This window comes from Meleagris gallopavo, chromosome 2, assembly GCF_905368555.1.
Source record: "Meleagris gallopavo chromosome 2, MGAL_WU_HG_1.1, whole genome shotgun sequence".
Lineage (NCBI taxonomy): Eukaryota > Metazoa > Chordata > Aves > Galliformes > Phasianidae > Meleagris > Meleagris gallopavo.
The window spans coordinates 55,210,800-55,282,888 of NC_139405.1; the positions used below are offsets into that span (position 1 = coordinate 55,210,800).

A 72,089-nucleotide genomic window follows, 5' to 3' on the forward strand; every position below is an offset into this window, starting at 1 on the left:
CAAATGAGAGCTGATGCTTTATTTTCTCACTCTGTCATAATGAGCCCACTTCCTAAAAAGAAGCCCACAGCCATGATGTAAATTGTTGTCTCAATGATGATTAAGACCAAAAGAGAGAGTGTAAAGCTGAAAATCATTTGTTTACTGTAAGGACTTTAAAAAATGCATGCCTATGGACCTCGTTGAGCCAAAACTATACAAGGTAATAGCCGCTTTACCATATGGTGTAAACAACCTCCTTCTAACATTTGCAACCAATTATAAAATAAATAAAAAAATCAAATTACATCCATTTGCAAACACTGTGGAGTGGAAATGTTGCACTGTGTGACCTTTTGTGCCTTGCTGTTTGTGGGTTCTCCTTGTGCCAACAAGTGGAGTAGCCAGCATTTACCAAATTGCCAGGCTCCCACACTTGTCCTGAGAGAGATCAAGGCACAGGCACTCTGCCAGCAACCAGAGGAGCAGAGCATGGCCATCTCACTGCCACAAAGCATTGAGGTCTCTGGCTCCAGCTGTATTTGGATGACCTCCTGAGACCACAGCAGCCTGGGAGCTGAAGGCCTGAGGGTTACTGCAATGTCATGTTTGTAGTACTGTGGCACCTTAGCCAAGAGACAGCCACTCAGGCAGTAGTTGTTGCAGAAACATTCAGGGGAGGTCATTATGCTTGTAATTCTCCAGGCCTTCCATTCACCTTTTGTTGGAGAAAATAAAAAAAAAGAGCTGTTGCCTTGAGTGCTTCTAAGCAAGATAAAAACTAGTAATTGGATAGAGATTGCCTGTGAGTTTGATTTTTAAGGTGGCTAGCAAAGCTATGCTGCAGTTCGCATCCTGAGATAACATATAGTCTCACCTAGTACTGAAGCTGCAGTCCCAAGGAGCTCAATGTGGTATAGCCTGACACCCTCTGCTTTCCCTGGAGAATACATTGCTTTGCCACTGCTCATCAGCACATCCCTGTCCTTCCAAACAGCTCCTTATCTGCTGTTTACGGAGTTTGGATGTACTTTATTGTTTTATGGCTTGAAATATAAACTTATTATCTGTCCAATCTTTTTCTTCACATTTTTTTCTTCATCAGATGGAGTGGGATGTAGTGATTCATTTATAACCCCCCACTGCTCAGGTTAAAAATTTTCCATTTATTTAATTAAAAATTGAATAAACTGTGCCCACAGAAAAATGCTGACAGGCTGAATGGTGGATGCCAGGAGCCACAGCTCTGACTGGTGTTACCTGTCCCATTTCTTTGCAGACAGCTGGCAGGTGAGATTTAAGAAAACATATGAACCCAAAGTATGCCAAGATGGCTCTGGGATACCTCCATCTCTATAAGACTCTGGAATAAATATAACCATGGGTCAGACTCCCCCTGCCCTGCTCGTTACTGGAATATAATGTGTCTTCCACCACCTAACTCGTGGTTGTGGGGGTTTTCACCCAGGCAAATCTGACTATGGTGCTTTCTCTTCAAGAGCGCCATCATGTAGACAAGAAAAGTAGCTTGAAGCAAGAGTACACATCCCAGTATGTCCCACACCACATGGGATGGTGCAGGAGACATCTGCCCAGTACTTGATCAGTCAGTCTGGAGAGTGTCTTCCAGCTGCACTCCTAACACTCCTCTCTCATGGCCTACTATTTTTCTGTCCTTTTTCACGTTGCAGTGTCAACCTCCAGAGGCACTTACAGTTTTATATTTTACTTCCCAGCTTTCCTGCACTTTGTTGGGCATTGTCACCCAACAAAAGTCTGGGAAACAGAAGGTCACCGAAGGCCAGATGGAAGATTTCCCTCATATCAGTAGCAGCAAGCACAGTAAGAGTCTTGGCTTTAACTTCTGCAGTACAGCAGAGGAACCTTCTGAAATGGAGATGGTTTTAGCAGCACAAGAATTGTCCTTGACATGCAAGTCCATGAATTATACTTAATCTTTTTGGTATGACTAAGAAACTGGAGGTGGATTCATACTCTTTGTGACCTGGAACAGCTGGTGGTACCATGAAAGGAAGTGATATTGGGACTCATGGCTGTAGGAGTGGGTTTGTTCTGAGGCCAGAGCTGCTGTGCAGATCTGCTCACAAGCTGGAAAAACAGCCAGTGGGCCTATTATTACTGTTATTATTGGAGAGGGTAAGAAAAAGATTTCAATTTCAGAGCTTAAAAGCATTAACAATGTCCATAGTATTCCATGCTGTTCTTGCTGACATGATAAGTTTTCAAGAGAGTCTGAGTGATCATCAGATTTTGAAAATATCAGAAATTATTTCCCAGAAACCTTCCTCTGCAAAATTGGTTGGTTAAATGTTGCATAAATTATACTCCTGTTGTTTTAATCCGTGGGCTATTAGCAGACATTGGGGTATCACAGTAATGCTGTGCACAGAGAATCAATTTATGATTATGCTGTACTTTTTTAAGTGACCTGAAATTGTGCACTGAACAGGAACATATATTGTTTAATTATCTTGGTCACACTCTCAGCTTTATAAAATTTGCTGCAGGTTCATCAACTCAGATCTAGGTATAATTCGTATTGGGAACAAAAATATTATTTAAGAATATAATGGCACCACTGATAGCAGTCATTGTTCATATGTTAAGTGAAATAAAATAACCATGTAATATTAAAGACTACCAGCACCAGAAACTTTCTACTTTTCCAAAGTAGATAGAGTAATTTTGTACACTTCCTCCATGCCTCTGTTCAACTCAACACCAGGAAGCCTGCTCTTGATGACAAGTTCTTTGTCAAACCTATTGCAGGAACACTGCATGATCTTCCTTGTTTGCCTCTACAGGGGTGTGATAGTTGAGTGCTGGGATAGCACAGCCATTTTAACTTATAACCAAGAAAGACTGTTGAATCTCCATTCTGGAAGCACCACAAACAGCAGAGACACATTGAGAATGGTATAATTTGGTCTTTTGATAAGTGACTTTGACAGTCATGTCCCTCTTTATATTCTGTGTTATAATATTTTTACTGCACTTGAATGACTGTTTGACCAATAAACATGTTCTGTCAAGGCTTTTACTGGTGAATCTGACTTTTTGGTTATTTATATGAGCCAGTTTTAATCACGTAGTGAGCTATTCTGTTCATTTGCAACCCAAGTTTCAGTTGTGCTTGTGAAGTACTACCCAAAGCTCTACCCTCATTCCCTAATTTTTCCAATCATCCTTATTCTCCATTGCAAAACCTTTACATGCATACAAATGTGGAGCACTGTCTGTACCATATAAATGAATCAGTATAAATGTTACTAGTTGGTATCTAAGAATTTTCAAAGCACACCTGGAACACAGTAGTATAATTTCAATGGCATTTAATGAGGCTGTAACTCAAGAGACAGAATTACTATAAACACAACAGCAAAGCTATAGTTTCCTGAATCTTTAAATAGATTCATGGCTTTAATGGATGTTCTTCTGAATATATGTCAAATAAAAGGCATGCTTGTTTTTGCATTTCTTTCCCTGCTGCATGTCTCATATCATTTTCTCATCTTCATTTGTACTCTGGCTTTTGCCCTCCTTTTATGAGTTCCTCTTATGCTCCTATATTCTACTGGTTCACAAAAGTTCACTCATAAAATTTTCAGTATTTATTTACCATGTGCAACATTCTTATTATATCCTATCTGAATGTACTGTACGTTTCTGATTCCTGAGTAGTACATAATGTTCAGAATACCTTGGTGACAAATTACACATATATATCTGGTATTACACATAGACACGCACTTCCACAAAACATTTTATGGTATTCTTCTTACTTGTGCTGACACAACAATCTACTAAAGTGAATATTTTACCTTCTTATTTTTTCTCATAATTCATTTAGAATTGTGAATGTTGTGTTTCATCTTAAATTCTTTAAAATAATTATTAGTAGTGAAACACTACCTTGGTTACATTTGCTCATTTAAGGAGTCCACTGAAACTTTATTTAGTGATTCCTCGTTGATATTCAGCCCAGTGTATGTTACTTTGCTTTGTTCACTAATAACTATGCTTTGTTCTTCCAGTATATATAAAAAAGTTCCTTTTTATGGGGTATGATCATGTATGCTATATATGGCCATAAGTGCATTTTGAGTTCCTTCAAGATGGCAGAATAAAAAGCAAATAAAGTATATTACAGACATACAAAGTGTTACATATCATAACACTTATCACAGTATCCTATGTTATTAGTAAATTAATATTATAATATTATATAAATACTTTATTTGATAAATGGGCACATAGGAAAAAAATGTCAGTAAATATGTGAATAAATCCTTCAGAAATCACATGGAGGTGAGTGGTTGAAGAATACTGGTGAAATCCTCCTTCCCTAATACTCTTTTCCACTGCACCAGAGAGATTTTCATTTGTTGTTGTTATTTTTATTTTAGGTCCAAACTTTCTTATGGCAGGTTAGAAAAAGTTCACACTTTGGGGTGAATGGCAGCAAGTGAACAGAGGGCTACCCTAAAAATTTGTTACCTATGCCTGGACACTGGAAGGGCTGAGATTTGCATGTATAACACAGTTGGTCTCTTCCAGTTCCAAGTATGTCATAGGGTCATGCATCCACTCTGGAGTATCCTCCTCTGTGTTTCTTGGTTCAGAGATGTACAAACAATAGTTAAGCTATTGGTAAAGTTCAATAACTTTATGTTTTATTTTACTTCCACTTTACATTACAAGCTTTGTAAGTTTTACCTCTTTTTTGTTGTCTGTAGGCAGCAAAACTGTCCAGAGGTCTATAATGAAATGGGCATAGATATATTTCTTTGATCTTATATTCTTCTGGTTTTGTTTTTCATCTATTATTCATTTTTTGTATTTTGTTAAATCTAGTCTTTCTGTGTTCTTAGAATTCAAGAGGTTTAAAAAGGTCTCTGATTCACTGTGACACTGCTTGAGCATAATGCTAGTGTCACTTAACTCATACATGAATAGTCAATTTTCACAGAAAAAAAAGGGAGTAAAAGAGCCAGGAGAAAAATGAACTGCCACTTCTATCAGACTACTTGCCTGAGCTGGAGATGGCAGGAAATGGATTCCAAAGCAAGCTATTTTTTAAACCTAGCACAGCAAATACATCTAGAAGACAACACTTCATAAGTCATTACAAAGGTCAGATCAGTTTGTCCTCTTCGATCATAAATGCACTGCTGCCACTTTCAAAATCCACCTGCCAGCAACACTGCATAATTAAATGCCTCTTCCTCACTTTGCTGTGTGGCCTCACGGTCATGCACAGAGGTCTGCCCTCCCTCCCCTCCCACTGCAGGGCAGGGAACAGTGGGAGGTTCGCTGGGCCATGGGCAGCAACATGAGGTGGCAGGTGGCCCAGAGAGCAAAGGCTTGCACACAGCAGAGCATCGTGGAGGGGGCCCAAGGGACACTGGTGGGAGGCAGAAGCTAAGTCTCCTGACAGCTCCTCTCATCTATGTGCATCAGCCCTGGCAACGTGACAGCCAGTAATTTTGCAGCTAACTTGCTTAGCTCACTGCTGGCTTCCTAAAGCCTTGTCTCTTTCATACATCTTGGCTAGCATGGGGATTTAAACAATATTTGACTTGGAGGTATTACAAGGCAAATACGCAAGCCATAAGAGACGTGGTTTATAATCATGGGTTAACGTTTATCTTTTCTTTGGCATTTGACTTAAAGAAAAAAGAAAAGAGAGAGAAAAATAATTTATGAAGATGTATGGTGTTAAGTATGCAGAATATCCTGGCCTCCTATCACTGCAAATCTGTTTTCCCATGCCAAAAGGGGAAAGTTTACTGGGGAGAAATAAGCAGGTCCCATGGGACTGCAATGTGCTACTGCAGTTATGCATAAAACGAGTCAGCCAGGAAAGGGATGTTGGCCAAGAGCCTGAGCTCCACACTTCAAAGGATACCTCATAGGCAACAGGTTTATTTTCTTTTTAAGAAAGTGATCTGAGTTTTCTACAGTGCCTATGGTGCTGCCTGGAGAGACTGTCCTAAGCACATAAAAATCCAAATGGATGATTTGTATCCACTCTGCACATGCTGTGTGTCCCAAAAAGCTAAGTTACATCATATAACAAATTTAAAATTACTCTGTGTTCTACCTCATTACCAGGACTAATAGCATCAGAAGAGAATCAAGTTAGTGAGATACTGTTTCCTTAGGGGAGGTCATTGCCTATCCACATCTTATCACTCTGAGCTATTTATGTGTATTTAATCACACAGCACTTAGGGCAAAGCCCGCTTGAAGAAATCTATTTTGAGTTACCTGCACATGAGGTAGGCCTTATTTATCCTGGCAAAATTCAAGAGCAGCTCTGGAGATTACCTGCAAGTGGGAGAGATCCCTGCAGGGATGACACGGCAAATATGCACTGCCAGCCCCAGTATCTCCTCCAAACCAGAGTTATAGGGCTTATAGAGAACTTTCTGAGCTGTTTCGGAGTGCCAAATCAGTTCAGATGACTGCTCTGAACTGCTACTCTACCTCGTGATCATTTTTCTAATCCTGATCCCAAGATTACATATATGAAAGAGTATTTTCCCACTACATTTGCAGCAGGATGCAAGTGAATCTGATTACCTGAGTGACAGTTTGCTTAGTACAATGCTCACACTGAGGTGAACTCACTAAGGGTGTGAGATAGAATAGGGTTTTGACCTGTACTTATTTTGTGTAACTTGTGAAGTTGGCTCCTGATTTAGAAAGTGTCAGCCTCATGATAGAAGCTGGAATTAGTACCCGTAGGGCTGTGCCACCTCACAGGTAATCTCAGCATCTGTTGTGGGTTCTAGCAAGCATCTTAGGGCATCCGTGCTTAAGTGTGATCTTTATCATGCTTATGCAGGTCTTAGCTACAGCTACAGATATATTTCCTTCTCAGTCTTTCCCTGCTGTTTGATAGGTGTAACTCACTGGCCAAGAAACAGGACTTGTTATCCTATCTATTGCTTTTTATTTTGCCCCTCTCTCTACAAAATTTAAGTTACCACTGCCAGTGCTTTTTAATCAGAGATCTTATGACATGGCATTCAATTTTCTGAGCCACTGCATTATTTGGAAACCAAATTCTGTTGTTTTCAAGAAAAACAATTTCAAATTAATTAATTAATGTGAACACCTAATGCCAACATGATTAAGTATTTTTAAATGGATAGGCTTGAGAAAGCAAATCCTTCCTCTGAGTAAAGTTCCAACTCTTTGTTACTGCTGGATCTTAGAGTTGGAAGCAGCAATAAATCCAACATGTGAACATATTCAGCTGCTGCTTTCATGACAGTTCATGTCCTGACGACAGTTCTCCTTTCCAATCTGAGGAGAAAAAGCCAGTGTGGGACAATCAGCTGATATATTCATTATGGTCTTGGACCCAGAGGAAGGGGAAGAATGGGAATTTCACAATCCAAATCTTACTGCATGACAGCTCAGGAAAGCACACATTAGGCAACTGCAGAATTGCCTGCAATCACATTACTAAATTGGCCAAAGCCAACACATCTACATTAGAATTTGCTTGTTTCTTTATGTTTTATTCTAAACAATGACCACCCTCTGCTGCACTACCTAGCAGCGGGTTACCTAATTCACAGGAGAAGCTTCTAAAGTAAAACACACATTTCCGAGTCCATGCAAGCTCAGTTTGCTTTCACCAACTGAGTGCCAGCTTTCTCTCAGCCTTATTGCTGATATTTAAGAAAGAAAGCCAGTTAGCATCTTGGTCTTGGGTACTACTTCAGAACATTGCATTGTGGCTGAAGACAAGTACTAAAAGGGTCATTTTTTCTTGTCTAATAACTGATGTTTCTCTAACCAGAGTATTGGTTCAGCTGCTAGCTGTGTTTCCATGTTTTAACAAACCAAAATGATTGGGCAGTAAAATGCTGATATTCCAATTTGATAAACTTAATTGTGCTATACAGCTTGGTAAACTTAATCATATACTATAAAGTGCCTCTTGATCGACTTTTTCATCTCAGGAAAGTCTGAAAGACTATGAGCCCCATGTATTTCAGATGTATTTTTCAGTCTTTTTCTCTTCCCAGCAGGATATACTGGTAGAACTATCTGGAGAAGATGGAAGACCTCAAGGATATTTATCAGAGTATTTAAGCCCTTCTTGGCCTCAGTAGTCCATTGCAGGTCAAAAAAAGGTGTGTGCTGCAATAGGACACTGATTTTAGAAGTCCTGCTCTGCAAGGGCAGTAATTTTCAGATGTAGGACTGTTATTACCAATGCATTGTGCACTGTGTGGAGCCATGGAGTACCTCCTCATGCACGATAGAGGCTGGGGATGGGATAAGATATGTATGTATAATAGGTACAGTGAAATCTCCCAATTCCTCTTCATTCAGCAGAAGAGCATGTGCCCCCTGAAGATAATTGCAGCCTGGTCATAGCAACGTCCTGAACTCTGTGGGTAGCTTAACCCAAGCTCACAGCAGCTGCAAGTTTGTGAAGTGAGAGTCCCTGCAGGGAGAGACTTTGTGCAACTTAATGGATTTATAGTGCATTATTTCCTGCAGAAGTCTAGGGAACCTTCCTGAAAGGAAAAATATGAAGAATCCTCATCAGAAGTTCAGTTTTAACATTTTAATAGGGCTGAGTATGATTCATCATGTTTATATATCCACTTGGAGGGTTGTGGGGTAAATGCTTAGTAACCAGATGAAGGAAGCACCTAGCAAACTACCTATCTTTTCATCTACTTTTTTGATAGATAGTTCAACTTAAAGCAAAAATGTAACTTTCCTTTAAAAAATAAGAGAAAAAAATGGTGCCAGAGTGGTTCTTCTAAACTGTGGTCACATTTTTCCTGTTGATCAGAAATGAAAACAAACCTAGTTAAGGCTGAATGCCATGGCCTCAGCAACAGCTTCCCTGAGTGAACGTGTGGTGTAAGCTATTTGACTTGATTTGCTTAAGTAAAATCATCAAGTATGCTATAGCCTGATCATGAGTAAATTCAGAGCTGAGCGTTAATCAGGTCAAGTATGTTGTGAACTTCACTGCTATTACATCAAAAGTTTACAAGGTGAGTTTTCTCATACAGGTCTTCTTTCCCCCTTTGATAGTGCTCAAGAGAGTTGGAAGACTAATTATTGTTATCTTGATGCATAGGACAAAATAAGTAGTATCTTTTTCCTGTTTTGCAAAAAAAATAATGTACTGAAAATATTGTTCTTAGATTACTTCATAGAGAAAGCAGTCCTGCAATACGTGACTTAGAGCAGCTTGACTTCCAGAGTCATGGCTGGGACAGAGAGAGCAGCATATATAAACAGAAGTATGATCTCCTAGCTAAAGAAGAGAACTAAAATCACAACACTAGAGTGACATTCTTGCCTATGTTGTAACACCATATCATGATTGAATGAGCTCCGTCTTTTTTTCTAATCTTCAAGATCAAGTTTATAAACATTCTTGCTTCCCAGAAATGAACTACTGTTGACAACATGTTTGGATAGTTGAAAGTGAGGCAAAAACTTCTGAAGGGAAAGCCAGTGTTACTCAGTTTTGCTGTTATGTAACACAGCTGCTGGTGATGTAGCCCTTTTCCACGGATGTGCAAAATGGGGCTTGGTCCATTCTGCTCCGTATCATGACAAAAATTCTCATCTATTGATAAAGCATCAAAACTTTTTTTAAAAAAATGTAGTCAATTAAGGGTTCCAAATGAGGGGTGAAAGTTATTTGGAGTCTTCTCTGAGAGTGTTGGTCATGACAAATTCAGAGGGAGAAGCTGAAAAGTATTTCTTCTGCAGAGAGGAGAAGAACTGTTCTTTCAGACAACTGGAACACCACTGAGTTGGTGAAGGCTACTCTGCAGATCCCACATGGGCATTTTGGACACCTCACTTTACTATGAAATGCCTCCTCTGAGGAGAAACCTCCTAGCAGATTTCTGCTTCTCAAGTCACTTTTCTCAGATGCTCAGATCACAGGGTTTTCAATACCCTATGCACAAGAACAGCTTATTCTCAGCTTGTCAGCAGCAATTGCCAAATTCTTAATTCTTTGGTGTTCTTTATTGCATTGGTGACCAAGTAGAGGGCAAACAAGGATGCACTCCCTATCTATATTTTTTCTTGTTATAAAGACACCAAGCATCTGTGGTCAAAGGACTACTGAAATATGAATGAGGACACATTTTAAATGTGTCTGTGTAACAGGAGCCAATACAAAAAGAAACCAGATACATTCTCAGGATATCATCTTAAAGAAATTTGGGCTAAATGTCCCTAGATGCACCAGTCTGATCTCCCGCTGCTGTCTATTTCATAATTCCATCTTTAAAGGGTCATTTTGGAAAGGATAGTGTGATGTATCGAGAGCAGAATATGAGGCCTGGCAATCTTGTCTGAACTAGTCACTTTGAAATAATGCCTCACTAGGTTAATCATTCAGAATTGCTCAGAATTTCTTCAAGCACAAAGAAAGTCACATTCAGCACACCCCAGTGAATTTATCATTAGATAGAGAAAGTGGATAGGTTTTCTTTTGTGAAGTCAGTGGCCTCCTTAAGTGTGTATTTCAGCAGGAAAGTTCACAGAGAGTGATTTGTGGTTTTACAAATGCATTTGAAGGAGACCAGCAAAGCACTTGGGTTGACTTGTTTGTTATTCTGGAGATAGGTGCTCCCTTGTGACTTCCTGCAGGGCATTATTAATGTTGCATGACTAGAACACTTTGATCCAGCAGCAGAAAACCTTGGAGCTGACAACAGCCACCTCTAATCTTCCCCTCAGCCCTTCTCCAGGCTTTGGCTGTGGAGAACTTCCTTCTGAGAGCTGAAAAGTGAAATAAAGCCAGCAGGATGGGGGAAGTGGCTAATTTAAACTGATCTCCAAACAGTTGCTAGGCACTTTTGTTTTAACACCTGGGAGACCTTGCTGGGAACACATGCAAACTGATGCCTCAGTTGTCCTTCTGGGTTTGCCTTGCAGTGTTGGTGAGATTTGCTCTTCCCCCTGAGAGGAGACACAGCTGCTCCTGGTGACTCAGATGTGACTCACAGGTGCAGGATGACGTGCTGGCAGCACTGGCACTGTCTTTGGTGGAGACAGATCTGCCGGCAGTTTGGGCACAGGGAACGGGAGTGAGCCAGCCTTCATTTATCTGCTGCAGTGTGGTTCTCTGTTGGCAGGACCCTAGTAGAGCAAAGGGAGCCTAAAAGACAGAGAGGATGGCAACAGAACCTCACAGAGCTAAGCAGACGAGGTGCCTTTCCTGATCTTGCTTCAGCTCAGTGGGACTGACACTTGTGCATGCTGGCTGGCTTTATCCTCAGGGAAGCGTTTCTTGCTCTACCTTGTTTGTCAAGACAGGCAGTGCCATGGCCCTCATATCCATCGTGACAAGCGGAATACAGCTTCAGCCCAGCTGGGGTCTGGGCCATGGAGATGAGAAATGATACTCTCCAGAGCACTCACAGTAGCTTCTCACCATTCATCACCATTGCCTTCCCTGCAAAGACCTTTCACAAAGAGGATCACGTGATCCTGGGCATTCTCCTAGGACCAAATTAAATACATGGGCTGACATTTAATTCACTGAGTAGTCCCAATAGCTAAAATGAGCCTTTCAAAGACTGTAAGAACTGTAAAAGTTTCAGGCTTTGTCTGTTATTAGCACAGGCTGTTGCAATTTGGACATTTTCTCCGAGGTGAAAAGGTTGTTCTTCAAGGATTTTATACTCTTCTGCTCTCTATTGTCTGTCTATATGATGTAAAGAATCTAGAGACAACTATTAGATTAGAAACTGCCAATCCTCTGAGGAATGCGGGTGTAGGCAAATCCAATGTACTGATATGTGAGCAGGAATTATTAATAATCTTGCTTCAGATGGGATAAATGACTATAGGAGAGATGAACTGATTTTCCTGACATCACATGAGGAATCCCAGCCACTGCTGGGGAAAAAAGAAGTTAGGCAAGTGACAGCTGCAGACGTGTTTTCCTGCTTGGGATGCTGAGGGTCATGCTCACATGGTTAATGTGTGATTCTAGAGGAGGAAAGATTAAAGATAGCGTTTCTCTTGACCAGAGATGTCATCAGCTGATCTGAAGCTACAGCAGGTCATGTGAAGCAGTAGCACTATGTGCCGCCCTGCATGTTATCTTTGTGATACCAGCACATCCCCTGGGTGCTTCTAGTTGTCCCTTTGTTTTGTCCCTTGTCCCTGGGCGAAGTGGATGCCTGCTCTCCAGAGCTGGTGTGATGTGTGATCCACTTCGTGTTGCTGCCTAGGACTGGCAAGTAGACTACAATGTGTTAGTGGGACTCCACACAGAAACCTCTTTTGTTTTGCCTCAGCACTCTCCTTTGCTTTCTGTGCATGCTGTATGCAAACAAAAATGTCATACTGTGCTAAGCTAAATTTTAATTTCAGTTGTAAAAAAGAAAAGTCTAGTGCCAAGTTCCTCCTTGAGGGATGTTGCTAACCTCAGTGGTAATTCATAACCCAGTCAGAGGTCAAATGCCCTAGATCTTGGCTCTGAGTCTCTCCACACCAGCCTGACAGTAATTTTCAGTGAAAGTTGTGCAGCATATGGGAAATGAAGCACACACTATTTATCTGTATTTTAGGGATACTGTGGACACAGCAGCACACTGGTAGTGTAGAGAGACACCAGAGGGGTTTTGTTTGCTAAACAACGTAAAAATGGCAGATGATAAAACTGGTTGATATTAGGTACAGTAAACAGTTACCAACAGCATTTTATCAGACTCACACCAATAAATGTTCCCCTGAGATGAGCATTCACTTCTGTGAACAAAGTTAGTCTGCCTAGTAATTAGCAAGCTGTGAAAGCAGTTTTGTTCAGCCGTGGCTGAATGTAAACCTGCTACAAGACACATCAGGTTCAGGAGCACATGAATTAGATATTTCTATATTTAAATAACAAAAAACTTTAAAGTAAGAAAAAAATACATGAAATTATGTATTGAGATAAGAAGTGTAGAAGAAAAATAAATAGCTCCACTGTGACATCTTTCTTCTACCTCTGATATGTCTTGGAGAGTAGTCTGTGAGAGGCTCCAAGTTAGCAATACATGAAGACTCAGATTCTGTGACAGGCACTATTGGTCATTAAATCCAAAATTACATCCTTGGAACATGTTGTTGCTGTTCTCAGACTTGAAAACATGAAGCTCTCAAGCCCTTACACTTCCATGTATGATACCATTGGGTGTCCAAGCTTACTCTATATGCAATGTTGTCATATGTAAAACATCTCCAGCCTGGTTGTAGATGATTGACACATGTACATGCCAATGGCATAGAGCTGGGCTGTACCAGCCAAGATCCTAGAGTCTGCAAAGACCTTGCTGGTATGTTTTTGCAGGCAGACAAAACTACCAGGGCAGTTCAAATGCAGACTCTATGAGTCTGCTGGGGGGGCTAAGTAGAGCTGATGACGGCCTTTGCAGCTCTGCACAGCTGAATGCCCATCTCAGCCACATTCTGAAGGACTTTCATAGCCAAGATGAATCTTCCTTGTCCTTTCTTGCCTGTGTGATTGGAACTGATAAGATTTTCTTGAAAATCATTATCAGATTAGGCTGCAGGCAAAATAAGGAAGATAGTGACTACTTCCACCAGCTGAGAAATTGCTTACTGCTGAAAGTATTCACTAGTTAGGATGAACAAAGTTTGAATCTTGCTTTGGTGGAAAGGATCATGGACCTTATCCAGCCTCCAAACAATCGCCCCAGCACAAAGTGACAACGTGTTTTGTGACAGGAGTCCCTGGCCCTCTTATGCAAAGCAGTGCAACCTCCTCTGTGTTCTTAAACATGCATCAGGGAGAGAATGAAAAAGAAACACATGTTCAGAGTCCAAAATGCATCTTGAATGTTTTGGATTTAATCTCTGTTCCAGTACTTCTTTTTAAATCTTGATAGTGGATGTCTCTAAAGACTATTTGGACTATTTGATGCTTAGGATTCATCCTAGTATATGCAGAAGATACATGAAAGTTCCTTTGCCAGACTTTGGTTCCCATGTAGTTTTGAATACATTGGATTGGGACATAGTATAAAGGTGAAAGGTTATTTCAAATCCGTAACTATTGATTTGCCTAACTTAATTTTTTGGAATATGATCAAGAAAAAGAAACTAAAGCTGATCTTGTGACTGAAGTGCAGAGCTGGAATTCATGAGCTTGGATCTCTATTCAGCTGTTCCATGACTTCCTGCCTTACCCTGGGCAAATCACAATCTCCTCATGCCAATGTTTCCTCCTCTGTAATGTGCAGATAAGAATAACTATTTCACAGGGCTTATGTGAAGCTAAATATATTATAATCTCATGTTTTCTGGATATTTTTTTTCCCTGAGATTTGCACTTTCATTGGAAACACAAAGAATTATTTTAATCATTATTTCTGATGATGTGTATGACGAATACACTCCATTTTGGAATGTGCTTGTCCTCACGTTTGCTTATAACCCCAGAGTATAATAAATAATTCTGTAGATGCAATCTCTTTGTCTTGCTCCCCAGCCTTCTGCTCACCCTACATGAACCTGCAGTCCGAGACCAGATTTTCAGGGTTAACTTGGTCTGCCACATTCCCTCATGTAGTTTATAATCAGTAGGATCATCTTAAAACCGAGCTTCCCTCAGCACAGCATAATTTTGCTGTGGTTCCCAGGCAGCAGTGTTTGAGAAGAAAGAGAAGTACATCTCTCCTTCTGGTCAACAGCAGCCTACACAGGTCCATAGACAACACATGCTCCAGGGCTTACAATAATCCTACATCAGTGGTAGCAGCTCTGTCATTTCATGCTCCTGAAAGTGTGAAAACTATTACTCTTATCATACTTCTCTAATTGTGTGTCCTGATAATTTCTCCTTTTCCCATTTATCACGCCCATAGTTTTATGTTTCCTCCTTCCCTCTGTTTTCTCCTGTCACTCTCCCCTGAATTGTTCCAAATGACCTGCTTCATTGTCTAGTTTTTCCATTCCTCTGGTGTATCATCCATCCTTTCTCCCTTCAGTTTACTGGCAGAGGCAGACATTTGATCTCTGAAATCTGAGATTATAAGAAATCCCATCACATTTCAAAATGTGTGCCTATATTTGGGGCTCTGTCACCACATAGACTTAAAAATTTTTAATTATCATATTAACTTTTCACTGATCTTCTGATCTTCCTTCATTAGTTTTGCTGTTGCTCATTGCTCTTATTCACTGTCTTATTTAAAACCAGAGCCCAGTTTTGTAAAAAATTACACAACCATCTTGCCATCTTTGTAGCTATGCATAGTCCAGTGATAAATTCCACTAGGTATAACTGCATCAGTGCAAACCACTAGCTCTGGTCCACAGTGTTTCCCTGCCTTGAATGAATCCCATTAAAATGGAATGTGAGAGGAAAAACACAAGCTGCCTATATTCCCTTCAAAGGACTTTGAGAACTGTGCTGGGGACAATCCAGCTGAAGATTCTCCTGGAAGCTATGCTAATACACATGGAAGAGAGGGAGGTAATATGGGATAACAAGCATGGCTTCACCAAGGGTAGATACTGCCTGACCAACCTAGTGGCTTTTTATGGTGATGCAACTGTCAGTGGACAAAAGAAGAGCCACTAATGTCATATATCTGGATTTCAGTAAGGCCTTAAGTACAATTAATTTAGCAAGCAGAAAGTGCTGTGTAGGCCTTAGATATACACAAATAAGTTTAAAGTTCTTTCTACTGAATAAAGACAAATATATATGGTAGTGGAGAACTACAAAAGTATGATGTTCGTGAATAAGTTTGCTTGCTTACATCTCAGGAAAAAAATTCAGTATTACAAATAGGAAGTATTAATATTGTTCACTTACAACTGTAAAAGAAAATTGTAGCCAGCGTGTTCATAAACAATATGAAAATAGGCATCCAATACTATATCAAAGAGAAGAAATATGCTTCTACATAAATGTCTGGAAAAAGGATTTAGCATAGTTCACTGTTTAGCATAGTTAACAAAATTCAATCTTAAAATCTGATAGTAAGACTGGTATAATTCCAGACTTTCTAGTAGTCTCCAGGTACCCACTTTACAGGTCAAGTATAGTATTTTATCATCTTAGGTAAAATATTGAAGCTGGAAGAAAAACAAGACATTGTATATGGAAATATAATATAAATTAAAAAATTTGCATGCAAAAATAACCTTTATAATGCCCACATAACATTTTTTTTCTCTTGTAATTTTTCTAAGCTGATTTGGATCTTGATACTCTGATCTTAATTTCTACTCTGATCTTTATACAGCTCATCTGCAATACTGATGAATTGAAACAGGTTTCCCACTCTTTCTGGTCTTCCATTCAGAGGAAAATAACACCAGGTGTTATTAAAACAAGGGTGTTGTTTTTGTTTTGTTGTTTGTTTGTTTCATATCAGATCTTTGGACTCCATTCCCCAAAGAAAAACCCTTCAAGGTAACAAGTCATCTAATCTGGGTTTTGCATTGCAACTGCTGTTAATGTGTAAATTATTCTGTTTTAAGATGGCTTGGCAGCATGTGACACTCCATTTCCAAAACCCGTCAAACCTCAGCCATATGGTAGTGCCGTTTCAGCACCTTACACTGTAGAATAATTTGTCATGCAGTTCAGGAAAACAAAAAACAAAACAACAACAACAACAAAAATAGAAGTTGGATTTTGAGAATTTACACCTACTTACATGTGGAGGGGATGAACTTTCATGTTTTTCTCTTTTATAGTGCACTTGAAACACTCAGTGTATCCTTCTTAATGGTCAGCCTGAGCAAGTCTGTGAAAGGATTCTGTACAGATACACAAATGCGTGAGGGCTCTGAAAGCCCCCTTTAATTATAATTATTAGTAATATTAGTAATTATTACTCTGAAAGTAAGAATTAAAAATAGCTGTGAAAACTTGTTAAATTTTGCAATATGTAATTACGTGATGTAACAAGTTTGTATGAAGTTTGTTGCCTCATTTCCCAAATGCACGTCATTATTAACAGGAAAAGATGAAACACACTGTTGCAGTGCTGTTGGGAATGGACTATAGTATCCCTGTGTGAATCCAACACCGTTCACACAGCTATTACTGCTGTATGTGAGTGGACTAGAGATGGTTTGGTAGGCTGCTGTTGAATATGCTTAATAAAGCCGGCACTGATTCTGCTCTTGCTGGAAGTTCATCCAGGAATTTGTCAGTGCCTTTTCCTGGATACAAAAGGTAATTTCTATACATCAGAGAATGTAGACCGGTGATATTGACCTTGTTTTCATTGAGTTTTGTAGTTTATGCAGCTCAAGTGTTTGTGTATACTGCCAATGTGAGAATGATCTTGAGCGTTCTGAAAGCAAATTGTCAAACAGTGTAGTGTTGCAGTGTTTCAGAAACAGAGCTCTTTGCAGTTCCATGTTTAATTGCAAGATCCTTAGACATCCTGTGAGAAAGGCTACCTTAAAACACTTCCTCACCCTTGTTCTCCATCACTGAGTCAATTACTACAAGAGACTCGTGCTTATGGAATTGCATTTGTGTGTAATCTTCTATCTTGGTTTACTTCTCTTCTCTCTTAGGCTATAACCTCTTCAAAGAAGATGCCTTTTGCTCAGAGTTTGCATATCGTGTTAGGCTCACTGACCTGATTGATGCCTTCAGGTGCTGTTCAAATCATAACAAATCACAATGAATAGATTAATTGCATTCATTACACATCCCTCGCTGGTAAGCTGTATTCTTTATTTTTGCTTGGTTAGATAAGACACAAGGTGCTTTTTTTGCTCCCTGACTGGATAGATGTGCTCAGCTGGCCAGAGTGAATTAATTTCAGATGCAAGAAATATTCAAGAGTCTCTATTGGCCTGCTGCTGTGTTGTTGTTCTTTTTTTTAATTATTGCTTTTTGCTGTTTTTTTTTTTTTTATTATTATTTCTTTATTTTACCATATTCTGTTCAGAATCCAATTAATTAAATACACATAGTGCAGGAAGAATGGAGAACGTGTTTAGTTGAACTAGTAAAACAGGCTTTGCTATGGAAAGTGAGCTCTTTTCACCCAGTGTGCAGGTCTGAAAAGCTTCATTCTCTGATATCCTGCATCTTGTGACTCTGGTAACGCTAAAGTGATTATTTTTTCTAAGCTCGTAATTTTTTCCATCCACTTTGTATTCAGGTTCAGGCAAATAGTGATTCACAGAGCCAAGCAAAAGTCATCATAATAGAGTATTCATAAGAGAAAACAACATGAGTGAAATGGCAAGATGCAGGGGCAAAGTATATGCACCTACATATATGCAACTATTTCCTATCCAAAGAGAAAGATTAGCTTTCATGATGATGTTATTTAATGACAGATAATGTACAGTATTTCTAACCTATGAATAGGTAAATGTCACTGTTCTCCACACATCATTTTACCTATGATATAAGAACACTGCGTATAATGAACACTGCATGTAGCGCAAGCATATGCTTGCATTAAAACCACAGCATCAGAAGTGTATTTGTAGAAATTTATTTTGCCAGCGATTTATCCATTTACTTAACCTTCTTAAAGCCTATGAACAGGCATTTTCAAAAAGCCTGAAAACTAGAGAGAATTCTGGCGAAAGAGCAAACAGCAGTTTCATAGTTCATCTTGTTTTTCTGTTAAGGCAGTGAAGAGGGCCTGGGAAACTCTTCTGTTTGAAATTACAGCTGTGTCACAGAAACAACAAGAGCACAGGAAATAGTTGTATTATAAATGTTTGCTGTGGTGACTTCAGTGACGTTTGCTGCATCTTAAGTATGTGTAGCAGAATCAGCTAAGGAATGTTCCCAAAACAGAGCTCTTTGGGCTAGAAATGGTTTTCTGTGTTCCATTCAGGCTTCCTATGAAGAGGCTGTTTGAAGAACTAGATTTTATGAGAGCTTTTACCACAGCGTTACTTTCTTCACAAAATAAATAAATAAATATAAATATAAATAAATAAATATATATATATATATATGGACAGAATGAGGGACACTTTCTATTGTATTTGTCAAAGAAGAATATGAAATGTTTACATCCCTTTCCAGTTAATTAGGTAATTATATATATTTCACGTCAGAAGAGTCTCAAGTGATTAAACTGTTGAAAGCCACAATATAATAAATAATAATAATTGTCATTTTACTAGGTCACATAGAGGCATGACAGTTCCAAATTGTCCTAATGGCTGCATAACTTGATAAGAAAAATACCACTGTTGATAGATAAGAAACACTTCATACGTTACTAGGGCAAATTTAAATTACACATTTAGAAAGGATTTTGTAGAGAAAGCAATTCACTTCTCAGGTATGAAAATTTTGTACACTTCTCACAAGGAAAATGAATGCTCTATGGATCAAGATGTGAGAATCGTGCAAGCTAAAGGAGTAATGACTTTTCAGTAGAAAGTTATAAGTGATTCATGTGCCAACAGCTCCTGTCAGAACTGATAGTAGCAAACAAATCAGTGGTGTGCACAGTTTTCATAATAAATTTGCAGTTCATTCAAGTCTGCAGTGAAAGTGAGCACATGTAAGACAGCATAATAAAACAGGACTGATATCTGTAAAGATCAAATAAGAGATGTGTGAATATCTTTGTTTTTCTATTTTGTTACTCTTTCTGATATTGTTTGGTGATTATTATCAAATTAAACATTGCTATCTCCTATTTATATAACTTCAATTTCTCGATTTTACTATTAGCACAAATAAGATACAATAACTTGAAAATAGATGGGATAAAATAATCATTTTCTAGGAATCTTAATAGACAACTTTATGAATCACTTTGGGCAAACAAAAACCAAACATCACTGGTCTCAATTTTGCAAAATGCTACCCTGCAAGTTTTATTATTTTCAGGATCCTGTTCCAAGCCATCGACTGATGTTTGTGTGTGTGCAGCCCTTCCATTTCTAAGTCTTGTAGTGTTTTGACATTTGTTTTGTATTGTTTTGTTTTTCAATATCAGTCTCTCTGTTTGGTAAGACGAACTCATCTCCTGGCAATGTCCTTTGAAGAAGGGGGACCTGAATGAGTAGAAGAGAGAGCCAGGAGGACTCTCCTATCCCCCTGAATTTCAGTCACTCCTGGTTCTCTGTCTTCATGATATAAAGGAATTCTAATTAACAGCTGTGTAACTGTTTGACAGCAAAATAGGGGATCTTTGTAAAGCTCTCCTGTGGCTCTGAACTCATTTTCTATTTCAAGGTATCTTAGTATTTCAGAAAAGAAAGATGCCATGGAGATTCAGCTCTGTGCTGTCTTGTCAGACACCTTGCTTCTTCTCTGTGGGGGTGATTTCACAAGGAGTTTCATCTTTGCTTGTTTGTTTGTTTGTTTGTTTGTTTGTTTTTATCTTTGTGAAGATGACTGTACGACAAAGGGGAGGAAGATAGCAGTGTGTGGGTAGAAAGGAAAATGTAGGAAATGGAGAAAATGTCAGGTCTCTTAATTCTTCACATACACACAGAAATTTTGCACTTCACAAACACTCCATAATTATGGAGAGACTTGTAACATAAAAATAAACCCTTTAATTATATGTAGTGCTGGCTGCAGATAATGATGGGGATTTAGCTGGGAAGGGATTAAAGGGATGTGAACATATTTTTCATTCTGGCACTGTTGCTTTTTCTCCGCCAAACCATTAGGACAAAGTAGGAGGCACAAATGGAGCAAAGATCCCATCAGTATTCATCTTCAAATCCGGGCAGAGAACTCTCTCTCCTCCAAATGTCCTTCACATGCAGCTTCTGCGGAGGGCATGTGCAGCTTTGTTTGTAGCCATTTAATGCAAACCTGTCAGAGCAGGACAGCACTGTGCATAGGACCAAATTCTTGTTGTGACTTAATATCTGCGGTGCCTCTGTTGCAGGTGGAAGATCTGAAGAGAGTAAACAACAAAAGGCCTGTTATGGCAAGAGTAAATACAGTGGATAATTGATTCTGCTGAGCTTGCAGAATAATTCATAGAGCAGAAAAAGGCATAAATACATTTTCCAGGACCCAGTGCAAGCTGGGACTGATTCTCTCACTTCTATTTTTACATCAGGATGACATAGCTGATTTCAATTAAGCACAAGCTTAATTCTGCATTTAGTAACCAGGCTCATTCAAACATCCTTTTTACCCAGAAATGTGTTGGAAACTGCTGAGAGCAGAGAGAAGAAGAACATTTCTCAGTTCTTCTGAAGCCTTAGGCAGCTTAAACACAGGACAGTGACAGTGCAATTCACATCATCCCCTGAAATACATTTAGTCAGCTTAAGGCCAGATACATAGCTGACACACGGTGGCATGTAAAATAGATCGAAGGAAGATACCCTGATGCCCACTACATCTCAAATGTGCTCATGTTCTTTCATGCTCCAAGCACATCAGTGAGAGATGAGATCCCTTTCCTCCATACCAAGTATTGCCTACTCTCATTCCCTTCTAGGATTCCTTTTACAAATTCTGCTGCTGCTGCTGCTGTGTACCATGGTGCTTGTCTTGCTGGCCACCTGCCACCAGTACTGTTCCTCAGCTAGGAGGAGTCAGCAGCCAGCAAGTGGCCACAGCACTGCTGCCCTCCTTCTCAACACAGGAGACCTGGAAAATGAAGTTGGTGAGGTGTGGAACCAAAGATTATTTTTGGAGATGGAGAGAAAAGGAAGAGCAGAAGGGCTGAGCCCTCCTAAAAGGAGCAGCCACCATCACTTCCCACCCCAGACACTAGTACTGGTAGCAGCAGGTCTCTCCTCAGCTCTTGGCTGCACTGTTGCTCCCTCATCTCCTTCCCTTTTTCTGGCAGGACCCATGCAGCTTGTGCTTCTGTATTTCAAATACCATCATTTTTCTCCTGCCCTAAGGATCCCCAGGGTAGGCTTTGGCTGGTACTTTTGTGCTGACCTGTCTTGCAGCATGTCAACACCAAGTGAGCCTGCAAGGACCCCTGCAAAGCTTGTGCAATGCTCATTGAACCTTGCGGAGGCATATTTTGAGAAGACCATAATGACATTAATAACACCATGTTAGCCTTTATTAATCTATGGTATAACTTAATGAAATTTACTATAATTGCATTGTAAGTTCTGAGTTATTTTGCCAAAGTGTGAATCTAGAGGTGACCTACAGTCACCAGAGGGAAAAAACAGTCAACAGAAGTATTCAGGTTTGGATTGGTTTAACAAGCAAGGTTAAGCCCTGCTTTTGTTGTTGACTGAACAGTCTGTCCAGACAATTTATACTCTCTATCTTCAATGAAAGTGAGGCAGAGTTTTCTACTTGTGTAGGCTGATAGAATCATAGAATCACCAAGGTTGGAAAAGACATCTAAGGTCATCCCATCCAACTGTCCACCTATCACCAGTATTTCCCATTAACACGTCCCTCAGTACACATAATTGTTTTCTGGATAAATCCAGGAAATATAATTGCTGCCTGGTATACAAAAAATAACACAGAACCCTGTGCACTGATGTAGTTCAGAGACATAATGTTGTACTTTGACTGTCTGTGGGGAAATAGAAAAGTATGTTGGATGACAATGAATATGGCCATATACACATACATTTGTACAGTGGCTCCAATCTGTGCCACAGCAAAGGACTTATTTCTCCTCACATACAGAATACGTAGGCTCTCACTGGTTCTTTTAGAGCTTGTGATACTCTTTCAGTCTTTTCATTTTTGGACACTTGCAGCTCACCAGACCAATTATACTCTTTTTATTGTTGTTGTTGCTGTTTATTCTGGGTCACCACTTATCTTAGCTCTCTCACCTTGTCCTTCAGTCTTTATATTCACCCAGATTTCTGTCTTCTCTGCTGATTCCTCTGCATTTCAGTACCTGTTCTCATTTCATGCATTCCTTTAATTTTAAGAGTTCTTTCAGACCCTTCCATTTCCAGGAAACAGGATGGAGATTTATTCTTTCGTGTCTCATCTCATGTAATTTTGAATGCTCTCACACTGCAAGAGACTTCAAGTCTCTTTTCTTCCCCAGGAACAACTTTTCCCTTTGCACTCTTTTTGTTAAATGGTTCTGGAGCACATCGCTGCTGGGGGCAGAGAGATCCAGGCTGCTGCTCACTCTCTTTGGGACAGATTTTGAAAACCGTATCTGGCTCAGACACCTCTTGACTTCACTCCTCTTGATAACAGCAACAAGGAATTGTTAGATTTCTGCTCTGTCCAATATCTTCACATGTTGTCCACACAGGAATGATGCTTCAAAGCACTTCTCTGGGATGAGTAGATACATTAGAAGCACCCAAGATGCTGAGCAAATAATTATTAATCTCTGAAGAAAAGATGAAGAATTTATGTCACTGACTAAGCAACTTTCCTCTTCCTAATTCCTTCCTGTGTGACCATGAGCCAGTCACAACTTTTCTGTGACTGAGTTGCACAACTCTAACAGTATAGTCACAGTAAATACTTTCTGTGAGTGCTGGGAGATTAAATCTTCTGTCACCTGATGAGACCATCATCTAAAAAGTCACAGCCACCAACTAAATGTCCTCTTCTGCTTCAATTCTCAGCGTGACAAACCTTGTGTAGAAGTCCACTGGCCTGGGCTCTGGTGATACACTTGCACAGTGAAGAAGAATAGTTTTTTTGTGTAACATCTTCCACAGGCAATATATATTGTGTAATTACTAAAAGGCAAGAACTTGCAGAAACATGACAGGTTGGGAAGTGGCTATGTAACAGGAAAATTGGAATACCTCTCTTTGCATTTGTGCAGAGGATCAAGAGGCCTGCTAAATGGAAATGCAATTACCAGCTCCAAGCTATGGTAGAGTGGAATTGAAGTTTCTAATTTTATGTGAATGAGGATTTAATCTGTGATCTACATATCTGAATTCAGAGTTGCTCCCGTCAGCAACTGTACTGGTATTTCAATACCAACAGGTATTGAAACCTGGTACTTAGCAGCACTTCTAAAGTGAGGCGGAAAAGGGAAAGGCTGTCTATTTTATCTCTCTGCTCCTTTTGGGAGGAACTCACAGCAGCTCACTGTGGCTTAGTCAGTAAATCTCCAGCTGGGATTTGAAACTCATGACATCAGAGAACAAAGCATCTTTGCTGTGCTAATGTAGGCAACAGTGATGTGTCATCAGCTACCACGCACATGTTAGTGTATCATGAGGGTTCAGAGTTGTTTTGGTGACAAGAAGCAACCTTATACTTTGGTACTATGTAAACAGTAAGTCTATTCACAGTGTCTCTCCTTGTGTAATGGTTCCCACATACAAAGTAGCAACATGCAAAAATCATTTTGCCCGTGAATGTACCACTTTGATCTGTGTATTTTGTGTGCATTCTTTATTAAAGTAGTGATAAAAGAAACTTATTTTGCATCAAAGAAAATCACAACCCAATGAAGAAAGCACATGATTTGTATGAATTGGCCCCAAGAACTCACTCAAACTGTGGGCTTCCTAGAAGGCAGAGAAGTAGTACCCAAAATATTCCTTTATTCTATAATTATTTGGAATGTCAAGGCAAATAGAGCAGGAACACAGAAATTGCTGCACAAGCTCAGCAGTAAGCCTAGATGTAGTTCCTCTCTTAAACAAGTAACCAACAGCTGCGTAATTAAAAAAAAAATGGCCTTCAGTTAACAGCATCAAGAACCCCAACCGTTGCTCAGTACCTCCACATGCTAAATGCTAGAATGCATGTAAAGCTTTTGTAAACAATCACCTGGTGCCAGCTGCCACGCAACATTAGTGTGTTTGCACAGAGGAACTTTGCAGCTCCCTGCCAAGAGATCTCACCCTCCATGCAGCAGGGGGAAATGCCTGCTCACCACAGAACACCGACCAAACATCACACTCATGGAAAACACAGTGCTACAGTGAACTGACTGGGGGTTCCCTGCCTCCTGTGACAGTTTCCACCACTGGTGTGGGGACAGCATGCTGCCTGAACTCAGCCACTAGCCCCGGCCCCAGGTGAGCAGCTGCTGCCCATGACTCTTTGTGCTCTCCCTGGAGATGTTTACATGGGGTTTTTTGAAGGCAAATATGTTGGTGTATTTTTATAGCTTAGCTTACATATGTTTTGTATTTCCTGCATTATTACTTCACGTGGGTTATTTCATTTCTCCACTCCCTTTCTCTCCCTCCCTGCTGCCTTTGATAATTCAAAACAGACTGCAGCTAAAGACTGATTTATACCCTTTTAAAAATCTTCTTACATTTTTATGATAACGGTGAGTATTCTTGTTATTACTCCTACTCTCCAGGAATATGATTAATCGGTTAAGAGATTTTAAAATGCCATGCCACAGCTATTGTTCCAAGGGACTTCACCTCTAAAACAGCAATTTTCAGGGTAAAGATGATATAATTAACTGGAAAAAAATTTAATAAACTAAGTATTGAATCCTAGCAGGAAGGAATCATCTTACTCATAATGAGATAGAGGAAGAGAAGACAAACACAAAAAAAGTGGTTAGAACACAGCTACTAGCCCATCTGGGAAATATCTGACTGTGAAAGTGAGGAAGTTGATCTGTCTGTCTTTTCCAGAAACATTATTACAACATATAATAATATATAACAGGGGGAAAAAAAAAATCTCTAAGTAAAATAAGCCCCCATGTTAATCTTTTACTTCATTTAAATTAGTGCCATTTCATCCCCTTTCCTTGAGTACTTCATACATTTCAGTGAACAGCATAAAACTACTGTATGATCATAAAAGTTTGGAGCCACAGTATTACACATTATTGGCTACATTATTAGCTTTAAATGTCACATTGTCCCGGAAAAAATCAACATAAAGAAATAAAATTAAAAGAAAATATATTTTAAACCACTGTGATAAAGGATAGAGGTGATCCTGGCTCTGTTTCTGGGAATTAATTTACCATTGTCTCGAGGAGCAAAGATTATTTTACTCTAGTTGCTTTGATCTGGTTTGTTCTTAAATCACAAATCTCATGCCTTTTTCTGCTGGGGAGAGGGAGAGGAGAAAAAAATGGAAAGAACATTAAAGAGTTGCAGCTCAGTCCATGTGGCAGGCTGCTGAGTGATATTTGTGTGGTACAGCAAAGCGTCCAGGCCAAAAGCCTAATTAGAATAGATTTGCACAAATTAGGAGCAGCATTTTCATTTTCTTTTAAATTTTCTTTAAGTGTGAAAGAGAACAAAGAATTTACAGTATCATTTTTATTGTATTGCTTGTTTTCTTACACAGTTCTAGGATGCTTTTTAACCATGCTATTGCACTGAAGTACTTAAGTATGCACATTCATTTTTTTTTTCTCGTAAAGAATCAGTGCCAGAGGCAATGCTGTGACATTGTTATTTGAAACCCAAGGACTGCATTTTTAAGAACTGTAGTGCTCTGTGCCATTACTGTAGGGGTGCAGAGAATACTATATTAAAATTTATTGTGGGCAACCAAGGACTTAACAGTTTCTGGAAAACAGCAGCAAGTAACCTATACTAGTATCGACATGTGATGACACAGAACATCATATTTAGAAGAAAGTGCGAGGATATCTTACTGTGGCAGTAAATATTACACAAGAAATATAATCCTTGAAAAGACAAAGGTCTCTGTAGTTAACATTTTAACATAAGTCTGAAAAAGGAGACTATAATTTAAAGCTCTGTGTGGTAGAATAAGATGTCAACATATCAACATAATTGCACAATTCCATTGCCACTTGACATATTGCTGTAGTGACAGCCATCACGGAAAGGGTGAAAAGGCAATGTACTAACAACATATGTAAAATTCTATGGGCTTTTTGTGCTTCGGTTTCTACCTGTCACTGGGAAGATGTAGTAACCTGTTAAAATACTAGTTCACTATCAAATCAACATATGTATTAGGTTATAAAAGTTAAAAAAAAAAATCTATTCATAGAGGGTTATAAATAAATAAATTACTATCTTTCCTTTATATAGTACACTGATTTCATATTAAGCAGTTACTCACTTAGGGTTTTCAAATGACACAGCCATCTGAGAGGGTTTTTGTGGTGTCTTGCCTAATGGTAGTATGACAATCAACTCAGTAGCTAGAAATAGCCTCAGAGAAACTATTACAGTGAAATGATGTACTGGAAAAGAAAGAATCAGAGCCTAGGGAACTTCGAAGAAGCCTTCAAACAAAAGTATTTTAATAGAGATTATTCCCGGCAGAACAGTGAGCGAGTTTGGTCATACCTTTCTTAGGAGGAATTTGAAATTCATGAACTTGTCTGGCGCTTAACAGCAGATTTCTGTGTCCCTGAATGAACTCAAAAAAAATACCAAAAAGTCACCCACACAGAAATGAAAGGGCAAGATACAAGTAGTGGTATCTTCTAGGTTCAAAAGTGTCTACACAGGCAAGTGGCCCCACTACCCAAATCTGGGCACAGATCAGGATACTTTTGTGGCTCAGTCTTGCTTGCTTCAGAATCAGTAGGAACCAAACTTTGGGGGAAAAAAAAAAAAAGATAATTCAGTAAAATCCACAGTTTTCATCTAAATTGACCTCCCTGCAATTTGCATGTTAAATTACTGAGTTGTCCTGAATTTTGCTTAAGCCACAGGCTGAGAAGCATGGCTGTTTCATTAGTGGTAAGTGACATGAGAGACAAAGCTGTGAGACCATAATCATTCTGATGACAAACATCCTGAGGGGCCAGTTACACATGCTGGGATCTTAGGGTTGGTATGTAATAATCTGCTCCCACCTTGCACTCCTAACACCATGGCAGCAAACAGATCTTTCCTGAAATCCACTTTTTTTTTTTTTTTTTTTTTTTTTCAGTTCCACTAAATAAACTATGACAGCCTACAAAGATTCACAGGGAATTCATTAAAAGCTGCAGGAAGCCTTAGGCAGGGCTATGGGTGGCATCACACCTGCAGGGAGGTAAACTTCCTTGCCCAACTGATGTCAGCAGCAACAGAAAAAGAACACGGGTTTTTAGAAGTTAGTGTTCCACAGGTCAGGTCTAGCCCTGTAAAAGACATTTGAAAGAATTCAGAGAAAACAAAGAAGCTGCTTAGAATGAGTATTTGGACATTTTTATGCAGGATATCTGAATTCTGAAGATTTAGAATTTTTGCTTAGCAGATCTAAAAATAAACCAATAAAGTGATAGCTCAAGAATTTTTTAGGATAAAACAATTCCTTGCATAGCCTTTGCACTGAGTAAGTTTAGCAGCACAAGATGTGTGTGCATGTAAATAAATATTTCATAAGAGAACAATATCTAGGAACTGACATGGCCTCATTTCTTACTGTCTCAGAGTGCAATGACATGAGAGTTCCTAGAAGTGCAAGTGGGAAAAAAGTATGTCAGAATTGAACTTGGCTATCATACTCCACATAACGCAGTGCAGATAAGTATTGGGCTTAAAAGCCTTAAAAAGTTGTTGAGATAAGAGACACATTGGGCACTGATGCTGTGGAGAGAAGGAAAACCCTGACAAGCCCTGAGAAGCTAAGTTCAGGTCAGCACCTAGTGCTGAATACTTCCACAACCGCAGGAGGCAGGCATGAGTTTTCCAAGGTTAAAAAACCCCTTATATACATAAAAGAGCACAGGAATTTTCCATGGGGGTGGGGAACAGCAATAGAAAAGTGATGACCTTGGGATGGCACCTAGAGACTGAACAGCTTGGCTATTGTATGGAAACAGCTGACTTCTGCACAGGAAGCAATCACTACTGATTAGAGACTCCAAACCCCTGCCTCTATTTATTTCTGTCTTTTTTTTTTTTTTTTTTTTTTTTTTTTTGTATGAAAAGCAAAGCTCCTGAGGCCTCTTCATACTCTCACTGTTTCAACCCCTTGCCCGTGCGTCATGGGAGCAAGCAGGCACAGAGCCAGAGGGACCGTTCTGTTCCTGCACCGCAGCTCCCAGGGGATGCAGGGCTCAAGGGCACAGGGTCACTTCTGGGGTGAGTTTCACTGCTAAACAGCTTCAGCTCTCATCTGCTGTTTCTTATTGACTCTATGGGTTTATTCCCAGGTACCTCCACTTACAGCAGAGTTTTTTATTCTCAGTGCTTTTAATGTTGACTTCCCCTCCAGCCTTATATTGTAGCAGTTAGGTTTTACCGATGAGTTTGATGCTAACTTAATGCTAGATGGAACATGCTGTCTGTCAGTCTGAGGATGAGCTCCTTAACAAAGACATACTACGATGAAAAGCTTCTGACTCAGGGGTATGGATGCAGGGAGCACAATAGAGCACAAAAGCAGTCTCTTGGAGCGTAACAAAAATTATAGGCTTAATTGCACACCATCAGTTTTGTTAAAGCAGTGCAATTGGAACACATGAAGATAAAAAGACAGGGAAAAACACAGTGGAGAACTGAGAAGAGCATATTAGGAAAGTATCTGCAAATCTAATTGAATCAGGCAGGAAAACTGGTTTCCAAAAACATGGGGGAGCAGTGAGCAAGGAATAAAGTAGAAGGGCAGAAAGGAGAGGAGACTGAAGTGGTTGAAATTCCCTCCACTACTTTCTTCCAGTGTGACAGCCATGGGGACAGCAAAGCTGCAGAGCCAAGTCACCTGGCCAGACATGCTGCAGAGGAAAGCAAGACTTCTCCTTTCCGTGTTTGCCTTCTCTGATCACCAACACCAGCCGGCTGTTGGGGCTCATGGTCTGAAGAGGAATGCAGCTGTCATGAAAAATTTGACATGCAAAGCTAACATTTTTCAGATTTTAGTGTTGGATTTGTGTATTCGTGGAGGGAGTTAGGGACTTAAGCTGCTTTAAGTTTATAATATTTAATCTGTAATCATGCTGACACACTTAATTTAGTGACATCCCCATTTGGTGTGACACTGCTTACTCACCACTGCCCAACCAAGGATGACTGAGAGATGCTGTGACTGACCTGTCCCACTGTGGTGCTTTACAGACCTTCTGCTGCCTGACAGTCTCTAATGCTGTTGCCATCTTCCAAAGATACAACAGCATGGTAAGCAGTTGAGATCCATGTCAATTAAACTTAGTCACTGAATTTTACATGAAGTCATTCAGACTGATATCAGCTAAAGAAAACGTAAGACCGAGGAATAATAATCCCTGACTAATATGACTTTTCTCAGTATACTGTCTGACTAAAGCTGTAGGCAGTTCTCTGTAGAAAAAGAGAAATACAAACAGGATCAGAAGTTGAGATATCAAGTTTATTATTTTGGTACTCTATTTGACACTAGGTTTTTGGTTAATAAGCTGTTTTCATTTGTGATTAAATGATTTAATTTCCAATGTGATTTAAAGAATTTTGTTGAGTGAAAGCAAGTAGAAGCAGCTGTTTGCCAGAAGCAGCTGGCAAACTTGTAGGAAGATGGCTAAAACTGGAACTACATAAAGAAATGTGACAACTGATGTTATATACCTCCATCTTCTTTCCTTAAATCGCTGACAGGATATTTCATCTTATTCTGTTGACCTTCAGGTTCAGATAAACTGAAACTGTGACAGTGTAAATCTTTCAAGCACTAACTTATACTAGAATGGAGTTGGATTTAGGCAAATGTCTCTACAAAAATGTGTTGAAAATGATGAAAAAAAAACAGCAAGTCCTTGCATAGAGTCAGGAAACACCAAAAAAAGGGTTAGACATCTCTGAAAATGACACAATTGCTTTTTAAACAGTTAAATGCTTAAATTAGAGATACATAATAGTTTGAAAAGATATAATCATGCTATCATACTCTTCGCCATGAGTTTTTTCCAGCTATCGCCCTTTATTTTTGTAGTATAGGATCAGTACAGATAATCATAGAATGGAATCATAGAATGGTTTGGGTTGGAAGGGCCTTTAAAATCATTTAGTTCCAGCCCTCCTGCTGTAGGAAGTGACACCTCCCATTAGACCAAGTTGCTCAAAGCCCCATCCAGCCTGGTCTTGAACGCATCTAGGGTGGGGGCATCCACAACCTCGCTGGTCAACCTTTTTCAGTGTCTCACCTCCCTCACAGTAAAGGATTTCTTCCTTATATCTATTCTAAACACAAATTTCAGGAGCAAATAATTTGTAATGAGATGTCTTCATCTAAGAAGTTTGGCAAACTAGATTTGTTTTCTATTATATTCCATTCGTTTTATAGCAGCACTAATGCTATTTATAGTATGACTGCTTTTCAGGTGAAAGACAATGAAACTGACATTTTACCAGGCTTTAATTGACTAAAGGGTAGGGGAATAGCCTAAGCTGCAGGCAGGATCACTCTTCTGTCAACAATGATGAAGAGGAAAATTCATCCTGTCCCAGTACAGGTCCATCAGTTCATCCTGAACCTCTCTGTGTGAGTCACTGTTGTTTCTGAGCCTACCTGAGTGTCATTCATGGACAAACATCCAACTGAATAGATGTCACAGTAAAGTTGATAGCATACGTATGTCTATGTGGTAGCAACCATCATGTTTGTTTGTTCAACAAATACTAGAGCATTTAAGATGATTGCTGTGCTGAAGCTTTAAAGGTGATCTTAGGGTACATTTTTCTACAGCCTATGTCCTTAAGTAGGCACTATGTGGACCTAGTGCATCAAAAATAGCACAGACCTAACCTCACTGAAGTCTTTCAGCACCACTGTAATCACAGAATCACAGGATTGGAAAGGACCTCAAGAGATCATCAAATATTTGATTATTGGAATAAGTTGCTACAGTTAATTAATGTTTTAATAAATTGATACTTTTCTGATTTCTATAATCTGTATCCTGCAGCCCTTAGCTTAGCATGCTCTCACCTTTTTCAGTAAGGAGAACAAAAAGTTGCAGGTCATTAAAATGTGTTTCATTTCCTCTTTCACAATACTTTTTTTCTTGCTATATTCTTTGTTGTGATTTGTTTTTCAGTCTGTCCTTGCCCCAAATTCTGATTCCAGTGATTCTTCTCTAACATTAATCATGGGGCAGGCAACCTGGCCTTCCACATGCCTCCTCCATTTGCCATGCTTGCTGTGCCCCCTGCCTCAAGTCTAGCCTTACAGTATCTGGGGTGGATGGAGAAGTGACGAAAAAATAGTATTCTTTTTTCTTTCATGTGAATGGTACTTACTCGTGAGAGGTAGATTGGAGTAAGGATCTTTTTCCAGAGTGCCTGAATAGGCAGAATAAAGGGGATATTCCAGATTAGATTTTGTTTTCAAAGTGGATTGTGAGGTGATTATGCTATTTTGTTGTGTATTTTCTTGGTAACAATTTCCTCCTCCCATGCAACACATTACCCATTCCCACATAAACTCAATGAGTTTTTGGCCTGGCATTTTCCTCCCTCTCTATAAACTTCTCAGGGTGATTAAGTAGTGGAGTTATCCCCCGGGACCAAAACATACTTTATCCATTAGCTGGGATCAGGCCTAATGCTCAGTAATTAGTTTGTGAAAGACTGATTACTTGCAGTTTTTTCCTACCAATCTCATCTCATTACAGTTTGAGCCTTCATGAAATATTTCTGGTATGGAGATGCCGAATAAGTAGAGACATATCTACCTCATTCTGTAGTACCTTATAGCAGAAAAGGTCAGTTATTCTATGGGATTAATGAGAACATTTACTCTTCAGGAATGATTATGTTTTGTCCTTATGCTACCACAATCAATTCCACACTTGCCTACATGGCTGTCTCATCTGATATCCATTGACTTGCATAAAGCCTTGGCTTAGATCTCTGTAGAACAGTGTTTCTTCTGATTAATTACAAGATTTTACAAACCACCAGGAGTCCTGCAAAAACACGACCTGAAGAAGTCTATTCTTCATATCACATGATGATATGTCAGAAGAATCACTGTTGGGCAATGCGGTTTGCTTTCACAGTGTCTTAGGGCATGGCTGAAGTGTCTATTAGTAAAGAAAATGTCCTTCTCAATTCTACTTATATAATTCAATCTTCAACAAGCGCGGTAAAGCAACGATGTGTAACAACCAGGAGTTGTAGTTAACCCCCATTTATCATAATGCTCTCTAGAGCCTAACCTCTTTAGCATCATGTGTAGACTTTCTTCATGGAAACTCTGAACAACAAAGCCCATAGCATGTTCACTGTTGTATGTGAAATGCTTTTAAACCCTTCTATAATGAGCATGCTATTCCTGTGGACAGGGAAGAAGAAGGAGGAGGCAGCTTGAAAGGTCATCCTCTTCCATCAGAGGCTGCTGAGGATACTGCTATTGCTGAGGACTACTGATTTCCGATGTCCAGAATAATGCCCACCAGCTAGTACAATGTGTATCTGCATTAAGGTGCTGCCATCCATCCCTCTGGAACAAACAGAGGAAATGCATAAGGAGGACTAGGCTGCAGATGGAAAGCACATCACCGCGTGGCGCTTACGCCGCAAAAGCCTCCAGATGAAAGCCGATTTCAATGAGCATTGTGTTTCAAGGCCCACTTCCTCTGGCTCTGGAAAGCTTAAGAAGGAACATCCCACTTGTGTCTGCTGACACAAAGGGCTGCTGTGGCTCGAGAGATGTTATCAGCCTTCCTGTACCACAGCAACAGCGTTCCAGTGGCGTCTCCCAAGAATTGCTCATTGTTCCAAGGGAGCCGGGGCTCCTTTGGGTGGGATCCTGTGGCATCCAGCTCAGATGGAAGTAGGTGGTGCTGGGAGGCCAGCCAGGATTATGACGAAGATCTCTGGCTATGAGGGAGCTACAATGGGGACCAGGATAACAAAGTCTTTCATAATTACAGATGTGGAGACTAATTCATAAAATGCAGCTATTTTTATTGGATCTATTTCTTAAGCACCATTAGGAGCGATCAGATCCCTGAAACACATCAGACTCAGCTCCTAACATTGGCAGAAACAGAAAGTAAGATGTCCTTGCCTTTTATTTCTATCTTTCCCATAACTGGCAAGTCGGACCTTGATTCTGTCAGATGTCTTAAATGGGGAAATGAGGAATGACCAATGTTTATAAAGCTCTTCATTTGAAATCCAGATCGTCGGGGAGAGAAGCATGACCTTTGGAAAGCTTCAATCAGGTTCAGCTTGCAACAGCCTCTTGTAAGGTAGATGCATGTTCACATTATCCAAACCTCTTGTCTCTAAAATTAGAGTGGAGGTATAAAAAGCAGCTTCCCTGGAAGACTTCCTAGAACTGGTCCTTCTAGTGCCAACTGAAGATAGCGGGAACAATCAATTTTTTCACAATGTTTTGGTGCTGTGGCTCCCAGATTGAACCTCAAAGCACAAAAAAGGAAAAGAAAAAAATGATTTGAAGAGGTGTTTCTTTGTTCTTTTTTTTCTCCTCCCTTTCTCTCTCTTCCATCTTACCAGTAAATATATACCTGAATTCTATTCTTTTTCTTATCTCCCCTCCCTCTCTCCTTTTTTTTTTTTTTTTAATCAGGACAGTGGGAGATAAACTGCAAAGAAAAAATCTCTGCCAGCAGCAATTTCTTACATACAAACTTCAGAGATCGAAAACATATGTTTTAGAGAAGTAAGGAAGAAAAGCAGCAGAAAAAGAAGCAGAGATTTTCCAAAAAGAAGGCATTTAGACTGCCTTCCAAGCAATGGAAATTCCTATTTTAGAAATTGTACTACAGGCTAGTAATGTAAAACATTGTTGGCTATGGCACATGGAAAAAAAATAAAAAGAGGAGAAAAAAAAGCTTTTGTAATTCTATCCCTCTTGCCAGAGGAATGACGTGAAGTCAGTCAAGCACATCATGGGGAAATGCTTATTTTTCACAGATACAGCATAAGAACATTCAGCTAATATCTATCATGCATAACTATATCTTGTGCCAGTGCTGCAGAGGTGTACCATTATTTGGTAAAACACAAACTTGCAAGACTTCTATCAGTGACAACACTGCAAGCCACAGTTGGCATCCCTACAGTCAGCATGTAGGGAGCCTGGCAAACTGAGGACTGAAGTTCATGGCATAGTTCTCCTAAAATAACATTGTTATTTTGTGTAGCATATGCTGTAACTCCATGACAACCCAACCAGAGAAGCTGATGGCTGAATAATGACAATGATGCTAAGTTATCTCCTGATAACCTCACTCGCCCTGTTTCTGGACAAAGTGTCATGTTAGTCAGCTGCTGATGGCATGTTGCCACCAGCCTCCACCAGACAGAGGGAGAGAGGTTTTGGAGGAACTGCTGACAAATAAGGCCAAGTGCCTGGACTAAGTGGTTACCTCAAGGGCAAATTTGGCCTCTGGCTATATTTAACCCACTTTCTCGAGGATGCTCTGCTGTTTTTGTAAAGGCGGGCCAGTGATACTTGTAACACACGGACACAGTATTCAGTGCAAATATATCCTCTGTGGCTCCTGGAATATACCATGTGGTCATGGAGAAAGAATTCCATACTATTAACAACTGAAATGATGGCAGTGAGGTATCACTAGCAAAGGAAAAAGAAATTATTACAAATGCATGGCACAGAGAAATTCAAGGTGTACCTGAACAAACTCCCCAGTTCACTTAAAAGTCTGATCTACAAATATTTGGCACAGTTATTGCAAGAGAAAAGAACAAATCTGTAATTGCATTCCCTTGTTACAGACCAGTTTGTGGCAAGTACTTCCAAATTCATGTCAGAAAAGTCTGAAGAGTGCCAATGATTATCATTTCATTGGCCATGAAACCAGTGTCAGTTCAACTGAGTTTTGACAGGCAACTCTGGACATAACAATTGGTGTCTGGGTATATCTTGAAATAGCCATATAAATAAAACAACATCCAACTGTAAACATTTCTCTGCGTAGGAAAGAGTCAGAGTAGTGAGAATGAGCCATCACTACTATTTGCACATATTGTTGTATAATGTTAATATTTTATTTTATAATCCATTACAGAGCCATAGATAAGAGATGGACTTCAGCTTTTAAGTGAGTAAGTACGAATGAAAAAGGGTGTAAATCCTTTACTTGTTACAAGGGCAAGATGTTTAGATGTGTTTGGGTACCCTTGGAAGCAGAGAAAATATTGCATGGATAGAAAAAAACAACAAGGGACAAAACCAGGGAAAAGCTTACAATATCACCGTACTTAGCCAGATGTCTGCTAATTTATAGTCATCTGGCCATGTTACATCTCTGGACTGAGCTGTGGGAAGGTCAAGAGAAGATATCAATAAGAACAAATATCTTCAACTTGTCAGCTGAGCATTTGTCTTCTAACCTGGGGAATTTTGCTGCTCAGTCCTGTAGGTAGTAGCAGACTGGAGCATTTGACTTATGACTTGTACTTAAGCACTCCAAAATAGGGGTTAAGTAGAAGTCAAATATCTAAACTTTGCACTCCCAGCACTGCTTAACTCCTACTGATCTGTGAGCTGCACCATGATGTGCTTTGGAGGTACTCAGTTTGTGTCTGTCTATAAATTCAGGCCTCAGACTGCACTGACACAATCATCTGATCTGAGTGGCCAGCTTTAGCCTTTGTGCCAAATATGATAATAAAGGCAAATAGGAGCTATTAAAATATTCTAAATTTGCAAGCAGTTTCAGGAAGGGAACTCCTTGTTTAAGTACAGTAAAAAGCTCTTCTGGAATAAACGCATCCATATAGGCCCCCTGGAATTATCATTAGGAGAAATTAGCTGCTCACTTTGGACCTACTGACAATGAAGGAATGACAGTTGTGTTGCAAATAACAAAGAGCTCCTTTGGGAGCAGTATAACTCTTCAGTCAGATGGTGATAAATATGGGTAGATTCTGGACAAAGCTAGAGGGTTGCCAGGAATAGTGACTTGCTGAGAAGATTTATGTACTTCTGTCTCTGTTTCCAGTGTGCAAGTTTAAAGTGACTTCAAGGCAATTTTAGACTAGGAAGATTCACAGAGCTGACAAGAGAAGAAGACAGAGATGGTAAAAGAACTTAGTAAAATTTGGAAAAAAATGCTGAGAATCACTTGCTAAATGAACATGTTAGTTACAAATTTCTTGACTGTGTATCCCTTTTCTTCCTCACCCAATGGCACTCTGATGACATGAATATTTCTTACAGCTTCCTCATTCAACATTCCTGTTATTAAGCAGTTAAAAAGGTACTTTTGTCTGTTGCCTTTTTTTTGTCTCTTCCATTTGTTTTGAAGATGTACATTCTGAAGAGATGGCAGCTGTGATACTGCATGGATTGTCCTTTTCTAGTTGCCATTTGGGAATACAGTCAGCTGACATCTACTTGTAAGGGTTATTTATACTGCTTGAGCATTAAAAACATCTGCATTTTTAATGAGATGCATAGGATCTAGGGGATAAACTAAGGTGGTGTTCCCTTCCAACAGATGCCATCCATTCTTGCCTGTAGGCCACTTCATATTGTTTCTGGGCAGTTCGTGTTGCCAGGGAGAAAATATAGAAGAACAGCTTACCATTGCTGTTCCCTTAGGATAAATCCAGATTAAAGAGTGTAGGAGACCAGCTTACATAAATCTATTTGGCACAACAAAGAAAGGGAACTTCTGGCTACTTTTGGATACTGATGTCCCTCAGTTTGCTCTAATTCATGACACGGAGGGAGGACTATCTCGACCATGCACAGTGGAGAAGTCAGAACCTGTTGGTACAGATGTGGCCTGGCACATATTCATTCTTCTCATCGAATCAATAAATCTCTCACCAGCTTTATTTGCTCAGCTTTGTTCCATGCTGACTTGCTACAATCATAGCACTGTAATTTACTTTTGGAGCAAACACTACACCTTGTTCCTAGAATTTCTGAGGGAGAGAATCACAGAATCACAGAATCGTAGGGGTTGGAAGGGACCTCCAGAAATCATCGAATCCAACCCCCCTGCCAAAGCAGGTTCCCTACACCAGGTCATACAAGTATGTGTCCAGACGAGTCATGAATATCTCCAGAGAAGGAGACTCCACAACCTCCCTGTTCCAGTGCTCCATCACCCTCACCGTAAAGAAGTTCTTACACACATTCATGTGAAACTTCCTGTGCTCCCGTTTCTGGTTGTTTCCCCTTGTCCTGTGTCCACACACTGCAGAAAAGAGTCTGGCCTCGCCACTCTGCCCCCCACACCTTAGATATTTATAGACCTGGATCAGGTCCCCTCTCAGTTGTCTTTTCTCAAGGCTAAACAGACACAGTTCACTTAGCCTTTCTTCATAGGGGAGATGCTCCAGGCCCTTCACCATCTTTGTGGCCCTCCACTGGACTCTTTCCAAGAGATCCCTGTCTTTTTTGTACTGGGGAGCCCAGAACTGGACACAGTACTGCAGATGAGGCCTTACCAGGGTAGAGGGGGAGGATACTCTTCTGGCCACGCTCTTTTTAATGCACCCCAGAATGCCGTTGGATTTTTTGTCCACAAGGGCACACTGCTGGCTCATGGCCAACCTGTCGTCCACGAGGACGCACAGGTCCTCTCTGCAGAGCTCTTCTCCAGCAGGTCACCTCCCAATCTGTACCAGTACATGCAATTATTCCTCCCTAGATACAAAACTCTACACTTGCTTTTGTTAAACCTCATCTAGTTTAACAGAAGACTGTTGTTTTCTATGTGGACAGTCAAGGCTTTCTATGGTATTTTTAGAATATCACAGTAGAAAAAAGTCCACTAGTCTCAGCGACTACAAGCAACCTAAGATTAGTGAGTACAAAAAAACAAAAACAAAACAAAACAAAACAAAACAAAACAAAAAAAAACAAAAAAAAAACACCTGACACTTTACAACAACAACTATATATAGCTTTGCAGGAGATAAGGCTAAATCAGCCTGTTACGTGAAGGCATAAAGTCATCAGCAATGAGATCTAGGAAGAAATGCCTCATGTGTAGCAATACCTAATTGGGTAAGGAACAGCACATTTTTGTCTGAAATTCCATTTTATCACCACTTGCTGCTTGTTACTACCCAGGCTGAATACTAGATGGGATTGAGTAATAGCTTCACTCCAGCGGGCCAAATCTATGTTCTGAAACGATGGCTATTTTTAGGAGTGCAAATTAATACAAAGACCCAGTGAATAAAATTCAGACTTCTTGTCTTTACCTCAGGAAACCTTCTCAACTTTTTATTTCTGTGAAGGAATTATCTTATTTTCTGTCTTCTATGTCAAGACTTGATTTTGTCACCTTCTACTTACATGGCACAATTTTGTTGTTTCTTGAACAATGATCAGAACACAATGAGAACTGCATATTACACTGTGATTTCAAAGTGGAGTCTATTTGCCTATTACTGAATTGCAAATTAAAAGAAGTGGTTCTTAGCTCAGAGCTTGCCAAATGTCTTTCATACATGCAGCTCTGTTCTAGTGCTTCTACTGTAGACTGGCTCCATTCATTCTTTGTAGCAGTTGATCCTGGGTCTCTTTATGTCCTACAGAGAACTTACTGGGTTTTAAGACATAATGATTATCCTTTCTGTGGTGTTTTTTTTTCTTTTTTTCAGTTCAAATTCACTGAAATAATGACAGGATCACTTTGCAGCCCATCCAACTGGTCTTTTTCTGTCCCCAGACTGAGGACACACATTGAACGCTGTGGCTTGAGGCTAGAGGCCATGTGGGTTCATTGCAGGAAGCAATGCATATCAAAGGACTATGTAAGGCAGTGGGAGCCAACTCTAGAATATCCATAAAATCCTTGAAGAGTAGTGTTTTGAGTGACTTGTCACTCAAACTGTACTGGGAAATCACATCCAAGAAAGCTAGCTGCAGTAATCCTCACCAAAGCAAGGTAACACTTAAGCAATATAAACACCTGTATGTGTGGCACTCAGCTGGCCTTCTTCCATTTATCAATATATCTCTCACAGACACTGGTGTGAAGGTCATCAAAAGCTAAAAGCAAAGGCTTGTAACAGGAAGCTCTCCAGGCTTACAATCACAATGAACTATCAGAGAAAAAACTCTGTAATATCTGCTTCCCTTTCAGGTATACCTCTGTCTGGAGGACCAAGTTCCAGTCAGTGCCAAACTGCTTCTGCAACAGTTTTGGACTGGCATTCAAAAATTAAATTGAGAGTAGTTCTTGCTACTTCTGCAGTTGCCTTCCTCTTTTTCCTCCCTGCCTACTTGGTCTTTACCTCAGTTTCTTTTAACATCAGTAGAGAGGGAGTCAAATGTAAGCTCAGTTAGGTACATGAGTCCTCGCAGCCTGACAGTAAAGCATCCATCCCAGCTAACATACAGCTGAGGAAGATGTGCTGTTCTCTCCTTGGTGATTTCTGTTTTGTTTTCTGTTAGTTACTCTGAAGACTTTTCAAATGAGTCTGGGGACCAGACACGTAAGGAGCAGAGCGTCGCACATCAAGTTTCCTTTGTCTCTGATCCTGCCACTGAGATCCAACACAGCCATATACTCGTACTGATTTATGAGTATATCAACAGCAAATATTCACACCACCCCTTTGGACCTCCTCCACTTCCCCAGTTATCCCCACAGAGACACTGGGTATATTAATTCCAGCTGGGCAGACAAGTTCAGAGCCCTTCTGGAAGAAAAGTGATGAAACAGAAGGAAGAGAGATACTTTTTTGGCGCTGCTTTTTTTTTTGCTGCAGGAAATGAAGAGACAGCAGTCCAGACAGCAGAGATGACAGGTCATGGAGCGGGCGCTTCCTATGAGACAGGAAGCCGTGCTGGCCCTCATATGGAGCCCTGGCTGTCTGCAAACCTCCGTTTCCCCTTTTGCACTTGGATTGTTGATCTTTACACCATGATGGCTCCAAAGATATGCTGTAACCAGCCAGGCAACCTGCTGTGGGAGAGACTGCTCAGACAGATCGGCCTCTAGTGTTGGGTGCTGCCATCCAGTAGTAGCCCAGCAGGGTTATGAAGAGGCTGGTGGTGCCAACTGGAGGAGCTGGGGTCTTGGGTAGCAGAGATGCACAGCTGAATTGGTGTGGGTTGTGAATGATGGACCTACAATAGCTTTACAAGGAAAGAAGAATAGCAGACAGACAGACAGACTACTTAAATCTCTCTTTATTTTTACAGTTTCATGCCTTAAAAGCCTAGGAATATTATAAATGTGATTTGTTAAAGTTTATATGAGGAGAATGTAACATTTTTTTAAAATGAAATCAATTTTGAAAGAAATTACAACTCTGTCTTCCAGCATTATACATTTGCAATATAAACTTTTAAAATTGCTCTTATTGTAGTTGCTCTTCATATTTCACAAGTGTTCAAGCTCCACGTGTGGACTGTAGTGGTCAGCCATGTCCAAGCGCAATGAGCTTAAGACTCTTCCAAGTATTCATGAATTATGGTCTAAGGACGGTGTGTGTGAGAATGTATTAATAGATCAGAGGGGAAATTCTGGGCTCCTGGAAATAAATGTTTACAAGTATAAACATATACATATATGTTTGTACTCAGGTTTTCAGTTCCTACCAGTTTAGTTGAAAGTACCAGAGGGTCAGCCCTGACTCCAATCTGGGAATTCCAGCACTGAAACAGACTGCCTTTCCTGCTCTGTGTTGGCCAGCAATGGCCCCTTGACACCTTTGCATTGCTCCAGAACATTCTAACTTTTGAGACTTCTACAGTAGGCAGGACACTGTATCTACCAGCCCTTTAGAGCCTGAACTACTGCTGGTACAATCACCAGGGAGGGGTCTCTGTCAGGGTTTTTATTCTCATGAAAGTGCAAGATGGCAATTTGGCCTCGTATACCACAAGTAATTTTGATTTCAGTGATGCTGTCATCTGCACTATCATGATTTATGCTATCTGTATAAATATATTAACTAATGCCTTTAATATTCAGAGGTAATTTTCTTCAGCACAATTATTCAGCTTTCTTGAACTCAGGAACAAGATGTGACATAGCATTTTCAAGTTTAGGTTTTTGAATGGTCTCCGAGACAAAACATGCTAACATCTTAAATAACTGAAAGTATGAAGATAAAACATGCAAGCAGTTATAGTAACATAAAAAGCAAGCTATGTAAAGATCCCAACTTATTCTGTCCTTCTGAAAAATTAAGTGTAATATGGCAAAAAGGAGAGACCAGTGAAGATCAGAAAGCCTTTAGGTTTTCAAATTGTTCCAAAAGTTAAGTAGTGGTGGAGCAGATAGAAGTCTGCTTTGCATTTGTGGTTTGTGCTGGAAAGTATGTAACTGTCAGAAGAGGAAATGTGACTTAGTGAAATGCTGAGATACTTATACACTGTTAAGAACCAGCTACTAAATCGAACAGACATTGTTTTCAGGATTATGGGAAGAAGATGAAAACAGCATAAAAGTTATGTGGTGAAATTACTGGAAACTGGTTAACTGCAGAAGTTGTGGAAGGTGATTCCTCATATATGAGTAACCACATATTCTTTCATTTACTAAACTGTGTGCTTTCAAATGGATGAATCTTTTAAAGTACCTTGCCTTTATTTCATTTAAGCTGAGAGTACTGTAACTGCTTTTCTTATATTATATTTCATGTAAGTTCAACCATTCTGGACTACTACATTACACAGTGAACATACATAGAGATTGCTTAAAATATTTTTTAAATCGATCTAAATTTGTTTCAAGATTGAATTAGCTCACTTAAAAAATAAAATAAAGCAGAGAATAGAGTTTTAGGAATTATTAAGGAGTGGTTCCTGCCAAAAAGATTATATTTTTAAGATGTTAATAAGATTTCAAATTGTAAAGAATTCTAGTAATTTCTGAATTATCAGAATTTTTTAAGATCTTTGTTCCTTAATTAAGCAAAGCAAAGCAAAACAGAACAAAACACAACACTAAGTTCTTGTATTTGGAAAAGACCACAGAAGTACACAACCTTGATTCCATTTTGCACATAAGCACTCTGTTTCCATAGCAGTTTTGCCTTTTGTAGTGTTGTAAAATAGCCAGGGAAGTCCAAATGAATTATTTCATCTTCTACAGAACAGGAAACATACTGGAAAAATTCCTGTGACAAATGCAAGCTGTTCTCTGCTGCCCAGTCCCTGCTCTTACTGTTGCACATAGCAGGAGGGTTACCAGTGAGAAAGTAAAGCTTTATAAGTCTGACTCGACCTTAAAATGATCGTGCTGAGTAGTACATGCTACTCTGCCTATTCTCTTTTGTAACCATGTGTACCCGAGCCAAGTATGTTTAAAGCGATCCCCTGAATTCACAAGTGCTTTGTGTTGCTGGACTGCCACAGAGCTGTAGGAGTAGATGGATGAATTTGATTCCAGTCTGTTGGATTCAAAGGAAAGTTGGACAGAGTCCATCCACATGATGTTGCGTTTTAAGTGGAGTATCTGCTTCAATAAGCAATGTTTGCTGCATAGGTTGAATTTCAGCTCAGGTGTCCCAGCTGAAGCATGATCTGAATTCAGCCCAGTCTGGGAGAAAAGGGCTTGAGCACAGAGGCTGGGTTTTAGGTCAAAAAAATAGTTTCTGCATGAGATGAGAACTCTACATTTCATCACAACAGTGATGGTTCTCATCCAAAGGAAGACTCCAGACGAATTCAGTAGCTTTGGAATAGGCTAATGATCATAATTTATGCTTCTCCAATCTCCCCTTCATTTTCTTTCAAGTGTTAGATATCCATTTTCCTGTAGATAGCCACACCTTTCCTACCTGTTATTTTTTGTTTGCATTTGACAAATACTTTAGAACCGTTTGCAGACAGGAGAAGAGTCAGACAGAGAGAGTGACCGGAGTTATTAGTCAGCTTTGGGATGTTTTTCAAGTCCTACTGAGAAAAAAATCCAATTCATGTTTGTTGTTCCATAATTCTGACCTATGGTCATCAAGTTAAGTATTTGCTTTATACTCCTGAACAAAAGGAGTCTTACGAATCTTTGCTAAGTACATTTGTTAGTCACTGTTTGGTGAGTGCTCTGAATACAATAAATGCTAGCTTCTATTTGCTTGTATTAAGAGAGCAGAATATTTTATTTCCAAAGAAGTTAAACATGTTGACTAAACTGATGTTCAGATGTTAGTGTTAAATCGTTCCATGTTTGTCTTTCTTACTTCTCCTCACCAGATAGAATCTCTCACCTTGGACAAACCTAAAAGTTTTCCACAGCCTTTTTAGTCTGTAAATGTGCATTTTCCATGCCTGACAGCTTTCCTTTTGTTATAAAAATTAATCAAAAGAAAACCAAAGAAAATAAGCAGCATCTTATTAAAATATTGCTGCTATTGTGCTCTATATCAATCAATTGTAGGAAGAATTTATGAAATATTAAACGAAATGTCAAAAAGTTGGTTCAGAGAAAGCATACACATACAAAATTCAAAAAAATCTATCTCACTGCACAAATCAATTATTTCCTATAGTTTAAGGAAGTGACCATTCTGAAATCAATTTTTACTTTGCGCTCTTTGAATGAGCACATTGACACTATCTTACAGAGACATCTGAGAATATATTCAGCTTTATCTAAGGATAAGGAAAACTGTCAAATGAGGAAATGGGCAGATTTAAAATTCAGCAGCATGTTATATTTCCTTTTTTGACTACCCTGTCACCATATTTGGAGCTGGTCACACAACAAATCCTACATGTGGAAACATTTGTTGCTATCACTTACACTGTCCACATGCAGATCCACCATGATGGCTCTTTCACTGTGTTTCAGGGTTTGGTTTGTTTCAGTGAATTTTTTCTTGTACTGCCCTGTACTTTAATGCAGTTTTGTTTTGATGCACTATTCTGCCCGCACTTTCGAGTGGAGAATTCTGATCATGGAGGACCCTGACCATGCAGGACCATCCCTCATACTTCATACGATCTGGAAATTTTGCCATATTCTTTTCATTCATTAGACTTGGTGTTTTGCTGAGAGAATATTTTGCTACTTCTATTTTCCTCAGTTTTTGGAGACTATATTTTGCTGAGTAAGTGAGGAAACAAAGGTCTGAGACTCTTCTCATCCCTTCTTATTTATAATGTTTGAAGTGATGGTCAAAGTTCATGAGATCTGTGGGTAGTCTATTGTGGAGTGTAGGGAAGATGGGAAGGACAGGAGAGAAAAGCTTTCAGATTCAGATATTTCTTGTTTGCTCCAGGCTAACAACTGTTTCCAACAGAGAAATAGTGAAACTCAGCATACGTAAGATGGAGCGTGTTCTTAGTTTCTTTGATTCCTCCTAACCGAAGAGATCTTAATCATATGATAAGGAGAAAAAGCCTGCTGTTTTGAAGGGGAGATGCTCCCTATTTATGATGAAAAAAGTAGAACTTGACAAAATGAAGGCTTTTATTTCAGTTCCTGAAACAACTGTTTCTTTGTGGTGGCTGAAGAGATTTGTTGCCAGAAAAATGTTTTCCTTTATACATTTAAAAAAATCTTCCAGCAAATAGGTAACCTGATGCTTGAATAACAAACAAATAAATAAACAAACAGATTTGGCTTCCATTAAAGCAGATTTTCTTCTGACTACACTAAAATTTGAGTAAGAAAATTACTCCTATTTGCACAGCTCTTGAAAAAAGGAAGGAAATCAAAGTACTTTTCTAACATAACAAATTGGTTTTTTAGGGAAAGAGCAATCCTGATATGAGTTTTCCTTTTAAGATGATTTCCTCAAACATTTGAGAGAAATTAGCACTTTGAATACCTTCAGTTCTTTTCTTGTATCACACATATGTACATTTTGGTTACTTGGAAATAAAATGGTGACAATAGGAAGTAAGTGGTAAATATGTAAAATATTTGTGGCTGTTTAATGGATATCACAGTCTCTAACAACATTCTTGTTTAAGTACCACTCAGAGTGAATGCACAGAAGTATTCCTTTCATAGGATGAGCTGCAGTCATTCATCAACAGTTCTTTAATGAGGAGGGAATAAAGCTTTTCCGAGTGTTGCTGCTATTTCATTTGTAAACTTTTTTTTTTTTTTTGTCCCCAATCAAATGAAAATACATTTCAAACTCTAAGTCTGTTTTCTTGTTATTCCCACTAGCAGGCATAGTGATGAATAATTCAGCAGATTGAGTAGCCTACGCCAAGCATATAACCCCAAATCCCCAGTCTTACAAAACTCAATTTCAAGTTTCTCACCTTAAGCAATACATTTAATAAATTATGTATTTTCCCCCTCTAGTACGCATTTTCCAATGGATTGCAAATAGCCAAGACACTATCCCTTGATACTATTCATTTTCATATTAAAGGAAGAAAAAAAGCTGAATATGGTATAAATATTCCCTAACCAGAAGTCTTACTGTTTTGTTTTGGTGGTTTTTTTTTTCCACTGAATCTAACCCTGGGAAAATGTAGCTATATAGGAAAATTATTCTGAGTTCCTGTAATCTGTACCAGTTACTATTACAAGAAGAAAAGAGAGGTAAACATTCAATTAAATGTATAATCATCTCTTTGTGTGATTTGCCAAAGATATAATTTATTCTAAATTTACTGGGAAAAGTACAGAAGAAGTAATAATCAGAACAGCCTGGTAATTAGGTATGTATCCTCTGGCACGTGGCCTGGCTTATTTCAGACCAGAAGTGGATCTGAGCTGCACATTTTTGATGCAGATCTTGACTGATTATGAACTCTTCAAGTCAGGGTGTTTGGCTTAGAGTCCTGGCAGAGCCCAGCTGCAGCCTGCATCCCGCTCATATTCCTGCATCTGTTGACACTCAATGAGATTTTGGATTGAATTTCAGGCTCTCTCTCTCATGCACATCACCAAAAGCAATTAAGAAGTTAGGCAATTTAAGACATTGTGAAGCTTCAGGGTTTGTTAAAATTACTTCTTATTCTCCACAGGAGAGATGGAGAAAAAATAAAAAACTTCGATGACTTCTTCTGACCTCTTATCTTTTGCCTCTGAAAGCAGAGAAAGAAGAAACATACAAGTACCTGTATTAGTAATAGGCACGCGTCCTTGCAGCGAGATCAGTTCATTTCCATTAGAGTTACAAGTGGAAGTGGAGCAGTGATCTAAAATACAGGGCCTTTCATCAAAGATCTTTCCTTATTCTTCACTGAGATTTCTGATTAAGTTCCTTGCCAAATTAACCTTGAAGGTATAACAAGGCCTTCTAGATCCCATCTTTTGACTGCAAAAATGCTTTTCATTTTTAAATGTTCTATGGCAGGAGTTAAGGACAATGTTTTGACATCATTAAATAAGCAATATTATTATTCTTTATAATCTTTGCATAAGGCAAGGGCCTGATCACTGTTCTTTGTAGCCACATATACAGAATGATTGGAAATGTTAATATCCATCTTCACATTTCTGTAGTCACCCTAAAAGAGGGAGATTCTCTCACTTATTCTGAGCACTATTTACCTATTGGACAGAGCAAGACTATTTTGCTGAGGCAAAATACTATCCTGCATGTGCTCACTTCCCTATCCTATATATGAGAAATGACCCTCACTGGTCCCCCTCATTTTGTAAAATGAGTAGGACCAGTTGCACAGGAGAACCTCTTGAAGATGCCAGAGCTCACAGCCTTGCAAAGTGGAAACAAGGGTTTTTAATCTGTGTGTTAATGGAATATGACTGGAAAGGTACTTTTGGCACTGGGCTTAAAGAAAACTAGAAACATAGAAACAATAGAAGCAATTAGAAGGTATGTAATGGGGAAAAATTCTTCAGTAAGACCAAGAGCAAATCTTGCATTATATCTATCTTCTATTTGACAGATCTGACATTTCAGAAGTTTGTGCAAAAACTTTATTTTTCCTTGAAAGGCATTTTTATATTTGACAGGACTTTCAGTTTCTTGCACGGTGCTAAAAAACTGCAGCTTAATCCCATCTGAAGAAAATAAAAAGAAAATTCTCCTTTGCCCTTTGAAAAAATTTCAGATACGTTTTAGAAATAGGAATAGGAATAGCAATAGGAATAAGTGGCCATTTATCTTTCTCTGGTAAGACCCATTTGAGTTGACTAAGCTGATTCAGTCCCATGGAGAGTAATGAAATATGAAAAATAAATATAAAAAAAAGTATCTTATAAATATAAACAATATATATATATACATAAATATATATATATAATTCAAATCTTTCCATCCAACACATACAATCATTATAATTAGGAAATATATAATTTGGCAGCTTGTTCAGTAATAGCCTAAACTAGTTTTGTAGTATCATAAGCCCACCCTTGCTGTCTTGAGAAATGTTTCTTAAGAGCAAATAAACTGCAAAATGAAAGGCTTACATACGAGCACTTCACTGGGAGAAGAAACTCTATGACTGAAATAGCAAAGGTTTTCATGTCCTCAGGGTAGTTGGTATTAGAAGAACATGAACATGAGAAGAAATCCATTGAAAAAATGGATCAGAAAAACATAGTGCAGAAGTCATAAAAGCTTTTCCATGTTGTTGGAAAAGCTGTAGTTTTCTGTTCCATGAGCTGGAACCTCTCTATTCTCATACTCTGACAACTGCTTAAGTTCAAACAACCACTGAAGCAAGCCCAGCCTCAGCCAGAAGAGCTGGCTGGTACCCAGTAAACATTATAATTTGAGTCTCTCACTTCCACAGCTTGAGGGGAGAAAGGAAACATGGGAGAAGGCAGAGGGCTGGTGAGAAAGAGGATGAGAAGACCTTTACCTCTGTAAGTGCCACAAAGTGTGAAAAGTGGCCTAGAAGATACAGGGTCTTCTTCCAGAAAAGTTTTGTTTTTAATTCATAAGTTGGAAGAAATAACTAAAAAGGCTGAGAAGGATAAGGACCAGTAGGAGGAACTCAGGAGGTATGAAATGGGAAGATTTTGTCAAGCTACACGAGAAATGTACACAACACGTGTGGGGATGGGGCACGTGTAGGGATGGGTTATAGGTACTGTGAAGGGGAAAAGCACTCCCTGGGCCAAGTGCTGGCAGTGTGAATGAGCATGTTGATAGGCAATTGAAGAGGTGCCAGCACTTATTTTCCCTGTTAAGATGACTGTGACATCGTCTGTTGTGCACTGATTTTGCTTTCTAATTTTTTTGTTTCTGTTTGTTTTCTCTTTATGCATGCCAAGTGTATAGTGACATTTTTCACGGTGCTGCTTTATATTGCTCTCCAGGTTGGAGAAGGGCCTGGTGCAGAGCTTGAGTGCAGCCAGGTCTTACCCAAAGGGGCAGGAGGCCCACTGGCTCCAGACTTCTCAGCCCAGCGGAGCCACCGGGCACAACAAAAGCATAGTAAATCCAGGTTCCACAGTGTCATGAGAAGGGTAACCCAGGTATTTCATGAGCTGCTTGAAATATTTGGAGATTGAATAGAATGACTGAATAAAAACCAAACTGCAAGACCAGCGGGTTCACTGAAGGTTGCTACTTTTACTCATTCCACTAACTCAGTGGGTGAAAAAAAGACTGGAAATTGTAGTCATTTTTCAAAATGACTACAAGTAACTCATCTGGCTGTACCAAGAACAGGAAATTGCACTGGAACCATTTCTGCAAAGGCGAGCTGTATGAAACATAACTTATCAGTATGGTCTTTCTAATTAAACAATGAAGTAATAGCTGAAAGCAACCAAAATACAGAGAGAACATCAGCGTCTTCTTTCTCAGCTTAGCATACAACTAAATTTGATTTCACATGGAAGGAATTGTCTTCTACACTAAGTCTGCTTCTACACAGTGATCTGCAGCAATCATGTTCTGAAACCTCACCTTAATGTACTGTCAAGCCTGACTAAGCTGGGAACAGCCAAAAACTGGGGGCAATGGAGAAAGATGTCTCTAATGTGTAACATTCTGCTTTGTTAGATGTAAAAATACAAAATTCACAACCACAAAAGAACAAAATACAAAATCTGCTTTGTACCTTCTGGAGGAGAAGAAAGGCATATTCTCAGTTCTCTTTCTCCTCACTGAGAATGTACAAGAAGAATGGGCTATGTTTCCCCTGTCCTGCTTCCTTCACTTTCTCCAGCACTAACCCACTAACATTCCTGTTCCAGCCTTCCTGGATCAGGAATCACTTGAGATAAAAGGTTTATCTGGTGGTACTAATTTGTGTGGGTATGTCATTTTGCTATAGATAGGATCTGTCTGTTTTTCTCTACAGATTATTATTGCAATGGATAACTTAAAGCCAGTAAATACTAAGAATATGACTAAAGAAGGGATTTATGTTGCATTCAAATACATACTATTAAAGGATGTTATTGGGTAAATATTAAAGTAAAACCGAGAACTCCTTCTCATTTCCTGTCAAATTCCAAAAGTATCTAACTCATTGTCACTCTCTTTATTCTAGTTTTCCAAGGAAATAAGTTCGTAAGATTGCACTATCTGCCTTCTCATGATGGCTTTTGAATCCTTGGACCAGTTCACATCATATTTGTAAGATGGTTGAAGTTGCAAAGATAATTCTGCTCATATAGGTTTCATAAAAAGTTATAGATGGTATGACTATCAAGCCTAAGTGAAAGTCAGAAGCAGTGGACCTAAATAGCCAGAACATCAGCAGCAGTTTGCTGGTTATCAGCAGGTTATGGTTATGTATACCCAGCAGGTATGGGAGTCCCACTTGCAACTTGAAATTCTAGGAAACTCTAGGAAATTGCCTTGAATTCTGTTTTGAAGTATCCTCATCTCTGTACAGTCTAGTGAGTCTAGGAATCTAACATTGAACTCTGCACTGCAAGGCAGCATCAAAAAATTATGCACTGCAACACATGAAAGACATGTCTATATGACTCTGGTCTGAACAAATGTAACTTCTTTCATCTGCTGGAGGAAACCCTCAGTTGTAAAGCTGGAGTAACTAAGAGATGACGAGAAGGTAGTGCCTTATCTGTTCAAGGTTGTTATAGTCTTACTCTTTTCATAATAGAGTTTAGACAGTCTCTTAATTTTAGCTCAAAATATAATCCTGTTTCTTGATTGATGGCATGTATCTTCATATTCAGAGTCAGAGCTCTTGAACACTGGCTTTGAAATTTTTACCAGTCTCTTTTGGAAGAAAAAGAGACAATTTTATTGTTAAGAAACATTGCTTTATTAATAATTGCACACATAGTGCTATATATGTATGTGTTTTTTTTATATAAATGTACAAATACGCATAAAATACAGTATATATCTGTGCATATATTTAGCATACAAACAGACAGCTTTAGATATAAACTTACTTTTGTTTGTTGTTTTTTGTTTGCTTGTTTTTAATTAGGTAAATCTATTAATCACATACTTCCAGACTTTGCATGATGTTGTGATATTAAGGTTGGAGACAGCTTCAAAAATGTGCAAAGTGAATTATGAATTTTCCCAGACAGATTAGGTACGTACTTAAGTTCTATAAACCTATTCTTAACCCTCTTTTTCAAATCTCCTTTTCTAGAATCTCCATTAAAGCACGAAGAACAATAGTTTGATTATAACTGCTGTAAAACAAAGAGCTGAGTGAAGTCTTGGAGTGCTGTTGCTCTGGGCAAGTTCTGGAGCAGAGAACAATTTAATGCAGAAGCTTATGGCCAAATTTTGACTGGGAGATAGAAAGATGCCTAAATACATTCAGTTAAAGGCCACAAAGCTGACTGTATATGACATGATTAACAAAAAAGATGCATCCTCACTCTGACATGCTGTGTGCTCTGAGAGAACTGAAACCTGTAAGGGAGACATGCATGGAAAAGCAGAGGTTTATGTTTAGGTTTGTCAGTGGCAAGAGTGACTTTTCCATATCATCTCCTTTAGGGCAAAACTCTGAAGATATAATTTTCTAAGGCCCTCTGTAAGAGTAAGTGTGGCCATGCTGATATTAACATTTTGGCTTGGAGCAGAAGTGTATTGCTACACAGATCTCCTGGTTGCTCCTTTCTTGTACTTGGATTAGGTTTGCAATGTCTTAAACTAGGAACAAGGGGAAGCTCTGATTTATTGATCTCTTCCTATTGCACAAAATTACCTACCAATATAGATACAATCTGTGAGGCCCTAGAAAGGCACTCCTGCACACACTGATGTTACATGGATCTAGTCACCATAGCCACACTAGACATGAATGAAACTTTGCAAAAGGTGTGGGTAACTTTGTGATAACTTCTGTTTGAAAACAACTGCAACCTGTCAAGCATGACAATATATTTGTGATTTTCATACTCTATTGCTGTTCCTATACTTCTGAATTCTCTGACCTTGTAAGCTATGTCTGCACATTTGGAGATATACAAACATGCTATAGATGCATGGCTAGTCTGCTTAGGAGTCTGATAAACTAGCCTGTGTGAACTCTGTACTACCTTGACTGCTTTTTGGTTGTTTTGTAGGATAAAGAACCTTAATGCAAAGCTCATTCCAGAGACTTGTGATTAGTCCACTGTCTCTGTTGTCAGCACGGTCCCATTGGAATGCTCTCAGGTTTTGGTCCTAAACAGAGCAGAACTGATACTCTGAGGAAACGATTAAAAAATGAAAGCAGACATGATATTGCAGCAATACTTGGAGATTTCATTATCTGTGCAATTAAGTGGTAGAAATATTTACCACAGGGGGAAAAAAAAATTGCATGTTCTGTAGCTCCACATCCAGTGCCATATACCTGAATTTAGGATGTACTTTCCTAAAGGACTTTCATGGATAAGTGGTGCAAAGCTCTCCACACCTTCAAATCAGATTTATCATCTGTATGCACTATATAAATACCACATAGAAATTTGGACACAACTGTCTTGTGATCATTTGATCCAGCCATGCCTATGATCTGGAATAGTACAAACAAATGAAGACAAAAAATTAGTTGTGGTCACACCACAGTTTGAGCACAGGCTAGTAACAATAACTCCACTGAATTGTTCTGGATTCAGAGCAACAACATTATACAGCTTACCTTACATTCTCATGAATACCTTATATTTTGATGATCTGTTTATGCTAATATTCATGGTATTTTGTTTTCATAATATTTGTAGTCAGTTGCTTGGCTATATGATCTTGGGGATTGTCTATACAGTTGACGAGGAGATACAGTTCTTGGTTTATTCTAAGAATCTGAGCCACTCTTCAGTGTCACTCCATCTCTGGGTACATCTTTTCCAGAGACTCCAATGAAAGCGTAGAGTAGTAGTGACTGCTAAGAAGCACAATCTATCTTTTTGTTAGAGGAGTTTCCAAAGGATCCAGACCATTCTATGAAAAATGTAAACATTTCAAATTTTCTTTTTGGTCCCACTTGGGCAAAACAACACTTCGGAGTGGCCCACAAAAATATCAGAAAAGCCTTATAAAACTCATGTGCCAGTAAGTGCCATTTTAATTCCTGCTATCTACAGAAATCCATCAGGTGCTTTGCATGTATATTTATGGCTTTTTAGAGAAAGAATCAAATGGTTATTTACATTCATGTGAAATGTTTTCATTTTCCTGAATCATCACGTTCTAACAGAATAGTTTTCTAACAGAAAATTCTCAACAATTTTTACTCTTTGTTCCCAAACACTCCTTATCAGTGTTTATTGAACATTCTTGTTCTATACACCTTTGGAAATCCTATTATTTTTCTTGGTCTGGTGCTTGGTTATGATTTAGGATGTTTTTTCTAGCTCACACAGCTTACCAATTTAAACACTGTGAAAAATATGTTGTTTGAACCAGTCTGAATCTCTGGATTTCTAATCCTGTTGGTTGAGTACTGCACTTTCTTTCTCTAAGCCTTTCTCACACATTATTTAGAAGGAAGGCAATAGTGCTCCTTTTTAAGCAATTAGAAATTTATCACATTTTATCAATTTTTACTGTCAGTTAATTATCTGTTGATGTTGCACAAGCGAGAAAAGGGCTGGTTCTGTTAATATTCTCCAAAGTTATGCTGAGCAGTTAACTCAACAAGACACAAGAAAAACTACTACTTCTGTTCTGTGGTCTTGGTCCAATATTTGCTGTCAAGTATTTTCCAATACAAAGTCTCTGTTATTAGGTTGGAAAACAGACTTTGCTGTTGCTTTTTTTTCTTTCCCCTTTTCTACCCCACCCTGCACTATAATTTTAAATGAACTGAAGGATGGCTTGCCAGACAAAGGTCAAGTGAAGAAGATTTGAATACTACAAGCTGATTTTTTTTTTGTGTTTGGGAGGATCCTAAAGTGGTTGTTGAACTGTCTATGCAAGTATGGCCTTCTGCCCAGCAGTGACTAAAAGAACTAAAATTTACACTGCTATAATAACAGATTGTGGCATTCAGTGCATTTCTTTCTACCCTCTGCCTTTTTTTCCTTGCAAGTGAAAAATTTCAAATAAGTTTTTAGCTCTGACACGGTGTGTTGTTGTTCCCCCACACAACCTCATGCACAGAAGAAAGGGCATAGAATTGCTGGAAAGTACTGAGGAGGTGGTGGAACACAGCACAGCTTTCCACTGCTCATCCCCAGCTCTTGCAAGGCCAAGCCTTCCTTGTGTCATTCTGCACCAGCTGTATGGGACCAAAGAGAGCCATCAAGAAGCTTCCAGTGTTGTGTTGTCAACACTGAGTTTCCTCAGCTCCAGCAGGAATTCTGAAGAGAAGAACTGGAGTCTTTGTGGTGTCAGCAAGGAAGCACAACAGGTTTTCTCAGTGCGTCACTTCTGGGCAGAAAGCCAGCCAGGCAGAACCTGGGAGGAAAGGCCTGTCTCAGGCCTCACAGAAATCACTCCCTGCCTGACTAGAGGGCACATAAGATGCACCTTTCCAAAACTTTCTTGTATGAATGAATCTAAAAGGAAACTAGTTCAAGATCCCCTACCTCTTCCACATCTTTATGCCCCTTTGTTCCTTGCTTGCCTGCAGCTACCATTTATGATGCACTCTCATGTATATTGCATTTGAGAGCAGAGATATTTAAAGAATGGGGCCAACAGAGCTGTATGGAAAAACTTTGCCAAAAAGTGCACTCGGGGACAGTGGAAACTATTAATGAAATTTTGTGAAATTGGATCTAAATCAGTAAATGGTTTCAAGCAAACAGGCAGTTTGCATTTGAATTCTTCATATGAAGCTAAAGGCTTGAGTTACCAAAATAATAAAATAAAATAAAATAAAATAAAATAATAATAATAATAATAAACATATTCAGTTACATTTTCTAAGAATTACCACTTCTCAATCTGAAACAACTGATTTTACTGGGTAAAGTATCTCCTAAAAGAAATATTTCATAATCAACTGATTGCATTGTTTCAACTTAGCAGCAAATGAGGTTAGTCAGATATTTAATTAAAACAAAGAAATACAAAAAACAAACATGAGAACAAAATCTGTTGTGAGCAGCCAAAAAAACTTGGAATTTTTTTAACTTAATCTTTCTACCTCCAGAAATTCAAGCTTACATGCCTGCTGTGCAGAACACTTCTCCTAATCCTCACTGACGTTTATTGTGATCATTCTCTGACTTGAAGCTAAGCAGAAGTACATATTTTGTAAATACTGGGAATCAAGAAAAAGACCTAGGACCATCGCAGTTGAAGATAGGCCATAAACAAAGAAGAGGCATCATGATTTCATGAATGAAGCCAACCTAAGGCAGTCATGAAGATTTAATAAGGCAGATGAAGATGACAGCTGTAAAAGCATCCACTCATCATGAGCTACACTGCTACTGCCACAGTGTAGCATTCTGTACAATGTCCACACCATCTGCTACTGTTGCAGATTCTTCACCTTCTTTGGTACAAGGTACCAAATGAAGCTCTTCATTTCTTCCAGCGCAGTATGCAAATAGAACTCCATGGATTATTCTAATTTATGACGATAGCAAACTTGCCAAGAAGAACAGGAACTGAGATCTTTATCATTGACATAGATGATGGGTTCTAGTGCACCCTCAGCAACTCTGCTGATGACACCAAGTTGAGTAGTGCAGTTGATACAATAGCAGGAAGGGATGACACCCACAGGGACCTGGACAGGCTTGGAAAGGCGTTCCATGTGAACCAAGTGAGGTTCAACAAGGCCAAGTGCAAGGTGTTGCACATGTGTCAAGGAAATCCCAGATATGTGTGCAGACTGGGAGAAAAACTCCTTGAGAGAAGACTTGAAAGGACTTGAGGTCCTGCTGAGCAAAAAAACTGGACATGAGCCAGTATTGCACACTTGCAGCTTGGAAGACTAACAGTATCCTGGGCTGCATCAAAAGAACAGTGGCCAGCTGGGAGAGAGAACTGATTGTCCCTTGTTCTCTGCCCTTGTGAGGCACCTTCTGCAGTACTGCACCGAGGCATGAGGCCCCCACCACAAAAAAGATTCAGAGCATTTGGAGCAGATAAACAAACTGGTCACGAAAGGCCACAAAGATTATTAGAGAGCTGGAGCACCTCCTATAAAAAAAGGTTGATAGAGCTGGGTTTGTTTAGCTTGGAGAAGTCCCTGGGGAGACCTCATCATAGCTTCCAGGGCTTGAAGGGAGCTTACAAAAGGAGGAAGACCAACATTTTACATGAGCAGATAGAACAAGGGAGAGTGGTTTAAAACTAAAAGAGAATAGATTTCGATTAGATATTAGAGGGGAATTTTTTACTCAGAGGGTAGTGAGGTGTTGGCACAAGCTGCCCAGAGAAGCTGTGGATTCCCCATCCCTGGAGGTGCTCAAGGCTAGGGTGGATGGGTTCCTGGGCAGCCTGGTCTAGAATCCATGGCAGGGGATTGGAACAAGATGATCTTTAAGGTCCCTTCCAATCCAAACCGTTATATGATTCTGTGATGGATCCATTGCCCCTTTACTGACAATTCCTTACCCAAGTCTTGGCCAGATTTTGTTAATTCAGGACAATCTGATTCAGCTATTAGGAGGAAAATAAGATTTCCTAGTATATGTTTGTGAGAAGACAGAAAAGAAAATAGTATATTAAAATGTCAGACATTTGCAAGGCAAACATCCAGAGGAAAATAAACAAATTTTTATGGCTTTTCCAAAAAAAGCAGTCTTAACACAGTCCTCAAGTTTATACTGTACATTAAAAAAATCTCCACTGCAAGCAAGCAAGAGTTGAGAATATTTTTTTGCCTACAGAAAAAGGAAAAGCATTGCACTCTGTACCTGCATGGAAATGTGGACGCATGTACACTTTCGTTATGGAAAACTGCTTACCTAATTGTCATGACCATTTTCATCATGAAAGCATTGTGTTGTTTTCCATTCAACAGAATCAAGTCAAACTGACTCTATATTAACAGCTTAAAGACCAGCAGAAACAATGAAGAGAATCACCCTTACGTAATTCTCAGCTGATGCTTGAGTTTGAAGTCTTGCCCAGCATTTCCATGCCAACTTTAGTAAAACAAGTTTTTTCAGGAGACTATACTTGCGTTCACTTTCCAGACGTAGAGCTGGGACAGGTGAAAACAACTTGGGAAGTGGGACAAGGAAGAGGCATTAGAATCTTTACTGATCTTTGTTGGATTAAGCATAGTTTTATTATTATCCTATTTTTTCCATGGTTTAAATAAAGGGCAAAAGATACACCACTTTTAATTCAGTTACTGTTAAGATGAGAATAATAATTATTTAAACAATATTGAGTGGAACTGCTTTCACTGGAACTGCTTTCACAAATACTCTGCACTCTCTATCTTTGAGCTTTCACAACACTTCAAAGTGTTTGCTGGCATGGATTAACCAGTTGAAATGTATCCATAACCTCTTCCGTAAGAGTAGGCAGATTTATCTTATCCAATATACAAGCATCTTCACTAAAGATTTGCAGCTCAGCTTTGTTTGTTAAATACAATTATGTCTATATTCCTAAGCAGTACCAAGCATTCTGTGGAAGAGTGGGTTTTGAGCAGTGTTCTATGTAGTAAAGAGGAAAAAATCCAGAGGAAAAAAAATCTGCAACCATGTGCAGATTGACTGCCACTAGAACTAATTTGATTAATGGCAGAGCTAGAAGAAGATTTCTGATCAGGAAAGAAAAACTTCTCAGCTTAAGGTGAACCATTACTTTTTTTTTTTATTTTACTTTCCCACTAACAATCTGTAACACATCTAAACTCTTACTTGGATTCAATAGTCACTATTTAGATTGCTGTTAATGTATCTAATGCACTTTTGCAAACCTGGACATCCACTGCACTTGTTGCTGCACGAACCCAATTAAAATATAATGCATTTACCAGCAGAGTACAAAGAAAAGTAGGAAAAAAGGACAAGAGAGTGGAGTTTGCTGACCATGCCAATGCCAGTGATTGACCTGAGATGTGGCATGCAACAGAACATCTCTGTTCCCCCATCATGGCCACTCTGCTTCCTGTAGCAGAAAACTGAAACTCTTGCGAGCTCTGTACACTCTTGATATTTTCAGCAAAAGGTTGTATTTCACTAGGAACATTGAAATGAAGTAGTCATCTAATTCCTTTATTTTAAAGAGGAGAAAATATTCTTCGCACAGCATTCACAAGCTGTGAAATGTCTCTGTTAAACAAGAACAGAAGGTACGACATGCAAAACACTTAAACATGTATGTCCCTATTACTAATTAATTATTAAAGGATTGCAGTAAGAGTAAATTTTCACTCATTGTTGATGATTCATAAAAGGACACCTACAGTAAACAATTATTCTCCTGTTTGGAAATAATGCAAATCTAAAGAAACAGATTAAAAATTAGAACATCAGTGTAAATATCTAGCTGTTGTTGTCAGACTGTTGTTACACTGAAGGTTGTTCACCTGTAGTATTGCATTAATTGTGATTCAGATTAAGTTCTACTACTGGGTTGCCCCTCTCCCTCCACAGAATGTCTTCTCAAGGTCATTCATTCCCATCTTAACCCCAAAGATCCGCAAGATACTTCTTGTGTCTTATAGCTTGGATATAAATTTAGTATGGATAATATTTTGAAAAACGTTACTGCCGCATGGTTCGTGAGTACTTTGGGAGGCAATGTAGCAGACAGGCAAGGAGGCAGGGTGTTTGCAGTGCACAGATGGTCCAAAGTAGAAAAACTTGGCTCAGCAAGGAATTTCAGAAGGATCAGCTGAACCTGGTATGTAGAGTTCTGCAGAACTGGTACGGAGAAGTGACTTTTGCTCCAGGCCAGCACTCTATCCTATTCCCTTGTGCAAACGGTGTATTAGGAGATAGAGTGAACATGTGAACATTTGTAGGGCAGTAGTTCATCGCTACTTTCCCCTGTGAAGAATATACCCTTATCACAGACAAAGCATGCATTATGAGCCCCTCCTCAATTCTGTCCCTTGCTTAGGAATGCTTCAAGGTGTCAGCAGCCATAAGCTCAGATGGAGATTTTCAGCAGAAGAGAATCTGGTCACATTTTTTTTTTTTTTTTCTGTCTGAGAACCAACATTTAATCCCAATTTTAAGACTGAAGAGACTATTATAAAAATATATCTTGCTTACTAAGTAAAAGGGGCTTTACAATGAGCAGGAAAATAATTTATTAGTTTAATTCCATGGAAAAGCAAAGGCATAGACAAGAAGACAAAGAGTACTTACCATATTTTTTTTTCCTACTTAGAGCAATGGAAATTATTCTGCCTAAGTTTGCTTTGACTTTTGTAAGTACATGTGTCTCTATACATATATTCCTATATATGATATCTTACATGATAGCAGATTCTTCATGTAAGACCTGCTTCATAGACAAGAATATCCAAAAATACGCCTATCATTCATTAACTGTTTTTCTCCTTACATACAAAACCATACAGCTTGCTTACTCCAAGTATTCAGAGATTTCAACTTTAATATTAACAAAAGTAGTTTTAAAAATCCAGTATGTTCTCCTTCGTCTAGTTCGTATTTCACTTCACATACAAGTAGATAGGCTCATGGATAACCAATTGAAACAGGCTAGATAGCACTTGAATAATGCCAGTAGTCATTTTCCAATTTTCCACTTTGATAAATATCAACTCTAGGTCCTTTTGGGAAAAAAAAAAAAAAAAAGATTTATTTATTTCAGTATCTACCACAATTTAATTTCACTGTGATTTATGCCCATTATCGTCTTTTTTCGGTGGAAGCAATCATTACTCCGGCAATTGAAATTAGAACTAAAACCAATGGAAAATGTGAGTAAGGTGAAATTTTAAATCTTTACAAATTCATTTGAAAAAAAAAAAAGTTTTTTATAGATTTCCAGTGGAATCTATGAGAGTCGTCAATACAAAATTCTTATAAACATACTGTATTTTGTATTTTCTATTTATTTGATGGCTTTGATTTTTAAATCAAAATGGCTAATTATCTCAGGTATGGATATTTCTGTGCCTCCTATGACCAACCAAAATAACACATCCAATAAAATATCAGAAAATTATTTATCTGAAATATATGATGGTGTATTTATTTGTGAAACCTGTTTACTTTGGAGGAATTGTTGTGGGAATTAATCTTCTTCTATTCATTAAATCTGAGCGTAACTAAAAGCAGTGTCCATATATCATGTGGAAGTCTGTCTATTGTTTGGAAATATGAAGTATATGTGATTATTGTGCTTTTACTACGAGTAAGATTAACAAGTCCTTTCACCATGCTGACAGAGGCTAGACTATTAACACATTTGTAAGAAATTAAAATGTATCATAGCTACCATAGGGGCTGTAACATGCAGCCCCTTTTTACCACGTGTCTCAAATTTTCTTACATCCTAAATGAGGAGCCCCAAAGTTTACTTGCCCTAGAACTACAGAGCAGAATATTTGTTAATATACTTGCTGATGTCATGATGAAACTCAGACTATAATCTGCTAAGAACAGAGGTTGCCAGGTCAATCTTCTGATAAGTATAGCTGATTTGCTTCGATAGAGCAATGGAAAATATGCAAATTCACAGGGTTACTAATTATCTTGGGAAAACTTAAAGAAACTGGTCTGAACTATCCTATAATTAAAACCATCCAGATAATGTAAATAATTGTCTTATAAACATTACACATAGGAAAATTTCTGCTGCTATCTATTCTGTGACCTGTCTTTGTATTTGCCAAAATCTTCAATACATTTTAAGCTCATTAAGGTTTAGCTCCTGCCAAGGACTTTCTGTCCCAAGGCACCCTGCCCTCACAGGTAGCATTCACATTCCTGGCTGAAGTCTAGAACTATAACAGTGTTAACTATTCACAGCTGAGGTGGCACCACACCACGTGTCTGTGCTCCCTGGCATCGCTAATACTGGGGGTGGGGCCTGCACTGAGTTTTCAGAAGTACTCAGAACTTTGAGTGAAAACATTGAGACCTGGAAATGTAATAATGGAGTGGAGTAGTGGCTTGAGATGCATAAATACAAAAATCAAGGGTACTATATGTAATTTAATATCAGCTCCTTGTTACTTTGTTTTGTAAAGCTTGTGCATATTTTCTTAGCTCATTTTTTATCCAAGCACCTTTCCAAAAATGCGGTGAATCAGAAGAACCTTAGCTCCAATTAGACTTCTAACGAACTGTATGTTTGTAAAGCATTGTAAATAAGTACTTTCATCACTTAAAATGACAGAGTTCTTTGTACAGTGGGCTCAATGATGCTGGGTAAATTACGTTTAGTAAACATTTCCTATGGACATGCTTTGAATACATGTTCTAGACATCTGTAACTGGGCATCCAACCATGAAATTTCAGGTTTCTTCTGACTTTCCCAGCACTCTCTCTCGCAGTATGAGAATAGACTCACTAGTGTCTGTAGAGGCTCTCAGATCTCCTGGTGATGACTTGCAGAGGAAAGCTCGTGAGCTAATAAATAATACTAACGTTGGAAGGAGATTTGGCCTGTGCAGAACAAAAGCTGCTAGATAGATTGAATATAGTGTATCTGCTCATCAAAGGAGTGTCGCATATTTCGGTCTCTTGAGTGAAGCCAGGTCCAGTGTAATCTATAGATTTAATCCAAAAGTCTTTGCCAGGATAGCTGAAATAAAAGACAGAAAACAGCAATGCTGAAATTTGTTGGTTCTGGAACATTTGAGTTTGCAGCCCTAAGGATGTTGTTAGCACAGATTCTGTAGGCCTGCATGCATTTAATGTGTTTTATAGTTGGGTCTGGTCACAAGAGAGTAGTGAATCAAAATTCCAATTACGTGAGCATTCAACCAGATCTATATTCAAAAATCAACCAGAATTTTTAAAACAGCTAGATTGAAAGACATCACATTATGTGGATCTTCAGATTTTGGTTGTGAACTTGAATGCAGATGAACTGCAGAGCTCCATTTTTCCTGACATATGGAGTGAATGCAGTTTCAGGAAATTATTGGTTGATGGTCAAGAAGGTCAGTCATTTATTACCACAGAAAAGGTGAAGGAGAAGCAAGCATACTGATTTCAGCATGCAGGGTGCTGAGGCATTGCATTCTCCAAGACTACTAAGTAGTTTGACTAGTTAGACTTCTAGAAAAAAGAAGGTTGGGTAAGATCAGTTTCAAATGTTTTTGGCTGGGAGATGTTCTTTTGCTGGGGCTTAATAGGTAAAATGAATTGCTGCAAGTATTCCCTTTGATAATACCAAAATATTTGTCAGAACTCACCACAGTTGCAAAATGGGGCAGAAGAGCAGCACAAGGATTTTTTTTCTGTCAACAATTCATATTGATGTTTCTTCCACCTCAGGAATAGTTTACAGTCTGTAGTCAACATAAGATAAAGTAGCATCTTATCACAACCCCAGATGGAACAAAGTCCCACATTCTTCACCAAAAGAACATCATTGCCTGACTCTAAAGGGACCTTAGACTAACTGATTAAAGAATTGATAGTTTATAAGAGCTGAATTTAATTTTGGCTGTGAGACGTTTCTATAGACCTTCAGCAGGGTCTTTAATAGCACTAGCATGAGGATATACGGTGAACCCTAAAATACCCTTCTGGGGGACTGATTTGAAAGTGTCTCTGCAGGCTTAGGTTGTTCTGGTATCACTTATGAGAACATAGCCTCAGAGGTGGACGTTAGAAGTCCAGCTCCATTTCTTTTGTTATCTATAACTTTTTATGCGTTGAATATTAAGCTTTTGTCTCTCTTTATATATTACTCTTACAGTACTCTTATTTTATTATATATTACTCTTATTTTATATAATACCCTTTTGTCTCTCTGTCTCTCCCTCAGAAATTTTCATTTATAAATACTTTTCTTGAACATAACATCTCTAGAGCAATATTTATACATTTTCTCTTCAAAATGGTAAAAGCTAAGGGGATTTGTTTGCAGAATTTATGAACCAGAAGTCGGACTAGTACTGAGTCAAACAACTGAACACAGCAACCAAAGCAACTTACAGTGCCAGATGGTGCAGGAACCTGTATCCCTGCAGTCTTTCTTAAAATAAATGGGGGACTCTGAGGTCCTTTCATTTCCACCTTTAGGTCTGCATTTGGCTAAAATCAGAAACAGTAGAAGGAAAGCAGGAGAAACGGTTGCAATTTAGGCTACCAGAAGTGTATATAAAGGACTTCTCTTAGCATTAGATACTTTTCCAGTCCAAAGCACAGAGGAAAAGTGTAAATACCTCAGAAGAAACTCAGTTTCTGTTCCTCTCTCTCTCCCGCTGGTTGCAAAATGTTGTGGAAGTCTGCCTGAGGCTCTGTAATATTCACACAGTCATTATCTATCTAAATCTAGGGCAGCTGAAGTTTCAATCACAGGTTCATCAGAGTTATTTTAGCAATAGAAAATGAAAGATTTTGAGATTTGATTGCATCAAAAAAGAGTCCTTTTACATTCTCAGAATGCTGCTAAGCTCATATCAACACTGCAGGTTACTTGCCCTCATGTTGAATTAAACCAGAGAAAGCTGCATGATATGATGATCAAATACTGTCCCTCCCAATCCCTCCTTGTCCTCTCTGCTTCACCTAAAGCTATCCAGCTAATCTGCTCTGCACTTCCCGCCTGTGGAAGTCCTTGAGACAGAAAAAGGCAGACTGGATGCACTGCAGAAATTCTCCTGGATTGCTGGCTATCACTTAGAAAGCTGAACAAAGAGCCTGTTACAACTCATCTAATCTCTTCTTTTTTTTTTTTTTTTTTTTTTTTTTTTTTTCCTGGTTGAGGGAGGCCACACAAGTCCTGCAGGAAGAGTTAAATCATTCTTAAGCATAAAACAGAATCATTCTTCAAAGCAATTCCTCATGTATCCAGAAAGCTATACTTTTTTTCTCTCAGATTTTCCCAGATGAAAAGGAATCATGATTCTGAATATATGCAATGTAAAGTTTATCCTTTTTCTTCTTCCTTCATTTTCTGTGTCATAAATCTGTCCATCCTATTTTGAAATTATATTCTTTGTCATTTTCTCTGCCATGAAGTTTAGAAATCCAGGAAAAAGATCAAGTCTCCTCAGCATCAGTCATTCTAACACAGAGCAAACTAAAGGTGGGAAGAATAGCTGGTAAAAATCTCTAATGTAACTGCAAATAGAGGCAAACATTAGATACATAGAGGCTAGTATTTCTGATACCAAACAGTGTCTAGGACAGTTGTCTCAGAATACCAACATCTTAGCCATTGCCACGACTTATGCCAAAAACATTTAAGTGGGAATCTGAAGAGCAGTTTATTGTGATTATTTACAGATAATTTCCTAGTCTTAACTCCCTAATGCAAAGATTAACATGAAGAAAAGAATAAAAGTTCTTGTTTCCATAAAAATACAAATCAAAACGGAATGACTTGGGTAGACAATGAGTGACAGAACTATCATGGAGGGAAGATAAGGAGTAAGATGGAATGGGGAGGGGGAAAAATATAAGACGGTAGAAATCTAAGAGGAGAAGCTGATTATTACAGATTGGGGAGTGTGAGAGAAGAAATGAGCAGCAGAAAGACTGTCAGGTGGGTCCAGGTGTTCAGCACAGTCATCAGCTGAAGGGAGCAGGTCACAATGAGTTCAAAGGTTCCAGATCATGGCTGAAATGAAGCTGGCTCTCAAGAAACAATTCAAGATAGCAATAAACGTGAAGGTGATGAATGTGATGCAGGTGTAAAGGAGATCAGATAAGAGGTGAAGAGTGGAAGGCTGGAGAAAAGCCAAGGTTGATGACGAGGAGAAGATAGGTCTGGCCGAGAGAGCAGAATAACTGTGGCATAGGATCTGCATTTGATTTGATGGGAGAGGAAATACTGCAATGGAAAGGGCAAAATAAAATACAGTTAAAACCATAGAGATATGATCCTGAAAGGGAAAAAAGACAGAGGAAGAGGAGAAATGAGAGCAGGAAAGTAAAGAAATTGTGAAAGCTGATGGCAAATGGCGGTCAGACAGGGAAAGAGAGTGTGCTAGAAATCTTTCAGTAGGCACATCTGATAAAGTTGTAAAGAGGTAAATTCAGCAACACTAACTCTTTCTTGGGTTCCTTTTTATAGGTATCTTTATTGAATGACCCACGTAAAATTGCAACATTCTCCATTACTAGTAAAATGTTGGAATTTATTTTGTGTTTATAAAGAAGATATGCGTCTAAGAAAATATATTTTCAAGAAGGAAGTGACATTAATTGCATTTAGCCCTTGCTTTTTGTCTAGAGGCTTAGTATTTGAAAAATTGTGTCTATTGAAAACAACAGACTTTTGTTTGGTGCAGGGATATCATATTGAATGGCGCTTGGAAAATGTTTTCCTTCATAAACACAGCAGAAACTTGCACAATAATTTCTAAGGATTTCATATTTTTAGGAGGGAGTTATTTTTTAGGGGGAATTTTTTTCTTAGGAGGAAGTTTTTCACATGGAGGGTGGTGATGCACTGGAACAGGTTGCCCAAGGAAGTTGTGGATGCCCCATCCCTGGAGGCATTCAAGGCCAGGCTGGATGTGGCTCTGGGCAGCCTGGTCTGCTGGTTGGTGACCTTGCATATAGCAGGGGGGGTTGAAACTCGATGATCATTGTGGTCCTTTTCATCCCAGGCCATTCTATGATTCTATGATATTTGCAAATGAGTCAAACCACTGGCCCTGACTCACCCACTATACTGCTTCAGATTTCTACTGTATAGAATCTACTGCACAAACAGGCATGCACTGGCATAATAGTAGAGTAATGCAGATGAGACACCTATCTTCTAGTTTTGTTTATGGACCATTTTGTATTGTAAAAGTTTTTGCCATTTGGAGCTTTTAAGGAGCATCTAGGAAGAGTAAGTTTATACGTGGCCTCTGCATTTCAAAGCAAGAAAACAAACAAAAAAACCCCAAACTTTTCAGTGGTTAGAAAGAAAACCAACTAAAGAGCAGAAAAAATGGAATGTGCAGATTTAGATTCAAATTTTCCAAAAGTATTTGGGTTTGGCTCATTATAGGAAAAAATGTAGCATAAGAACTGAATGCAAATTATCACCATTAATGAGCATATCCTAGAATCTCAGCCGCTGGCCAGAAATGACATTCTGCAGAAGAATAATAAAATCCTTGGGAGATCTCTAAAGACACTGTTCACTCTTTTCTTTCAAATGACAAATTTAGTCATCAAGAACACTGTCAGCTCAAGCACACCCAAAACTGCTGTGCTACTTGAATCCAGAAAAAGAGGTATGATAGTATGGCAGGACTGCAGCTATTATCAACATCTCACAAACTTCACTAGAGAGGACCACTTTGAGAAGCAATAGACAAACGGCTCTTTCATTTCTACTATTTAGCCTGGCATGCCTTGTCTATGACTGAGAAGGAGGATGACAGTTTTCTGAGATAAACCCTGCCCTTTGACCAGCCGCTCTTTTAGGAAGTAATTTGTTAAAACAAACTCTCTCTGTACATCACAGGACTGGTCTTTCACCACCTTGCTCCATTGCAGATCATTACATAAGCTTCCTGAAATAACATCTGTCATTCAGGTGTGCTAGGATAGAAGAACACTGTTAAGGAGAGGGGTTGTTATGCTATTGTGTTTGTAACTGCTGCTGTGATTTTTTTCTGGCTTATTACTACATCTGAATATATGGTTAATGATGGGCAAAGAGGAATACAGAGCACATCAGTGCCAAACCAAGAACTGAAACCTCAGCCACAGAGCCCACCAAGTTATATGATCTAAAATCACATGATATTAGAGGATAACCATGCTGAATGGTTGTGGGTTTTTTGTTGTTGGTGGTGGTGGTGGTATGAAAAGTGAACTTTTCAGCCTGAAACCTCCTGGCTTTCTCTTAAATGAAAACTGAGCTGAAAACTTCTGAGGAACCCTTTAGGAATAATGAAGCATAAAGCCAACTCTAAAGTCAGCAGAACTAGTTACAACACAGCCATACCCTAAAGAACTCCAATCTAATTTAGAGACAAATTCTGCTCCAAGCCATAATGGTATGAGTGTCGAATAGCAGACATGCAAATTTATTTCACAAAAATTGCAAGCATATACATACTGAAACTATAAGATCCAGACACATTTGTATGATTTTTTTAATGTGCCGCTTATTTAAAAAAAAAAAAAAAGAAAAAGAAAAAAGAAAAAAGGACACTCTGAAATAATGCTTTTTTACAAAAACATTGGATTAGATATTAACCATTGATGCTGTCTAGACAAACATTAGAAGGTTGAATGTATCCTTGACACAATACTTGTTAATTCAGTCTACTCAGGACTTACTTATACTCTGAAATTCAGTGTACTAAAGAGATCCAATCCAGTAAATTCTATGCATTATGCACCCCAGCCTAATAGGACTCATTAGTTAGAGTATGTCCTGTGCCAACACTTGGCTGAAACAACTTTTCAGCTTGTTTTCTGCATAGTGAAAGATCTGACATGTCTGGTTATGGATCTGGTGTAAAGGGTACGAGCTTGGATGTGAATGCATCATATCTTCAATGTCTGGATCACATTTCATGCAGCTAAGCCAAATTTTATAGTGTCTCCTTGCTGTCCTTCACTTCTATTCAGCGAGATATGCAAGCCTTGACTGCATAGCTCTCTTTATCCTCTTTGGGAAAATGAAAGGTAGTGGGAAACAACATTTCCAATACTTACAAGCAGATGCTGTGGCTAGCCTCTTTGCAAAGGATTCAGAAAGCAAACAAAGCATCTAGTATCTTTTATTACAACGTACATAATACCAACCTTAAATTTAACTGAAAATGTTCTCAATATATAGGCTGACTTTTTTACTGCTGTCAATGGATTTAAAATTGGATATATTTATATAATATGAGTTATATACTGCCTCTTTCTACATGAAAAACATCACTGCCCGCCATAACCTAATAATATAATTCTGATTTGCAGTAGACATGCTGTAGTTTGTTAACCATGACACCTCTCCAGAACAAGACAGATAGAGCATGGAAAGAAGCACTGAAATGAGGTTATGAGTGAGTAACAAAAGAAATGCCCAGACGTGGAAGATGAACATTCATTAAAGAGTAAGTGAAGCTGTAAGTGGTTGTTTAGAAACCTGAAGGATTGCAGGCTGTCAGTTGTCAGTGCTGAAAACATGTATTGGACGGGACGTGCAGAGTCAGCTAATGCTGTGCCAGCATTCCACAAACAAGCACCAGTAGGTATGCACCTGGAGCACTGATGAAGTCCATTTGTATTCCATGGGCTGCACATTAGATTGATATTCTTTCCCCCATACTTATCACTTAATCTCCATCTGCAGAGGTGCTTCCTTTCCATGTGATCCTGTATTTATATACCTATGATTATAGCAAGCAAAATATCTGTCCTTTGGTCTCTCTCTGTCACTTTAGGGAAAGAGCAGGATTGGGCACTCACCCCTTGCAGAGGGGCTGCTGGGTGCAGCCTCAAATGCATACTTGAAACAGCCTGCATGAACCAGATAGCCTCTTACTTACTGTTCAGCTTAGACCTGAGCTTGTTTTTCCATTTTTATTTACTGAAAGATGCAAGTGGTCATGCTAGCTAGCCGAAATGATAAAGTCTTTACCTCATTCCTTTAGACTTTTTTTCATTTGCTGAGAAACAGCCAGATACTTCTAGCTTTGTCACTGCAGGTAAATTACCGAGGCAGCTCATTTTCTTCCTTCCTTCTTCTCCTTTCCTATCTCCAAAAATGAGAAATGAAATGATACCTATTAAGGTAATGACAGATAAAACAGATCCAATTGCGTTACAGCACTGGCTCAAAACACAGTGCTTTGTGGTTCTCTGCACAGAAATCACCTGTTTCATAATGGTTTGCCTCACGTTGAAAGAGAGGAGGAAGATCTTTAGAACAATGTCTTATAAAACCACAGACTCTATGGCAGAGCTGAGCTGCAAGCTGTCTTCTGAAAGTCATATATAAATGAGTCCCATGACAGTTCACATTACTGTTATAAATACTAAAGGGATAAAAGAGACCTGACCTGGCACCCTGACTGTATTTTCCAAACATTACTTTGCATTCCTACAAGCCAAGTGAAAATCCCCAAGAACTGTTGGAGTTCCAGTGCTATTTCCCTGTGCTCTGCTGCCCATGTCCTCTGTTGGGGATTGCTGGTTTTTCTGAGACCATCTTGCCAGCTTATAAAGCCAAGAAGCACAGCCAGGAAGAGCAAACCCAGGTCTCCTGTACCTGCTACACATCACAGCCAGCCAGACACAGCCCAGGCAAATTCCACAGTGAGGAAAAGGTGTCACATAAGCAGGTGTCATCTCACTTATGTGACAAAGAGTAATTGGGCAGGGCTAAGAGTGCCTGAAATGCCAGGGCTCTTCACCTGCTCTGGGAGAGGTTTGCCTCTTGTTTCAATACAACCTTCTGTACCTGCTTCCAAGTTGTTTGCAGCACAGCATCTAAAAAACAGAATGCAGAGAAATGAGTTAGGACTACAGAAATGAGAGGAAGGAAGCACACGTAATAGTAAAAGTATAGGGCAGGGAGATGAGGTCATTTGTAGTTGTATGTACCTAATATTTCTGACACCCTCTGCCTGTCTGAGTTTCTCACTGGTGGGACTTCCACAGACCTTGGGGGGTATGTTCATCTTGTGAGTTCCTTGGAAAACTCCTTAGGGTGCCACTGTGCAAGGCTGTCCTTGGAATATTCTGAGCATCACCCTACTGTGGTCACATTCAGAGCAGCACAGACCTACATAGTGTACATGACACCACTGCAACCCAGAGAGGAAAACTAGGCCACAGACCGATGTCTGAAGTCCTTCAGCAATCTCTCAACCTCCTTCCTCCCACCACAGTTTTTGGTTTACTTACAGCCCTTTCTCTCAGGCAAACACTGGATCTTTCAATTAATTTCAAGATGTTGCAAAAATCCCAGGTGTCAGGTCTTATCTCATTCTCCTGAGCCTTGTGGACACAAGCTGCAGTGTGGTATTTTCAGTAACTCATGTTTCGCAGCCTCAGTGGAAGAGGTATCAAAGCACGTTATTTTTTTGTGATCTTGTTTATGAACTGTAAGATTCCTTCTCCAGATCTGGCCCTGAAGATAAGAAATGCTGTCAGCGTTAGGTAGGAAAAGATTTTCCCTGTGAATATTTACTGAGAAATAAGTCCCAGGGGATGGGGGAACTACACCTGTCTATGCAGGTGATGGAGCACTGGCACAGATTACCCAGAGAGGCTATGGAATCTCCTTCTTGAAGAACTTCAAAAACTGCGTGGACTTTGTCGTGGGCACCCTGCTCTGCGTGTCCCTGTGTGGGCAGGGATTAAGTCAGAGGGACCCAGAGGGCTCTGCCAACCTCAGCATTCTATGACTGTGTGTGTAATTCAGCACTGTCTGGGTTTTTCTAGGAAACTTCTGCTACCGCAGCAGCGAGACTTCTTGAGAAAATTTTTCTGTGCCACAAGAAGAAAGAGTCCAACAGTTTGTAATTAAAGTCATGTTAAGTATTCAGGCCAAAAGTTCCTGGTTTATGATTAAGAAAATAAGGAGAAAATAATCATTTGTAGGGAGGAGAGGAGAGCAGAAGAGAGGAGAGAAAAAAGAAAAATAGAAAAGGGAAGAGAGAAAAGGGAAAGAAAAGAAATAAAAAGAGAAAGAAAAAAAAAGAAAAGAGAAAAAAGAAAAGAAAAAGGAAAAAATAATAAAAGGGTTTTTTGTTCTTTACATCTCTTTTTCAGGCAGGATATTCTAGGAGGTACAGTGTACCTGTAGCCCGTGAGTGACAGAATTAAGATAACTTGATTAAACCTTCGTCACAGATGCAAGATGAAGGGGAAGAGGAATAGATAGGATAGAAAGGATATTTTGATAGACATGGGACAAGTGTGTTCTCTGTCTCTGCTCAGGAACTATTTTAGTTTGCCAATGAAGCAAACAAGGTAGTTTATCTCTGAGATGAAAGTTTCTTTTCCTCTTCCTTCAAAATCTAAAGTATGAAACGTTTTGGAAAAGAGAGGAAAACAATATCAATGTGTGCATAGGTGAGACATTCTTTTTTGATAGACAATAATAAAGAGCTGTTGGTTTTAGGAGTCAAAGTACATATGAGCTGGCATATGGAATGTTTCTGAGAATACCTGAGCTGGAAAGAAGTCTATGAGTTTTCACAACAGAGCAGAGAGCATCCAGCTCCCTGCCTTACCTGCAGGTCATCCCCACAGCAGTCTTGCACTTTCCACTGATGGCAGCAATACTCCAAGTGCAATCATTCACCAGGCAGCCTGCCAAAATATATCTTGACTTGGTCATTTTCCACATACAGTTAATTCAGCTGCAACCTCCAATGCACTCAAATACTTTGGTTTAGCTCTTAGGAAGACACTACCTTGTTATTTTAACCACGCATATTTTTTTTTCATTGGTATTTCTCCAGGGACTTCCTGTGCAGACTCTTCTCAGCAGACCTGTTAGTGACCTGGCAGTGGCACCTCTAAGACACCACTGAGGTTTGCTGGCAGGTGATGGTATCTGCAGCAGTTCAAAATGCAACACTGTCATGAGCCATAATCACTGCTTCCCAGCTACTCACTTAACACTCATATCCAAAAGTGCCCCATGTCAGCACAGACACTGTGGGTTCAGAGTGGCTACAAAGAGCACCCAGCTGTTGTCCTCAGGCCACATGAGTGTGGTAAGCAAGCCTCAGCATGAGTCAGGTCAGCACTTCTGCAGGCAGATGTGACTCTGGGAAAAAGAGCAAGCTTCCTCACATCAGGATGCTTCAACACACTGTACTTACGTCCATTTTCTCTAATCCTTTCTCTCTTTTCAGGAAACAGCTGTTTACTTGTTCTACTCGTCAGCTGGTAAGCTGACCATGTCAACGTGTTCGAAATCAGAGGCATCACTAGTTACACTCTGACAGAGACATGCTCTCACTAACCTCCTAATGTATTCTCAGTATAAGGGTCATACGAGACTGCAAACTAAAGAGCCAGTCCAGAATGGCGCTCTCATTTCATATGAATCCACACTCACTTGG

At 39.2% G+C, this 72,089-nt stretch overlaps 1 long non-coding RNA gene across 1 annotated transcript; it reads left to right on the plus strand.

Moving 5' to 3' along the window:
- The first annotated feature begins 24,795 nt into the window (after positions 1–24,795).
- On the plus strand, positions 24,796–34,661 carry LOC146544986 (uncharacterized). The gene is made up of 3 exons (XR_014881392.1): positions 24,796–24,954; positions 28,762–28,914; positions 29,492–34,661. It is a non-coding gene; the product is annotated as an uncharacterized LOC146544986 (long non-coding RNA).
- The last annotated feature ends 37,428 nt before the right edge of the window (positions 34,662–72,089 follow it).